Source organism: Lates calcarifer, linkage group LG1, assembly GCF_001640805.2.
Source record: "Lates calcarifer isolate ASB-BC8 linkage group LG1, TLL_Latcal_v3, whole genome shotgun sequence".
Taxonomy (NCBI): Eukaryota; Metazoa; Chordata; class Actinopteri; family Centropomidae; genus Lates; species Lates calcarifer.
In genome coordinates, this window is record NC_066833.1 from 16,581,131 (window position 1) to 16,632,420 (window position 51,290).

General features: G+C 40.1%; 4 protein-coding genes across 5 annotated transcripts in view; 1 reads left to right on the forward strand and 3 right to left on the reverse strand.

Annotated features, from left to right (window-relative positions):
• Window positions 1-3,366: 3,366 nt before the first annotated feature.
• On the reverse strand, window positions 3,367-8,308 carry tmsb4x (thymosin beta 4 X-linked). The gene is made up of 2 exons (XM_051071070.1): window positions 7,886-8,308; window positions 3,367-6,691 (listed from the first exon to the last, which is right to left on the reverse strand). Exons 1-2 carry the CDS (start codon window positions 7,913-7,915, stop codon window positions 3,608-3,610), a joined length of 3,114 nt encoding a protein of 1,037 aa, XP_050927027.1. The 5' UTR covers window positions 7,916-8,308; the 3' UTR covers window positions 3,367-3,607.
• tlr7 (toll-like receptor 7) lies at window positions 7,609-11,927 on the reverse strand. Its single transcript, XM_018703082.2, has 2 exons — window positions 11,810-11,927; window positions 7,609-11,517 (listed from the first exon to the last, which is right to left on the reverse strand). Exons 1-2 carry the CDS (start codon window positions 11,822-11,824, stop codon window positions 8,350-8,352), a joined length of 3,183 nt encoding a protein of 1,060 aa, XP_018558598.1. The 5' UTR covers window positions 11,825-11,927; the 3' UTR covers window positions 7,609-8,349.
• A 486-nt stretch (window positions 11,928-12,413) lies between these two features.
• Window positions 12,414-38,414, reverse strand: frmpd4 (FERM and PDZ domain containing 4). Of its 2 annotated transcripts, none has more exons than XM_018703081.2 (17): window positions 37,977-38,414; window positions 30,776-30,892; window positions 25,664-25,824; window positions 25,264-25,366; window positions 24,283-24,328; window positions 23,284-23,388; window positions 22,006-22,113; window positions 21,496-21,627; window positions 20,542-20,661; window positions 20,171-20,307; window positions 19,694-19,820; window positions 19,375-19,464; window positions 19,072-19,254; window positions 18,764-18,896; window positions 17,700-18,677; window positions 15,951-17,159; window positions 12,414-14,807 (listed from the first exon to the last, which is right to left on the reverse strand). In XM_018703081.2, exons 1-17 carry the CDS (start codon window positions 38,015-38,017, stop codon window positions 13,567-13,569), a joined length of 5,031 nt encoding a protein of 1,676 aa, XP_018558597.1. In that variant the 5' UTR covers window positions 38,018-38,414; the 3' UTR covers window positions 12,414-13,566. The 2 variants fall into 2 exon arrangements, with proteins under 2 accessions (XP_018558597.1, XP_018558596.1); XM_018703080.2 differs by having other exon boundaries at window positions 25,246-25,366.
• An 11,371-nt stretch (window positions 38,415-49,785) lies between these two features.
• Window positions 49,786-51,290, forward strand: part of LOC108901611 (rho GTPase-activating protein 6-like) — an 18,073-nt gene continuing 16,568 nt past the window's right edge. The window contains 1 exon segment of the mRNA XM_018703158.2: window positions 49,786-50,066. Within this exon segment, the coding sequence (XP_018558674.1) occupies window positions 49,920-50,066 (147 nt within the window). The 5' untranslated portion in view covers window positions 49,786-49,919.

Consider the following 51,290-nt stretch of genomic DNA (forward strand, 5'->3'; position numbering starts at 1 on the left):
CAGCTTACTCCACTACAGTGTGCAATATTCATAGTCTTGAATGGGTAAATGTACTGTCATTTATTAAATTATTACCTTTTTAACTTTTCTCTGTATTTAGTTTTATAGGGCAGGAAAGAACTATTTAGAAAACAGACTGAAGTCATATACTGAATAAATCTGTCTGCAGTTTCACCCTGCAGCTCCTGTCTTTTATGTACATGAGCTCACATGGCCTCCGGACAGATTACAACAATCAGCTTCAACCTAGTTCTGGCAAACCAGTTGGGTGTGTACCTGTCACCTCTCATTACAGCACAGGGTGACAGCAGACACAGGTAACTCTCGCTGCAAGGTAGATTTCTAGTATAACCCATCATAAGCTTTATACAGTGTTCTCTCACTGTTTTGAAGCAACCCTGAAGATTGCAGCTGGACAGGTCTGGCTCAGTAAAACAGTGAATTTAAAACAGACATTGTTCTGTTATGTTAACCCAGCACCTGAGATCAATTTAACAAGATGTGATCTGTCTTGTTAGCCAGTGGAAATTCTAAAAATTGCCTTTTAGCAGTTTTACAGTGGGAAGCTACTGTAAGCTACAGCTTGAGGCAGAGTAGGGAGGGGCAGGGAATATGCTCCTCCTTAGGGCTGGCTGAACATGGGCCTGATGCAGCTGCAAGGATGCAAGGAAGGAACTTCTGAGTGAGCTGCACAAGGCTAGGTAGGATCGTTTAGTTAGTCTAATGTAAAGTAGGGTTGTGGTGGGGAGGTTTGGGTTTTTATTTCCTCTGAAGTTAAGAGACATAGGATGTTTAACAGTCATTTCAGTGTGAGCAAATGCTTTGGCAGGCTTTAGTTATACATCTGTCTTAACAGCAAAGTTAGGCCTGTTACATATAAAAAACTTCTCTAATGTAAGGATGGGTTTCTTTACATTAGTAAGGTTTTACAGTTTCTTTTCAAAAGCTGATGCATTACTTGATGTGCAACAGTCCTCTGGAATACATGGGCAAGTTTACTCAAATCTAAGCAGCTTTTGCTGTCAGCACAGTTTAAAAAGATAGTTCAAGCTTTAGAAGTGAAGATTATCATTGCTTTTTTGGTCTGTTGTGGACTTGACTGCCAACACTGATGACAGATGCGATGTCAAATTGCTCCAAATGGCCAAGTTATTATTCAAATCTTATAGCCCAGTGTGAACAGTAAAAAGCACCAAGATTCTACAGTATTAAAAACAAAAGTCAATTTTTTATTTTTTTATTTTGCATATTTAACAAACTTGTGCATTCCGGTTTTGTTTTTTTACAAAAAGAAACACAGCTTGCTTTGTGAGATTTCACAGGTGGCCAGTGTAGGGCAACAAATCAAAGTGTATGTTCCTCAGTTGTTCCATGACACACCTGGAGATTTAGCCCCAGCAAAACAGATTAACAGGAACCCACGCCAAAATTGAGCCACACTTCCTTACTGTACAAAAAGAGACATCTAGACAAGAGAGTGGTGTGTGGCTGTGCAGCCATCATCTTGGTTAGTAAATACTGCAACTTGGATTACATGTTTGGGGGGGAAAAAAAGGGGGGGAAAAAAAAAAGAAAAAAAAAAAAGAAAGAAAAAAAAAAGGCAAGGCTTGTGGAATGTACAGTGCACAGGAAGAGCTGTCTTCATTAGGACTTTGACTTCTCCTGCTCGATGGCTGCAAGTGGAGGAAGATAGTTTGATTCGTTAGTTCCAGTGGTTGTCCACCATAGCTTGTGGTGGTTCTGGATTGAGTAAATGTGGAACGGCACTTACTTTCTTTGGTTGGCAATGTGTTTTTCTCCTGAGTCTCCGTCTTCTTCAGTTTGGTCTTGTCGAAGGTTGTGACTTCTGTGACGTCAGGTTTGTCAGACATGTTTGCAGAGGCTCTGGACAGAGAAAGAAACCAAGGACTTTTGTAACAATGTTCGTCTTTTAATGGAGGTCAGTTAACACACCTGAGCAGGTGGGAGGCTAATTAGAAGTGACTTAACTTGTAAAACTACTTAGGAATTTAAAATAACTGGGGCTGACAATGACGTTCACTCAAAATACGCCTCGTGTGTCAGATGAAGAAACGCTTTGTACCAGTGAATGAGTGTAGCTGGGGGACCACCGCCCTTTAATGCGAGCTAGACGAGCAGATTGGCTCATGTCAGTCCCACTTTCAAAAATAAACCTGAGATTTCAGACAGAATGCATGCACCGAATACAAGATTTAATATCCTCAGCGACGTAAATTAGGCTTACTGACACAGCATGCAGCGTGTGTCGATTCATAGACCACACATCAAAAGCAACAATGTAACCGTTACGTTCTTCGGTCACTCTGTAGCATTTCTTTGTTTGAATAGTTCAAACTTTCGGTATTTTCTCGTTGACTCCATTAGCTTTGTTAGTTTTGACACATCTTGCGCAGCTGACACCGTTTGATGATGAGCCAAGACAATGAGGGCCGATAAGGAGAAACGTAATAAAACTCATAAAGAGTCACTAAATCATTCATCAGCCTGGCTAATCTGAAAGCGGGCGAAAAAATCCCGCATATGATTAAATAGAGATGGGAAAACACTCACCAGGGTTTAAGCCAGAGAAGTGACAGAGAGACAAAGATCTGGTTGGCGTATCAGCAGAGTGATGCCTCCAGTGTCAATCACACTATAAATACTGCGCAGTATGCAAATAATTCCCTGACGTCACGCGCACTGTTTCTAAACCCCGCTTTTGTACAAACACGGTTTTTGCTTTTAGAGTCACAAAATATCACCCTAACAGTGATCAACCCATGGATGTACTTAAACTGTAACGAAGGTTTAGAAAAGTCCGGGCAGTTATTTGTGCAAAAATTGCTGCGTTTAGTCAGCAGCGACCAGCTGTATCAGATTAGGTGAGTGAAATCAGCGTACTAAATTTCTCCTTTCCTTTCCGAAGGCTTTGATATCATCGTAGCGGTTCCAGGTATTATGTTCATGACACATAAGGAACACAATGTAGGCTACAAAGTTGTTAATAAGCATAATAGGGCACTGAGTGCAAGTGAAACCTAAAACTGGAACAGTGATGACACTATGCGGACAACCGAGGTAATGACCAGGACTTAATGCAATGGAAAACTCACATATAAGTATGTAGACAAACGTGTATTGTGGGTTCATGTTTACTAACATTGTTGAAAATGTAGGATGTGTTCGCCAGTTTCTGTCTTTATTAATAATAATGAATAAACTAGTATCGTTTTCACACTACCAGTGACACTTGTGATGAAGACACGTGATGTGCACAGTACATTTCCCTTTTGTAGGTAGACCTGAACAGTATTTTCTAGGTTAAGATAATAGATTGAAACATTTGCATCTACAAAATGACACAGGTTTTGAATTAACAGATTTATTAATGTACAAGAGATTCAGAAGCATTGTAGCTTTAACATACTACAAAACTTAAGGAATCATATCTTCCGTCGTCTTGTATTCTTGTCAGGCAGAATGATAATAGTGTGAAGAACCAAACCAGCATTGCTATAGGACAGTGGTTTAAAAACAAGTTACAGATGTTACTCTTCACATATGTATAAATCATTCCCGGACAGTCAGCATTGATCTTTGTCCTGTTTCACTTGTTGGTGAAGTACTTTGAATAAGTCTTGTTGTACATAATCTGATTGTCTACTCTGACAACACTCCGCAGATTTTGCCAAAACCAAGCCTCTGCAGCTGCTGCTCTCGGCCACTCTACAACACTTTTCTCACACAGCCTCCTCCTCAGACGGAGGAAGTGAGAGTGCTGTAGGACGGGCTCTAGCATCAGCAGCACAATCACATCCACATTTTCATCCAGCAGTCTTTGATGGGCCAGATACATTGCTAGCTTGAAAACCCCAGTCTTAACGTAGCCCTCTGTTAAGACAAAAAGGGTTTTGCGACTGTATTGGATGCTCTGAGTGAGGTTGTCCACCAGGGGGACTCCTAGGGGCCAATCCCTCTCCTCCAGACATAAAGGGAGATGTGTCTCTCCTTCCTCTTCCAGTTTCACCCGCAGATTTTTCATCACCCACTCAGAGACATGTGGATCTCTGGTGTCATAAGTCACAAAGACATCATAAACACTCTCTGGTGAGTTCAAGGATCTGTATCCCTTTAACCTAGCTTTCATAAAGTGTACGACATATGAAGCATCCCAGTAAAATAAGTGAGCAACAGTTGTCACAAACATAAAAGCAAAAATAAAGGAAGTGATAAGAATGTAGATCTGGAATGCCTGACTGTCATTAACACACTGGTTAATGTCAAAGTATATTAGTGCTCTACCCTTCTGGTTTTCTGGTGTGGCACATTTCACCTTAGTGGTCAGTCTCGGGATCTTTACATTACTATTTTCAATCCACAGAATGAACTCAAATGAATAACAGGTACACTGGAATGGGTTTTGCTGCAAGAACAAAGTCTTAATCTGATTATTTGATATTGACAGGAGGGTAGATTGATTGATTGTGGTCAGTTTATTGTTGCTAAGGCTAAGAGTTGTAAGGCTTTTCGGACCCTTTATAAATCCATCATCCAAGTGGAAAATGTGGTTATGACTCAGATCAAGGAAAGTCAAACTTTGGGTGATGTTTGAGTTTATACCTTTCACATGAGATAAAGAATTAAAACTCAGGTCTAAAATTTGAAGTTGATGAAAACACTTCAGTCTGTTCCATTTAAAATCAGTGAGGGAGTTACCGCTTATGCGTAGTTTGGTGAGATTATGTGGCAAACGTTCATAAACATTATCTGGAATCTTTGTTATTCTGTTTTGGGATATATCTAAAATTGTCAGATTAGTAAGATTAGTAAAAAGCATCTCATATGAGCCATCTCTCTCTTTCCAAAGAGTCCCAAGATTATTATCTGTAAACTGAAGTTCAGATAATGATTTGCTGTGCATCTGTTTTGTTGTTAAGATGGAAATTGCGTTATGACTCATATTCAGCACTCTCAGAGCAGGCAGATTTTTCATGAAATTCAAATTATGTGTTACCCCGTATGATTTGAAGTAGTGCGGATTATAACTGAGGTCTAGTACTTTTAGTTTCTGTAGTTCTATGAAGGCATTGTCATATGCAAGATCTATTTTATTGAATGACAGGTCCAGGTAGGTCAGATTAGGCAGTGAAGAAAACTCTGTGCCATTAAGTGCTGCCGAAAATCCGTTTCCTGAGAGGTTGAGACATGCAATATTTCCATAGCCCTCAAATTGTTTTGGAGAAATGAAGAACAGATTATTTGAGCTGAGGATTAGCACTCGACCAGAGTCAAAGCACTCTTGCTTGATAAGACTATGTGATACATCGTAAGCAAAGTCTGTATGTGGTTTTATGTAAGGTGAAATAGAAAGGTCCAAGCGCTGATGGAATCCATCACTCGGATTAGCGATACTTTTCACTGGACTGGGATATAGCCTGTTTTCTGCAAGGTATATCATTTTCAGCTGTTGGAATTTGCTGAAAATTTTGGAATCAGATTTAATAATGAAGTTAGTCCCTAAATTCAGCGCAGACAGATTCCGGAGCCCGTACAGAGGGCTGAGTGTGTCTTGTACAATAGTCTGGAACACCAAACCTTCCAAATGCAAAGTTCTCAGTGACTGGAGTTTTGCAAAGTTTTTTGAAAGATATAATGTTGTAGGGTAGAGCTTGAGAGCAAAGTTAAAAGAGAGATCAATCTTTTCTAGCTTGGTAACGTATGTTAGAAATTTAGCTTCTCCAGTAATTGCTTTTTGCAAGAAGTTAAATGACAGGAACAGTTGTTTAAGCTTATTCAACCTCTCAAACCAGGAAGCATTCAGGTAGGTCAATGAGTTTCCTCCCAGGTGCAGTGTCTCAAGCTGTGTTAGATTGTGAAATGCATAAGGATGGATGCTAAGAGAAGTCTTTTGGCAAGGCACACAGGGATATGGAGCATTTTGACATCTTGGACAGTTCCCTTGTATTTTTAGGATTTTTAAATTATGTAATCCATGGAAATCATCTTCAGATATGTAGGGTATTTTGTTAGAACCCAGCATTAACATTGTTAATGATGGAGGTAATCCTGTGGGAACACGGGTTAAGTTGTTAAAGGACAAATCCAGAGCCTCCAGTTTGGTCATAACTGCAAAACTGCCGTCCATAACAATCATAGTTCTCCAACACGGATTCCAGAAGTAGCAGTTTTTGGATAACCACAGTTTTTTCACATTTGTTAAGCCAGCAAATGAACTGTTATCCAACAATATAATCTTGTTATTGTTCAGCTCAAGGATTTCCACACTGCGAGGGAGATTGCTGGGAGTTTCATTCAGACAATTGCCAGTCAGACTCAGATGATTCAGTTTTGTCAGATTTTTGAAAACATTTGCAACAATGTTCACTGCGTGGTTCTTGTTTGCCCAGCTGAGATCGAGTTTAGTCAGATTCCGCAAATTAGAAAATGACTTCACTGAAATATTTGTAATGTAATTTTCTGATAAGTCAAGCTCAGTTGCATTGCTAGTTATGCCAGAAGGTACACTATCCAGATGACGCCCTCTACAGTCAAAAATGACCATAGAGGTATTATAGGAGGTCACATCACAAGGGAACTGTGGTAGCATCCACTCAGGTTTACATGCAGCAGGCTGGATCTCATACTGGCAGTACAGACAGAACAGCAGCAAGTGCATCCAACATGTGATGGTCTGTAGATAAACAATAAAACTAGTCAAAAGAAGTAACCTGTAATACCATAATGCATACATTTTGTGTTATGTTAAAGGATAGGTTCATATTTTCTCTTGTCTGAAAGTAATACTCAGATGTCCATATGAACCTTGAAACAGTTTTTGCATGCTGCAATCATCCCCTCTGTTCCTCCTGGACATTAAGAGATCTCTTTCTAGTGTTTCTAAAGTTACAGTCTGAACAGTATGCACAGGTGGAATAATTACAGCAAAACCAGTTTCAATTTTCATATGTGCACTTTATTCATATATGTGTGCGACTTTTTTGTGAACATATCCTTTAAGTATTTTAAATTTTCTCCTCAGAATGGCACCACCAGTATCCAGCAGGTGGCAGTAGTCTCTACATGAAATAACACTTACCTGGAATAGCTGCTCATGCCGTTTTGTCAGAGTTACAAATTACATTAACCTCTTATAGAGAAACTATGTAGTGTTTGCTGAACAAAGACTGTTTAATTATGGTCACACATGACCTTTGTCAGATAATGGTAAATTATAAAAAATACTGCAACAGCATTACAAAGAGAAAAGTTTTTAAGTGAGTGAACACACTCAGTGACGTAAAATACACAAAAATATTTATCTGCTAACATTAGCTAACATTAGCCACTTCTGGCCATTCCAGACCAAGTAAAACTGTAACAGCAACCCCCCTGACTGTTCTGAACTAAGCACAGCTCATTAGTTCTTCTTTTTGTATTTATAAGTATTCACATATTATTTCTTCCTCCATAAGACACAGTCACACACATCCAGTTTCCCCTTTATTTCCCCGTAAACACACACACACACACACACACACAAGTTTATAATCACCAGTGCACTATCTAGAAATCAAAGGAAAGAATAAGAGAATAAATATGATAGTGTATTTTTTTTCCCACACAATTGTGTGGAAACTTTATTGTGCTGTTTTTTTCAATGAATAATATGAACAATATAAATTCATGCAGAGTTAGTCCTAGTATTATCAAGTCATTTAAAGTTCTTAGGGAAAAAAAGAAAAGAAAAGAAAAAAAATCATTGATGGTACACACACAACCAATTAAAGCCATAACACCTGCTGATTGTCTAGTGAATAAAATTTGGGTAGACACAACTATTTTCTGCTGTACATAGAGCAAGGCTTAAAAAAGTACAGAAACTCACCATTGTGCATGTATTATATTGATCCTTCATGTTCCTTGAAGTTCCTGCACTTGAAATCAAAAAATAAAATAGCCTACTTAATCTGTATTCTCTTAATTTTCATATACAATATACATTTAAAAGGTCCCCCTGTTGCTGAAGTCAAACAAAGCAACAAATTGACAGCTTCACAGAACTACAGACACTACCGGACAGAAGTAGTGTTTGAAATGAAGAAGTACATCTGTTTCATTTCTCTCTTTCATGATTTGTTGGCAGTTTCAATTCTGATCCTCTGTGGAGTTGGCAGAGAGTGCCAGCCAGTTCCAGTAAATTCAAAATTAGCACATGATTGGTCATTGATATCACAATTATATCTTTAGCATACATTTAAATGGTGAGATATTCACACAGTGTAATTCATGTACAGAAGTACATTCAGAACAATCTGAAAATAAGGAAGCCACTATTACAGTATATTGTATTTACAGTGTCTCTTTGAAGAGATTACTGTATTGTTTGTGACCTTCAGTTGCTAATACATTTCTCAGGCTGAACCAGAAGTATGGCTGGGCTTGGGGGTTTGTTGGCCACTCCAGCACAGACCGCTTATAAAGTCTTTTTCGCAGTTTCAGGTACTTTGAATTGCTAGGTACTTTCTCCAGGAAGATCAGTACTATGACGTCATTTTTTTCATCCATTAGCCTTTGGTGGGCTATGTAGAAAGCTGTCTTGAAGTTGCCACTTTTGATATATTTTTTGGTGAGAATGAACACGGTCCTTTTGCTCCTGTGGATGCTCTGGGAGAGGTTGTCGATCAGGGGACATCCAGGGATCCAATCCCGTTCCTCTAGACATAGTCTAAGGCAGTGGTCTTCACGGTCCTCCAGATGAACACACATTTCCTTCATCACCCACTCCGACACAGCAGGATCCTCTTTATCATATATGACAAATGCATCATAGACACAGCTCTGGGAGTATAGGCGGTTGTAGCCCTTGAGCTTGGCCCTGCAGAAGTGGTAGATGTACCAGACGTCCCACAGGAAGAGGTGGCTGGAGATGGACAGGGTGAGCAAGCTCAGGATGAGCGAAGTCATGAGGATGTAGAGGATGATTGACAGGTAGTTGTGCTGGCAGGCCAGCAGGTCCACTGAGATTACAGGATGACCTTTTTGTGCGCCTGGTGCATCACAGGTCACATCTGTGGCCAGTCTGGGAATGGTAATGTTGGTTTTGTTGAGCCATGTTACAAACCAAGTGGCATTACAAGTGCACAGGAATTTGTTATTGTGCAGCAGCAGCTTTTTCATATTCTCATCAATATTATCTGGAATGCTTGATTTTTCAATATACTGTATATCATTAAAACTAAGATCCAGATATTTTAAGTTGTTGGCATCCGTGAGGAAATCTGGTGCTAGTTTTAGGATATGGTTTCTATGCAAAATTAGTTTTTTGAGAGATTTGGTACAGTTTGACAACTTCTCTGGAACAGTAGTTAAACTGTTTCCACTGAGATCTAAGATTTTCAAAGAATGTAGAAATTGCAGTTTTTCCCAATGAAAGGATTTTAGTTTGTTGTTTTTAATGTGGAGCTCAGACAGCTTGTCTGGCAAACTGCTGAACACTTCCTCTGGAATAAAATTGAGGTTGTTTTGAGAGATGTCAAGGAAAGTCAGATTAAATAATTTCTTGAAATAATTGAAATATCTGGTGTCCCCATCTCTCCACAGCACATCTAGCCGGTTATCTTTGAACTCTAACCTCTCTAGAGATTGACTCTCTAGCTCTGTGTTAGTGGAAGTAGAGATCTTGTTGTGGTTCATCAGTAGTATCTTGAGATTCTTTAAATTTCTAGTGAAATTAAGCATATGAGTCAACCCCTCAGATTCAAAATAATGGTTGTTGTTACTTATATCCAGGATGACCAGACTTTTCAGCTCTTGAAATGCAGTGGAGTAGAGCAGGTCCAGGCGATTTGATGAGAAGTCCAGATATTTTAAATTAGTCAGATAGGTAAATTCAGAGCCGTTCAGACTTTGACTCATTAAATTTCCAGAGAGATTGAGGCATCTCAGCTCTCTGAGATTTAAAAATCTTGAATGCAAGAAGAATATGTTGTTTCTGCTTACATCCAGGGTTTTGCCAAACCGACTGCATTTTCTTTTTACAAAGGATGTGATAACTCCAAGTTCTTTGTCTTTGTATTTGCAGCTGCGTGCATACTCATCATATCTGAAGTAATGAATCTCTCTCACTTCCCTTTGGTACTGAGTTGCAGCTGACATTGGAGACCAGTCCAAGGGCTCTCGCCCAGAGAAACCAACAGTGTCTTGGCCATCAGAGGGGGAAGATATTTTGTTGTCAGACAGACTGATTATTTTAAAGCTTTTTAATTCCATCAGAATACTAAGGTTTGCCATTTTAATGAAGTTTGTACCCAGGTCTAAAACCTCCAGGTTTGGGAGAGGTTTTAAAGGATCAATACTCTCTGGTCTCAGCTGCTGAAACACAAAACCCTTTAGTCTCAGAATTTTAAGGGATCTGAGGGAGGAGAAACTGCGACTCAGTGTCAGTGTTTGAGGATACCGTTGAAGCTCATAGTTAAATGAAAGGTCCAGTTCTTCCAGTTTTCCTAGGAAATGTGGGAATCTGGTGTCTCCTATATCACTTGCCAAAAAGTTTGTAGAAAGATCAAGCACTTTCAGCTCTTTTGTGTTGGTAAACCACTCAGATTGTACAAATGTCAGAGAGTTGCTGTGCAAACGGAGTGTCTTTAGTTTTGTTAACATTTTAAAAGCCATTTTGCTGATTTTTAGTGGTGAATTATTTGGGCATGGGGTGCATGGGAAAGGGGCATTGTAACATCTAGGACAGTTTCCACTAATATCTAGAATCTCAAGATTAGTTAAACTTTTGAAATCCTCATTGGTGACATTTTGAATATTATTGTTGTAGAGATACAACTCTTTCAGACTTGTGGGTAGTTGAGGTGGGATAAAAGATAAGTTATTTGATTTAAGAGATAACAATGTCAAATTAATAAGCTGTGAAAATGTACCATTCTCTATACTGTAGGAGTTGTTACAGGGGTTACGATAATAGCAGTTTTGCCCAAGGTAAAGAAGCCCAACATTTCTGAGCTCAGAGAGGTTTGCTTTTGAAATATTGTAGATGTGATTCACTTCCAAACTCAGCAGGATCAGATTTGAAGGCAGGCCTTTAGGTATACTGATGAGCTGATTGCCATCCAAATACAGTGCTCGCAGACTCTTCAGGCTGGTGAAGGTGTTTTCCTCTATCGTCACACTCTGAGTGCACATGTGGTCTTTGGGGCCAATTTTGATGGGCACGCAGTTGCACCTCATGTCAATCTCTGTCAGGTTCTCCAGACCGTGGAAGGAGGAGGAGTTTAATTCAGGAATGTGGTTGATGGTGAGCGTCAGATTGGTAGTGTCTCTGGGGATGCCGTAGGGGATTTCTTTGAGGCTTCTCTCAGTGCAGTCTACTTTCACCACACTCCCGTTGTTCTCCTCACTAACATCACATGGCAGAGTTTTGGGGTAGGAAACATCAGCTGTCGATATGCAGCGGCAGCACCACAGGACCAGCAGAGCCACACACATCTGTACAGAAACACAGGCGGTTCTCTGAGAAATATGCGCAGGTGGAAAGTTAATACTACAATTATATTATTATGAAAACATACCCAGATTACACATGATAAGCATTCAACAGGACATTAAGTATTAGTAATGAAGTTTTGAAAATGAGAGTAAGGAATATACAGCATGTTTTACTTCATGATACAACCAGCTAACATTTCATTTTCTACTTCTAGTAGTTTACAGCCCTTCTAATCAAATCTAACATGCCATGTCATGACATATGAATGCAGCTATGAAACTGTACAGTATATTAATAAAGATGACTGATACTCACCAAGTGGTAGAGCATTTTTCACATTAGAGATTGTAAAGAGGTCCTGCTACGAGTGCTGTTGTCAAGTTGAGCACTGAAAGAAGTGTAACATTGATGATCAGTTCTTAGGTTATGAGATGAAAGTAACAGGTGGCAGGGTTAGCCCAGTGTGTGTATAATTAACCAGCATCACTTCCCCATTGTCACAGACCACACACATCAAAATCTTCCTTCTTTTAATATGACTGTTTGATACAACACTGATTGCTGTCTGTTATAGTATAATAGGGCACACATGGTAAGGTTGGTAAGGTTTCTATTTAGATGTTTTCTTAAGAATTGAAGGCTTAAGGATAATAGTCCTTTGCTCTTATAGTACATTATAATATCACAGCTGAAGGAGTTGTGGGTTATTCAATGGCTATTGCCAGGGGGGAAAAGAGTTTCATTTTTGAATCTCCTGCAGGGGAAAGTGAAACCCATTGGGTTCAGGTTTACCAGCTTATGTAGCAAATGTGCTATTCTGGCACCAGAGGGAATTGTCTTCTGCAATCTGTGGCTGCTTTGTGGCTGTACGGCTGAGCAACAATCACTCTCACTCTCATGATCTGGCTTGACAGTACGTTATGTATGTATGGGCCTTTATTTGAAAGAGCAAATGCAGGAATAAGTAGACTGGTCCACCACTTTGGTCCAGACTGAAATATCTAAAACATCAGTATGTCAGCATTCTCACATTAGCATTTAGCACAAAGCACCACCTAAATACAGCCTCACAAAGCAACTAGCATGGCTGTAAACCCTTGTTTTACTTAGATGCATGGGCAATCATGCAACATCTACTTGGCTACTCTTACACATAACACTGTGCAAACACTCTTTCCAGCCCCATAAATGAAATGGGCCATCATCATCATTAATGCAAAAAGCATTACTACCACTCAGGCATGAGTAAATGGTAAAATAATGAATTATTAAACATAGTTATACAACTAAACATGGGTCAAGCAACTTCTATGTATGAATAATGCAATTTAGGAGCAAACATGTACAGTCTAGAAAAGTCACTCTTTCATGTTCTATTCTGTTTAAATGCTTCAGAGATCATTGAAATGAGAAATAAAGATAAGATATTTGCATGTACTACTTACAAAATTAAATAAAAATGTGGCATTGTCTAAAAGGTTGGTAGTAAACAGACCTACACACAAGACCAGAGTGAAATAGACAAATAGATAAAAATCATTTGAGATAAGACTTTTTAAAAGTTTTAATCTTTTTAATGATGTTGACAAAAAAACAGGAAAGTACTCAGTGTTCATGTGTAAAGTATTCATTAAATCAAGGTGAATCCAGCAAATGAAAAAGTCATGTGTTATTTTTATTTGATCATATCTTGTCCTGTGCAATGATTTGTCTACAGCTGTATATAGTGTATGCATTTCTCCAACATAATATATATTTTAACAACTTATAAACAAGGTACTAATAAGGTTGTAATAATCTACATGTTAAGCCCCTAATAAATCATTAAAATAATCCCTATTATGTAATATTAGATAATATATTTTAGAGGAAGGTTGTATGCTTCTTCATAGAGGCCTTAATATAATCTATTTAAAACTTTTATGATTCATATAATTTTATTTTTACTTTACATAATAAAATATTGTATACACAAGGCAAGTTTTTTTTTCACAGCAGTTCACATTGGTTGTTAAACCCATGTCTCTTATGTATGGCTTTAAAATCAATAATCAAGACAAAATAACAACAGTTTATTTGTTGAGCAATGTTTTCAGTGAGTGAGTTAGTGCGTTTATAATAGCAGACATGGTAGCAGAGTGATGTGTCAATGCATTCACACTTTGGTCACTGGGGGAGCATCCTGAAGCCGCCTCAGCAGCTTTCAGCAGACACACATAGTTCATGACGACCTCATCCACCTTGGCTACCACCTCACGCTGCTCCCTCTCTGTGCTCAGACCTTCCACTAGTGACATGCAGGCTTGTGTTAGGCAGCAGAGTGTGTGGAAGCTGTGCGTCAGAGTGAGCAGCAACTCCTCAGGGCTGCTGTACTCCATGGCCATCTGACTGCAGGCACTGCTGAGCACTTTGGCCTGCATGAAAAGCAGCTGGGAGAATGTTTCCATGTCAGTCTCGTTAACCTCTGGCTTTTCACCTCTGGATAAGTGGCCTACACTGGAGCGCAACACGCTGATCATATCTAAGGCATCCTTCCGTGCAAGTGCAAACCCTGTGTGAAGACTGTAGGTTTTTCCCTTCATTGAATTTACACAAGCTAGCCTCGCTTTAAGGCTCATGTCATTCATGGCAGTGCCCTTTTTGCTCTGCTCAGCTTTATAGTCTGCTTTCCGCTTTGTGTTTTCTTCGTGGCTGAAAGAAACTGAGCTGACACAGAACAAAGCGTCTGGGGGCATCTTTCTGCCTTCATCACCACCAATGCCATTTGTCTTTCTTCTGAGGAAGCAGTTACTGAATGGCCCACGACATCTCCAGGTACCTACATCCAGCCTCGGTGGTGTCGACTCTGGCATCAACAGGGAGGCTCGTCTTGGCAGCCCACTACCAGATGATTTAGAGGCAACCGAACCCTGGGATAAGCTCTTAGGTAAGGTTTTGGAAGAAAATATCCTCTGCACTTTTGGGGCATCTTGAGGCTGGAAATTCTGACCACCACTTTTTCCTGTAAGTGTGGCTTTGGTCTTCTCTAACAGTGCTTCTAAGCTCCTAGACCCTGGCATTACGGTGCTCCAGCTCCTCCTGAGCATCCCAACCCTGCGCGGCTTCTTGAGGCTGCCTGTTGTAGGGTCACATGAAGATCTACTTGAGGGGGAAGCCAGGGTGTGTGAGTTGGGTTCGGGGCTGGCCTGTGTTAGCCCGCTGGGCTCTGTGCTACTTCGTAATGATGATAGTGACATGGTTGCGGTGGTGGTACTGGTCTCATTACAGAGAGCTAAAGATGACTCTTCCCCAGCCTTCTTCAGCTGTGTGCAAGCTACACTAGGGGTAGTAGGAAAACAAAGAGAACTGTTAAGCATCTCCCTGACATCACATCTTCATCTGCAATAAATTGTCTCCATTCATTAGGTGTTACAAGTGCAAGTATTCATATAACTAAGATGATAAAAATGCATATTCACATACTTTAAAACAGCGAAAGTGACACTTAAGTGAATAGTTTGACATTTTGGGAGCTTTGCATAAAGACAGAAAACCGATAACCTGTGTCTGAAGATACCAAAGTTTGCCAACTAGCACTTCTAAAGCTCAGTATCTCATTTACTTTTTCTGTTCAAAAACTGAGGTGTAAAAACTAGAAGTTGTGCTTTTACAGGAGGTTGTATTCTGGAGGTTGTATTCTGGACTATTTCTAGGATGGGTGCACTAACCTAGTAAAGTCTCAGCTGGTTGCTCAGCAACCTCACAGTGAAGTTGACAAAGTCACAACGTGAAGTCAGTCCTCCCAGCCAAAATATAGTCCTGCATATAAACCCCAAGAAATCACAACTTTTCCTGTTTGCTCTTCTGTGTTTCTACTTCTTATGCTAAGCTATTCAATGACAGATATGAGAGTGGTATCAGTGTTTTCTTCTAGCCTTGGTTTTATTTGCACAGGTTCTGAGATATCTTTCTGCCATCACCTCAGTACAGTAGAGGTGAATGGAATTTTACTTGTGGTGCTCACCATCTCCATGCACCTGTTGCTCCAAATATAACATAAAATGCTGTTTGCATGGAGAATATTCTCTCAGTAGACAGTCATTCCAATGAAAATTGCTCACAGTGAGGTCTGCTACCATCCAACATAACAGACTACTGCTTGATTTTTTAAAAATGCAGTAATTCAAATCTGAGTTCAAACACACATCATTCCACTCACCTCTGTTTATGGAGGTGAAAGCTTATGGAAAGATATCTGAAAACCTTGATAATTATGAACCAAAATTACTCATATGGCTAAGCACTAGACATTAGTGAGAAAATGTATTTTTGCAATTTGTGCAAATTGACCCCTTGAAATATATTCCTGCCTTTATGCTTTACCTGAAATGAACAACTTTCTTAAATGTCCCTTTTGTTGCTTTCAGCCACTAACACAGACATAGATAAGAGGAAGTACCCTCCTGTTTAGTTTTACCTGTGGTTTCTTTTATCTTGGGCATCCTGTGACTGCCGTCCCGTGTAATTGTGAACCCAGGCTCCGCACTGGTAGCTGCATGGATCTTCCTCAGCAGTGTAGGGTCCATGGGATGGCCAGCCTTTCCCTGGCCTGGAGGCCCATAAGCTTTCTCCTCAGCAGTTACATAACCCAGCCCCTTGAGTGAGGACTCTGACAGTACATGCATATTGTCTGTGGCACAAAGTGGAGAATCCATCGGAGTAGCACAGCTGCTGCTGCCTGTGCCACAACCGGCATCTATAGAGGAACACTGTGAGCTTTGGAGGGAATGAATGCCCTCACTTTGTATCGATGACATGCGCTTGCTCACATGGTATTCATATAACCGTGTGGTATCCTGCTCTGATGCTGGAATCTTAATTTGCTGCTGCTCGTTATCCTGTGAAGAGACATTTCCCTCTGCAGGGACAGGCCCTTTGGATGGGGAGCGGAGATGGGCATTTAACTTTTGGCTTCTTTCATCTGAGTCCTGTTTCTCTCTCTTAACTGTCAACCTGTCTGCGTGGGAAGCCTGTGAGTCATTCCCACATTCTGGAGAGAGACTCTCTGCCATTTTGTTGCCAGACACTCTCTGCTGCAATTTTTGATGCCTGTCTTTTAAATGAGTTCGCCCCAGATCAAGTTGATTCATGTAATAGGAATCTCTCACAGTGAAAGCGTTATACTTCCCAACAAGATGAGGGGGCTCCTCTTTAGCTGAGTCTTGAGAAGTCATGTGCGATCTATCAGAGGATTCACAGGTATCTCCTTGGATTCTGCTCTCCACCTCCCTCTGTTTTCCTCTCTGCCTGCTCATTACTGAGCCCATGTGCATCTTAGTGAAGTATTCACTGACTGATTTTATTTCCATCGTCTCTGGCTCCATCTCACCACCATCTGAGTGAAATATCTGAGAGGAGGCGACGGCAGATGATTTCACCTCCTCCTGCTGATGCTCCTGGGGGTTGTACTGCATAGCTCCGGCACCACCATCGCTCTGTGCAGTCCCCTCTGCCTTTTCCTCATTCACAGTGTGGAATCCCTCTGTCATGGCTACATGCATCCTCAGGTGGCTCTCTGAGTGTCTCTGAGCACTGGCCAGCTCGGAGCTCTCCGTCATCTCAGAGGAGTTTGTCTCGTTGCCAGAATCTGAGGACTCGGGACTAAATGCTCTTGATATTTCTACACCTGTGTACCACAGAAAGACAAACACCTCATTAACAACTCCATCTGTGGCAAATGGAAAGTATCACAGATTAGGGAGTGAGTCAAATATAATTAATGGTAATGACAATGTAAATGCCACCATGTGAGTGAGAAAAAGAGTGAATGGGTACTTTGAAATAACACTGATAATAATAAATATAAATCAAAAAAAGTTTAAACAAAATTTTAGCATCTATAAAATATTGATATACAATAGATGGCTGTTTAAGATAACTTGTTTTCAGTTTGTCTATATTAGCAACATCTGACACTGTGTAGTGTGCAATTGAGAAAACAAACAAAACGATTCACAGAACAAGAACAAATCTTGACAAAATGAATGATACTGTAATGAACACAGCTGTCTGAAAGCTCAAATGAATGAAGAAATACGCACACAAATGGGAACATAGAACAAAATGGGCTTTATTGAAAAAAAAAACCACCAACAACAAATCAAAAGTGAATGGCTGAAACATGTGTGGTGTTAATGGATGAACGTTACAATAGTGTAAGGAGAACCTGTGCTACTCTCTGACTGTGCAGGACTCTGTTCCTCAGATGCGGCGAGGGCCTCGAGTGCTTGTAAGGTGGACACCACTGCATCGTCCAGAGGTGCCCCATGGCCCTCTGCTCCACGGGTGGGCACTGAATCTATGAGAGACACTGGGATATCATTGCGGGCCCCCTTGGCCCGAGTCCCGGCCCCCTGCTGCTCCTCCTCATCAGAGCTGTCCCTGAAGCCAGGAGGAGGAGCAGCAATGGCCAGGTTAAGAGAGTGCAGCAGTACGTCATTGTCCTCCTCATCATTACCCTCTGGCGGGGGAGGTAGGGAGGTCAAGTCAATGATGTCATCGCTGGACCCTGAGAGTGACAGTAACGCAGGCTTATCAATGTCACTCATCACCATGTCCTCCTCACAGCTGATGTCATCCTCATCCTCTGCATCATCTGTTGTCTCTGCGTAGCAGATGTCGTGCAGCAGTGGCTCCTCGATGCACTCAGTAGGACCAAATATTTTGGTTGAGTACTGATACCCATCCCCATCTTCTATGGCATCCATCATCTTATAGTCCTCCTCGAGACGCCTGTACATGGGGCTATGATTGTCTAGAATCTCTGGGCTTTCATCCATCAGTCTCTGGTAGCCCAGATTTTGGGGGTTTACACTGTCTAAGGGGGGATCTCCAAATATGAAGGAGACCTTTGCGCTCCTGGTGGAGTCCTGGGATTTGGGCCTTGGGACGTTGAGGTAAGTTTGGGAGCAAGGGACTCTGCAGCACTCTGCTCTCTCTGCCATGTGCACTGAGTGCTGGGGTTGGTGGATCTCAGTTATATAGACTGGCTGGCCTTCACATCTCCCATGGTTCAAGTATTCACACTCCTGGTCAGAATAATCTTGGCTGCACCTCTGGTTGTTTCTGTCTTCATATCCTTTATGAGGTGTGCTGTATGTACACTCGATGGCCTGATAGTTCTGCTTTATTCTCGCTGCATGGCCTGCAAAGAGGAACCAAAAAATGAAACAGGACTATTTAAACACAACATTTTTCTGATGAGTCATCTTATGATCATTTCAGACGTACTTGTCTCTATACTGTCTGTATTTTTGGCCACACTGAAGATGGAGCGTCGAGAGTCCACCAGTAATCGGTAGTAGCCAGCAGTCAAACAGGCCAGATTCATTGCATCAACAGACTCCATTAAGAGAGTGATGGGCTGTGAAAAAGGCAGATTAGCAGATGACAATTAGCACAAAGTAAATGGGAGAGTGGATCTGTAGAATGAGGTTATAATGACTACTGAGCAGACTTGGTGATGTTTGGATAGAACTATAGAAAATATTCACAATTCACACATGAATATATTTTAAAAGGGTGGAAGGTTTGTTAACCTTTACATCCAGGACATGTAGTTCCACTCTAACCCTGTTCTCATCCTCTGTATACATCTCAATGCGGTTGACATGACTGAAATCAGCCAGAAGTGCCACTAGGTTTGTTTTGGTGTTAATCACGTGACTGATACCATACTTAGGCCCCACCAGCAATGTCACTTCTGTGTGCTTCTCGCCTTGCTGTAAAAAGGAAGAGAGGGTCAACACATGTACCACTTTCTGCTTGAAAAGTGAACAGCATGTGAGCGCTGACACACCCTAGCTGCATGCAATATGAGATGACAAGATGGTTTCACTCACAACTAGTGTAGATTTAAACACCCGTCCTCCATATAGCCTCAAGTCACTGAGATACTTCAGATAATGGACCTTTGCCTGCAAGGCAGTCAGCTGCAAAGGGTAGTAGACAAGATGAACAAGCTGAGATAATATAATTGAGCTATTCACAGTAGAAAGTAACATCCAACTGATTTAAAAAAAGCAGTATTTCCTTGTTCAAGCCACCACCCAACGTCATTATTTTGAGACTCCACTAGGTGGTAGTCAAGAGTATTCAGATGTGGTGCAAGGCAAGGAGAGAGAGAGAGTAATGGTAGATACAGACAGATAAGGACTCTACCTTTTTACCAGGCGGCACCAGGTTCTGGTTGGTTTTGAGAATGTGAGTGAGGGCTTTTTTGATGTTCTTCTCTTTCATGCTAGACAGCACTGCAGGAGGCAGAAACAATGCCAGACCCCACTCCTTCCTGCAGATGCACAATTCATTAAGATTAAAAAAGGCCACTCAATCACTATGACAAACAGTCAATCATCTTTCTTGACTGGTGATCGATTTACTTCACCTAGAGGTGGTGCATTGATCAACTGACAAGGCACACTGAGAATTATTAGCTAACCAGCAGAGATACATCTCCTGGCATTGCAGCAGAACAGTACTAGTGAGATCATTATTATTTTACTGAATACCAGCATTTTGAACCAGTGGTATCTTTTACAGCTGGAATAAATTATTAGAAACAACACAATTGCTCTGTAGATTGGAGACGTGTGTTTGATTGCAGCAAGCATGATTCAGTATGAAATCCAATCTACTTACTCTATATACTTCAGGGAAACTTTCTGGGACTGCTTGGTATTGATGGTTAGAATATACATTTGCAGGGCAGCCAGACGAAGGGCCGTGTCATATTTCAGCTCTGACCCAAATCGCTCCAATACCACATCATTACAGCTCTGGAGAGAGAGACAGAGGATAGGAAGAGGTTACAATGCATTCACTCTTCTTATCATGAAATGGAGGACAACAACACAACTACAGCAACCATATGTTTCGTGAGGCCATTATTATAGACTTATGTCAAGACTAGGTCCTAGTTCTAATTCTCCCATCACCATACTGTGGACTAAAAAATGACATTTTATTTCACCATTAACTATTATATGTTACCTGCATCTTATAATATTCACCTGGACATAGAGGTACTCAAATGCTACTGCATCTCTCCTAAGCAGGTCCAGGGGATCCTTTGGAACAAAAGTAATGCGAAAAAAGCACTTCATCTTGTGCGACCCTGGCCTCTGTGTCACCTAGAGTACATGTTGAAAATAAGAAAGGTCACATTAGTCATCAAGTGTGTGCATCTGCTAAATGTCTAATCACATGTTTACACATTTTCATGATTTTTTTAAAAATAGATGAACAGGATTTGTGTGAACCCCAAGTAGCTAATGTTACAATATAGTAGCTCATGGGGATCTAAATAAACAAACAAACAAAACAAAGAGGGACATTGCACTATATGCAACATTTGATCTGTCTATTAAAAATGTAGCTGGAGTCAGGAGATGGTTAGCTTAGCTTAGCATAAAGACTGGAAACAGAGAAACAGGGAGAAACAGCTTACCTGGCCCTCTTCAAAAGTAAAAAAAAAAATAATCACCTACTGCTCCATTTACAAATCAGTAATTAACACCATTTATTTCTTTTATTTAATTCATACAAAAACCAAAGTGTAAAAACAAGAAGCAGTGGTTTGGACTATGGACTACTTCTTGACTGGAAGCAGTGACTCCCTTAAGTATGTTTATGTATTTATGCTATGCTACAAGCTAAGCTGACATCTCCTGGCTTCATCTGATTAATTGACAGACAAATCAAAGAAATCTATTGATTTTCTCTAACTCTCACAGAGAAAGTAAGTGAGCATATTTCCCAAAATGTCAAACTATCCCATCAACATTTTACCAGTCGAACTGATAAAAGGCCTGCAGTTTTGCTCCTGTTGTACAATACAGTGCAGCTTGAATACAAAAATAACTGTATACTGAGGAGAGGGGTGGTATTCTCCCTATGTTTTGTCATCAAGTCTATTATTTACTTGCCTCTGTCTTGTTTAGTAGCACCCTAGAGAGCTGTCTCACCTGAGTTAGCATCTCCTGCTCATGCAGAAGCATGAGTTTGCTGGCTGACCCCTCAGCTCTTTGCTCCAGCATCAGAGAGAAGTGCTCAATGCTCTTAATGGATAGCTTTTCTTGCAGGGTCAAGATGACGTCCTTTCACAAAAACAAAGTCACAGTTAATACAACATGAGAACCGTGCAGATGCAGCTTGTGCTCAAAGCAAAGACCATAACCATAAGTAATTTTTTACAGCTGAAAACACACAAAAACATGAACATTATTAAACATACAATCAGAATTTTAATTGCAAAAGAAAAAAAAGAAGGTGTTTGAATTGCTGACCAAGGTTTCCCTGCTCCACAGTTAACTGAGGTCAAGTTAAATTTGATTTGAATCATAATTTAGTTCAGGATGGCCACAGTGAAGAGAGTTTGCCCTTTACAATGTATAACATGCAACATTTAAACTGAGCATCACTTAAGATTATGCAACAGCACTTCATAGTGAAGCAGGATTCATTCCAGCGCCTACCTTAATGGATGTGTTGCTGTCAAATTTAAATGATTTAGTCTGCCCATTCTCCAGGTACACCTTCAGAACATTTGGCATAAAAAGAAGGGAGTTGTCCTTCACTGTCTCCTGAGGATGGAATAATAATCATTTGATGAACAAATCTCACTTTTTCTTTTTGAAAGTTGTTTATGAGCTGAAAATTCTGCAATTAGAAGACACCTGTACATTCACATTGCAATTCAATCTGTCAATCAAGTCAATCTGAAAATTAAAGGAGAATTACAGGAACAGTTGACCATTTTGGGAAACAGTCTTTCCTGTTAAGATGGCAAGATTTATACTGCTATCAAATGTAAGGTATGAAACAAGAGCCAGGAAATTAATAAATTAGCTTAGTATAAAGACTGGAAATGGGGGAAAACAGTTAGCCTGGCTCTATCCAAATCTAACACAATCCACCTACCTTTAAAACTCACTAATTAACACATAACATGTAATGGTGATGACAAGACTCCAGGAAGTCACTTTCGTACAGAACATGGTACAGAACATAATACTCTACTGTACTGTGCAAAAAAACAACTAAATGATTTTACATTTTGGTTTGTGAATGGCTTGAATGTTTATTTTATCTTATTTTACTGGCTAGCTGCTTCTGCCTGTTTTAAGTTTTTATGCTAAGCTAGGCTAACCATCACCAGTAGCACTGTGGAGTGTGTGTGAGAGTGGTATTTCGTCACCCCCCATGTAATTATCAGAAAGTGAATTAGCTTATTCCCTGAAACGCTGAACTAATTACTTTAGCATGTATGTGACCTGTTTTGACTTGTTTTATTTAATTTAATTTCCTTGAGCCAACATAATAGTGAGAATAAGAAAGTAATATGCCTCCTAAATAATCACTCTCTGGTTTTATCTATGATGCTGTCCTCTTCTCTGTCCTATGACCACCTGATACTCTCCTTACTTTGTAGTTGCTTTTCTAAAAACCTCTTCTCTGTGTGAGACACACACAAAAAATTGGGGAAGCACTTTGTGAAAGGATTCCCACTTTCCTGTTAGTTTCATTCACATGCACTCTATTTCATCACAGTGATAACAGTTAATGAAAAAGAAAAAAAAGAAGTTGCTCATTTTTTGCTCATGAGTGTCTTCATTTTAGTTAGCGTACTCCAATATTTTCACTCTGCTCTACACTCTACACACTCTACACTTTAAGAGTTGAAGTTTGCTGCTGTCGTCTCCTCTACAGAACCTTGATGTGCACAGAATGAATCAGTGTCCAACGTGACTTACTGGGACCTGGCCATTGATGATGACCTCTTCAGCGAAGCGCACTTTAACAGGATTAGTCTTTAACTTGGCCTTTTTGGCTGCGCTGATGAATGCTGATTTGGGTGACTTTTGGAGGGAAAGAAGGAAAAGAAAAAAGAGAGAGATTTAAAGGACAATCAGTTCCTTCAGAGATGCGTCACGTATTTCTCAGCTCTATGCAATTCAAGGACGTTTCTGTCTTGAAACATGATGACCTCCCATGTCTCCACTCTGTGCTAATGCAATTAAAATGGCACTTTGTAAGGGCATAAGAGGGAGGTGGCACGTCATTGAGCCTGCAAAGAAACACCTGGTAAACAGAAATAATTATGGGATAGATTATAAGACCAGCAAATCATTCAAGTTTATCCACTTGTTAGGTGACTCATCATGCAGAGTCTGAATCACTGACACCAAACAAAAAGATTAATTGAAATGCAAGATGAATGGATGCATTTAAACATCAGATTTTCAAGTTTTTGGAAATGTTGCATGATATAAAATGCTATAATTACTGTCAGATTGTAAGATTTCATCATAAGTTTCCTGCCACCCTGTATACTGTATGTTGTGTTGTGAGAACACACTGATTTCTATTTTTGGAGGGCATTCAGGCGCAATTCGATTTTGACTGACTTATTATGTGAACTGTAAGCAAAGGCTGAATATATGCTCCCGGTGTTCACCACCATCTGGTGCTCTGCGACTCCTGTAAATGTTGATGAGGCAGGTTCATCTGAGGTTTTGAGAGGATCTGATGCTACAACATGAGATGACTTGGAAAGACTGCAGCAACTGGACTCCCTTTGAGTTAGCAGGGCTCTAACACTCAGCTAAGGCATTACTGATACAGTGCCAGCACAAACATATGGCATGATTAATGGCTTGCTTTCATGGAGTCAACAAAATAATCAGCTCCAAACACACAAACAGCCTAATGGAATGTACTCAGTTTCATTCATAGAGGATGGAGAAACTTACTGGGTACGGCTGAACAACGGTCAACAATATGGACTCCTTGCAGCTCCTAAAATGAAATATTAATGAAAGATTAATTTCATTTAAAGATGTATACTAGAAAAATAAACAAAATACTGTGCTCAAGGGAAATCAATCCGGAAATTTCCCCTCGAACCGACTATTGTTACTTTTGAGTCATCATGGTGGATGGCAGCAGGAGGAACACTGTGTCCCAGTGATGCTCCAAGCAGCCCTTGTCTTGCATCCATAGTGCAGAGTTTTTCTGCAGAGACAGAGCTCATTCAAGGCCACAGAAGCTGTGAAGGAGCATGGGCACTTTTACCTGATGTACTGTTTACAGAGTGCTGCACAGTTCGTATGAGGACCAAACGCTCACAGCCAGCCACTCAGCTGTTTCAGTGACATTAATCTAATGAGACGTATGAAACAACATCAGCAGCAGCATACAGCTAAATTGCAGTGAATGAAGCAGGTGGCTACCATAATTCACTGCATGTACTCAGTTGAAATATTTGGCTTTATGGGACTTCAAAAAATAAAAATGAAAATGACACACAGTGATGAACTAATTCTAGTTTTCCTATTCTGAATATAAAATGACAATATGTCTATAAACCTTGAGGAAAATGTAGTTTATCTATACTGTAGCTTAGATTAGAAACAAACTTGGGAAAAAAGTAAAACATTGTATTGAACTACAAAGGTGAGTTACAGTACCTATAAAATATATACGTCCTCCTGGGAAGTTTTCATGTTTTGTTGTTTTACAACACTGAATAAAAAGTATAGTAATGTGACAATAAAATGTTGTTGTCTTGTTGGTCAGTGTCAAAAAAGAAACTAAAGTTTGATTCAGTGTTGTAAGGCAGTAAAACACAAAAACTTTCAAAATGGTTGAATACTCTTTTAGGGCACTGTAGAATTACCAATAACAGGTTTAACGGCAGGCAAATGGCATCTCACCTTAGTGTTTTGTCATACCTGACAAGGTCAATAACCCTCTCCCTGGGCGCTGAACTGACTGGCTCATCATTAATCATGATGATCTCGTCCCCTGGGATCAGCTTGCCTTCTGATGGACCCCCTGCCAGCACACACCAAACAAGAGTTAAGTATTACAAAGTGTGCATAGTCATACCATGTTTCTTGATTTTCTTGGTTTCCTGTCTTGTGGCTCAAGGCTCTAATGAATGCTTACTCATTCAGGGTAGTGAAAATCAATGAATCATCAACGTAAACTACAGCCTGAGTGGGTTTCCTCTCTCCTTTCTAGCTACATTGTAGGAGGATTTCACCTCCTTCGGGGAATGTGTTTATAATGGCCGGGGATTGAATGAGTCACTGCTGTATTAGCACTCACTGTTCAGCTAGGTCACTTTACCTGGTGTGACTGAACGGACCACCACAGGTTTCTCACTGCCTGCCACAAAGCCAAAGCCAAGCACTGGGTCTCGTCTCATCTCCACCTTCCGAGGCACTGGTGGCACAAACTTGTCTCCATCCAGACGAATCTCCTCCAGGGAGCCGCTCTGGGAGACGTGGCTGTGGGAATGATACAAAAAAAAAGTTTCCCATTTTGTCATAATGTCTGGTTGGTTTTGTTATGCAGAACTGTGAAACCACTGTTGGTGTCTCAGGGGAAGTGGAATATTTTACAGTGTTGGATTGTTGGTCAGACAAATCAAGACATCTGAGGACATCAACCTGTAGTTCTGTTTAAAGACAGGATGCCAGAACCTGAAAATAAGGATCTAGTGCAATGCTGCAGAAATAGATCATGTGGGTGATGGTAATCAAGCTCCAATGTTTGTATTCTCACATTACAGATATCCACTGTGTGCTTCACCAAGAAGCAGTTACAGTTTTCTGTAGTACTCATGCTGTAATTTGTTACACAATAGGCCACACTAATAAAGATGCAGGACAGGTATAATGTGGAGAATCATGCTAGTGAAATCTCATGAATCTCTGACAATTTGCTATCCCTGAGATTCCTGCCATCAACAGCTGGCTGCAAACCAAGACTCTACAGTTTAAACCTTATTTGACCCTTTACCTAAGTTATCCTGATCAATGCATTTGTTGTTTGTCTTGAGCCCAAAAATTGTGCACAAACTGTACATAGCTTCCACATTTTCTGTGATCAGAGTGTTAACAGTGTTCCTCCTCTCTCCCTGGCTGCAAAAGCAGCAGCAGCAGCAGCTCAGTATGGTGCCAACAATGTTGGTTAATTAAAGCTGTGGGCAGACTGTGTAATTCACAGTTATTCTTGACACATGTACTATTCACCACTAAATACTAACAATTAATCTTTCGTGGCACAAAGACACAGTGAGATCTGTCAATCGCAATCCCAATACTATGAAAAAAACAAGGGCAACAACAAGATGTTCAAAGCTAAGTGACTGTCAACTGATTTTTTGGTGGAAGATTCAACAGTTGAGAAAACGGAAGAAACTGGCAGGAGCAGCCAAGCTTGTTTTTCTTTAAATGATAATTACACAAATGCCTCAAAAGTAATTTGCTACAGACTCAATTGAAATGATAATACATGCTAATATAATATCTGGTGCATGAGTATTATTCAGAGGCCACAATTCATGTATTTGCAATTAAGATACTATCCTATTTGTTTCAATTAAAAATTGCATGGCCGCAAGTTTTCCATTGGTGAGCTCGGTAACACATCTGCATTAAGGTGAAATCAAAAGACAGATAAGGTCTTCTCTCTTTCCTGTGGTGGAGTGCAATGTTTGAAGCTGTTTTTGCCACATATATTTGACTTCATACTGTATAGATGAACTATGTATCAGGTTTTTTCTTTTTTGAGTAGTCCTTTGTTCAGAATTAAATGCTTTAACAAATGAACAAACAAAGAAAGCAGACACTTATCTCACATATCACACACACACTCACAAAAATGCCCTGACTTGATGTACTCAGTCAACCAATATATGTACTTCTGCATATAATTAAAGCATGCTTATTACACCAGTATTGTAAAGGTCAAAAAAGATGGCCACTGGGAAGCTAAAGGCAAAATGCATGAGTCTTATAGCTATGTTCACTCAGATGTTTTTCCGTGACAAAATCTACAAATGTAAGACATTTGCCCCATTAACTTACTGTGATCATTCGCAACAACAACAATTTCAATATGGACAAGACAGAGCAGAGGATAATTGTGAGGGAAGACACATAATATATACCAAAAAGTGTAATTTTTTTCAATCATTCCCACTGCACTTTTTCACATCAGTTTAAAAATTAATTGATGACATTTTTCAAACGGATATCATTTATATAGTTTCACAAACACTGGCAATGGTATGTAAAAAGATGGAGCTGATTAAAAGTAATGACCTGGGTTATTCTCCCTGCACCACATTTACCTGAGGTTATCAAAGGAGAAGCACTCACTCTGTCATCTCACAGGAAAATTAAGGAGATGTGTCTCCTTTAGTGTCAAATTAGTGTTTACTCTCCTTAGGTGGCCTATTTAACAAATCTGATTGTGCAAACAAGAGTCACTGTGAATGTAAAACTTGCTATACTCTATAATACATATGTCATAAATTTTCTCTCATTACATCAGGATAATATTATAGTAAAAGTCAGTCTGTGTGTCCGATCCATGTACTCTCCAGATAATGGCAGATTGTAGGCAGAGTATTCATAACATACCCACTTCAGGATCACAACAGCCAGTCAGCGTAGTACAGTGCAAACAGGAAGCCAGAATATCAAACGGATTTTTAATTGGTGTAATGACCACTTTAACTAATATTGTTTATTTTGGTTGATGGAATCAACCAGACTGTTTTACAAATGTATTCATTAATACCACTCATAATAGTAATTGCTGCATAACGTAAATACTTGAAATTTCTGAGGGTCCCTCTAAGACATATTTACTTTGGATTTGTGTGTCAGTTTTATCTCTCAAAAGCAAACTCAACAGATTGTGCACAAATCAAAACCATATGGACCTGTGCATTCAGGAAGAGTGTTGTCTCCTCCCCTGCATGGCCACCTGCTAAACATGGCTAGGTTCCCATTATGCAGACAGCCATGCATCTAATGGTCCCTAATAATACTCATTAGCTGCTAGTGTAGCTCCACAACACTCTATATAGCAGTCACAAGCCACACTGTGTGCTATACAGTTAACAAGATGAACAAAAGGAGCAGCAAGAAATGTCACTGTAACTGTGACTGTACAAAGAATATTGTGACTGTTGTTTTCTTTAAGTATATTTTGGACAAAGTGGAGTAAGCTCATTATGAGAAGCAATGGTACTCTTGCTCTGAAAGGCTGCTTTGACACAACTTGCTGGTGCTGGGTAGTGCTGGGAGGTTAGAGTATTTTTCCCCCCTTGGTAAATACCAGGTTCAAACCTCTAAATGTATCAAGTATATTGAGTTTTCGGTTTGGAGTGTTGCGCAGCTTTAAGGCCACAAACATGCAGGAGTTCACTAACATGATATGTCGGTATCAAGTGTAGATTATACTATAAGGTTTGTTATCCTCTCAAAATATTAAACAGCATGAACAGATCTGTCGAGTTCCTAAGCTTCCTGGCATTCTTTGGTGTGCAGGCTGCAATTTGTCTAGTACAGGAGGTGTCGAGGGCAGCAAGTATGTACAGGAGCTGGCTTCAGCAGCAGCCGAGTCGAGTATACGGGTTTACAGTACTGAACAGCATGTGCACACAGCTATGGTAAGCCTCAAGGCCCCAAAACTAAACTTTGTACTCAAGTGAGTTTTTAACCCTAATTAGGGTTGTAATGTTTTGATGTACATGTCTGGCAGTTAGTCAGAAACATATAAACGCTGAGTAGGCGAGGAGAAGGCGAGAGTTGTTTCAGTGTCAGACCTGAATGCAGGCATATGGCTGTTTCCTTTAGGCAGTATGCAACAGTGTAAACTTGATTCCTATTGAACTCACAAACATACCAGTAAAAAAATACTCATACTCAAAATTTTTTGGGCCAGCACTAGTGCTGAGGGGGTTTATATTTGTTCTGCCTGGAACACAACCTTTTTTTTTTCTTTTTTTTTTGGTACAAAAATTACATAATCACAGCCAGTTTCTATTGACATATTTTTTGCTGTGTCACTTCTCCTTTTGAGACTGGCTATTATGAATTTTCTAAACCTTCCAAATGGAAATTAGCTTTGTCTATTAAATGTAGTAAAGGCTTTGATGAAGTCAATTTTACTAACTGTGAAAAAAGATTTCTTCTGTCTTATGAATTAGTTGATTTAAGAAGAAGTGTCTGTTAAATCTGGTATTTTTCAAATGTTATACTCTGCTACACACTTTTTCCAGTATATTGTTATAGCAGTAGCTAAACTACATTACACATTATCTCTTAAAAACCATGTGTCACAATGTAAATATTAAATAGCTACTGCTTTATTCATGCGCTGCTGTCACGCAGACTAGACATGTGTTTCATTGAGAAATACAACAATTTAGCACCTTGGAACCTTAACAAACTCAGATTGCCACTGACAGTCACAGCAACAGACATTTGATTATTCATGAGCCTTTCTCAAATTTAGAGAGCTAAATCTGGAGCCAAAACAGCCTCCATGATCTGCCTCATCCAGACACACTCTGCATCTAGCACTTTCACTGCTCCTTACTTCTTATATAACTCCTCTGACATCACGCTTCTTATGTTGTAACCCATGTGTGACAAGTGCTCACCCTCTATTCTGTATACCATGTAGTTATGCAGATTTTTTTCACATTTGCAACGTGCATCCACAACATAAAAATGACTGTCCACAGATACATGTTAGACTCCATTGTGATAATGGGAAGAAGTAAGAATATAGATACAGATGACAGGAGCAAATATTTTGCATGTCTGAATATAATATGCACAATGGTTCATAAATGCAGTGATATTTTTAGATCTAGTAATGATGCATATTGCCCATCTCGGGTGTGAAAAAACAGAGGCCAGCCAGATCAACAGAACAGTTGAAACAAGCAAAACACTCACTTGTTACATCAGGACATGTGCTCACATATAAAGAACCAGCAAAGATTTTCTTTTTACCTGCCTCTGCAGATACTCAGAAGTGCCAATTTACGAAGGATCAATTGCGCTGATAACACTGACCCAGCATCCTCTGAGGAACGTGCAGCCTCTCAGATCAAGACAAGTCCCTGCACAGGTGAATTTCTTCATCGGCAGCAGCGTAAACGTACACTCACACTCTCAAAAGCCCTCTTCTGCATTTGGTAGACTGCGTGAGGAGTGTTGTGGGTGTGTGAGAGTGCAAGAGAGAGTGAGAGTAGGCAGGGGCAGAGTGTGCGCAGCAGTGGAGGGAACAGAGAATCAGTATTCTGAATGCACAGATGGAGACAGTGTGGAGGCAGTGACGTGGCTGGAATAATCACAGGTTGGCAAAGCATCTGAAACATCTGGGACAGAGAAAGCTCCCCCTTGGTTTCTTTAAACACAGGGCACTTACTTGATGTAGCAGTCACGCCCGTCTCTATTGGTGCCCATGTCCCATCCATTGGGGGGTCCCTGTGAAGCACTCCAGGTCCCTGAAGGGGGTGGCCAGCCTGAGGATTTGGTCCTGTGGCTGCAGAGGAAGAAAGGGGAGAGAAGTAAAGCACAGTGTAATGTTATATCATAATTTGTGGATTCATAAAAACCTGCTTGCATAGGTGAAATGAAAAAAATCTGTTAATCCAAAGGAAAAAGAATTTCAGAATAAAATTAATTATAGAGATAGAGAAATAAATGAGTGCTGTGGTCTGATATGAAGTGATTCAACCCAAGTGATAAAAGAATCTCTGATTCCAGCGTGATGAACAATGTCCCATAGCCACAGTTCACTTGGTGCATACAAATCAAATTAATTACATAAGCTAGTCACACAGGAGGAGTTGTCATGCCTCACTCTTGTGCTTTGAGAGGCATGAAATTGTTTTTATTTCTAGATGTCAGCACATTCTTTATAAAAGAAGCCCAGAGGAATTCTCTTATAAAGTAGTTATTTGATTTGCTCAATGCCAAGACGATTTGATAAAGTTTATCAGAGAGTACAACCAGCTATAACCACCATTCATGCAACAATGCATTGTAGTCTATTGTATGAAAGATGGTGCGTGTCTAAATCTCAATTTCAGCTGATTTTATGATTTTGCAGACAAAACACAATTCTGTATAGCCATGTCCCTGCGCTACAAGTTGGCAGAGTGCAGGTATTCAGGAGAGCTGTAATTGGTTAAAATGTTTTCATCTGTCTTTTTTGTCTGCACCCCCACCCCCTCCTTCCTTGTCTTCACTTTATCTCTGTCTTTGTGTCTGCGCATTGGTGATACTATGAAAGCGGTGGCAGTAAGTTATGTCACTTCAAAGGCTTGTCTGCCGTGTAACAGGGCTCTTCGCATTCATTATTCAAAGCCCCTCTTTCTTTGTCTCTAAATGTTTCCCCAGTTACTGTACTGCTGATAATAAATTGTGCACAGTGTGCTCGTATCTGTATGAGAGTGTGTGTTACTGTGGGTGTGCCCATGAGCATGTCTGTATGGGCACATGTGCCCATTTCATGAGATATGAATAAAATATTGCCAGCTGATCAACACAATATGCAAGCTGAAAGCAGGGTTACACAACACTGTAAAAGCTATTTAGTGCAAACAGTTAGGCAGTCAGCAACAAATGAATGCAACCTAAACTAAAGTGCAGTTCTGAAGTCATCTAAATCAATACACAAAACATACCTAGGTGCTATTGGATGCGTTAAATCATAATTAATTCATAGGTGAACAAGTAGTGTAGCTGAAAATGGTGTTTTTCTTTTGTGCACTACATTTTAAATTGGTCTTTGAACACAGGAAGCAATCTGATTTCTTCCCCAGTCCAGTGGTGTGTTTGGGGGATATTAATGTTTCCACATGGATATGGATTTATCTGACCTACAATACATTAGCTAGGGGCAGTCCTCGATGGTGTATATTTAGAACACATTTCCTGCAGCTCAAATGATGTGAGTGGACACAACTGGATGCTGCCTGACACTTTTGGAGCCATGTTCACCTCATTGATGAGTCCAACTTCTGCCCTCCATTTCAGCTTGTGGGGTTAAGGTAACAGCCGTGTTAACACAAGCAATGTTCGATGTTGCAGATTTACAAATTTTAGTCAACAGATGTGATGTTAAAAAAAAGGTAAAAGAACTGCATATGAATGATAATTTCCATTTTTTTCAGGATTACGCCTTTAGCACTGATACGTCTGACATTTCTCTAAAGGTCCACAACATAACAAAGCATTTAGTACTTACAGTTTCAGATGCTGTGCCCTCAAAATATGTTTCTGAACTGACAAATTGTTCCACAAAATCCATTTTCTGTCTCTCAGTTGCACTGTTTCTGTATTAGCGGCACAGTCACAGATACTGTGATCTTTGATTTCTTTTGTCTGCAGGCGGGAGGTGCATTATGCCATTGAGTCACAGCACTTCAGCTTAACAGAGAGGCAGAAAAGGTTCACCCACTGGTGGACAGTGAAACTGATCTTCCCCAGCTAGCATTAATAAATGATGCCTGCACAGTCACATTGGACTAAGTAATCGAGCGCCAAGTGGGCAAGCCATGCTGCACAATTCATGAACAGGTTACCCAAGAGTCAGAGCGAGGACAATTAGAGAAAGAAACTGGGAACAAATGTAAGTTCCCAAAGGATTTCTCTCAGGACAAATTACAAAATGTGTGATGACTTTTTGTATTTTGCATACTTCTTTGGATTGTGCTTACTTTAGTATTCAGTAGCAACCAAGAAGTAATTTTTAAAAGGTATTAATAACATAAGGAAAAGCAAACAGGACTCACAGCTCATAAAAGTAACAATCAATATAGTAAATATAGCACTGAGCCTCTGCTACCACAGCAACTAGCAGCAGGGATTTTTAATCTCAATTTTAAAGATTACAATTTTGTGCCTCTAACTTGACATATTTATTAGGATGGACACTGGCAATTGTTCTGTCTGAGACATGGGGAAAAGATCATTTTTCAGTCCTTCATAAAAATTGCATGAACAATGTGATCCTTGCTTTATCACAGTAGTTCACTTTCACTTTCATCTCTCTGAATACAAGTGAGTTGTGAAGAAGCATTCTGGTGTGTTCTGAAGGCTGAATGCTGTTCATTTAGGGAGTAACTATGCATTATAGACAAGCCGTGTCTAAGAGGAGCACATTCCAACACAGACACTCAAGTTAGTTTGAATAATTTACATCAACAATCTCCATGAGGCTTGGCTATGTGAAACCATGCTCTGCTGCCACATTCCTGCCATTATGCAAATTGAGGATTAGAGAAGTGTATTTGTTTTGCCCCTGAGAAATATTTAAGTCAACAATTCCCTCTTGGACTTGGTAGCAAAATGTTACTGACATTTATGTGCTGAATGCATCAAACTCTGCATTTCTTTATTGGTTGTTAAGGATTGCCCAGCATGCACTGGGTGATAGTATTCTCATGCCCAGAGAGCAGTATCAGTCTCAATTTTGCTTTACATATGCCAAAATGAATGAAACATCACATTATTCTAACCAGTTTGGATTGAAGTCTCATAGGATCTACTGTATTAACAAACTATTTTCTTATGTTGGACAATCAACACAGTTTGTGCTGCAGAAATACACACACACGCACACACACACACACAGTCAGTGATTCACTCAGTGAATCAGTGATAATCTTTATGCCTGTCCACTATTTACGTTATTGTCAATCCCTGGACACAGACCCTTCACAAAGTTGAAAATAAGAGGTATTTTATTGTGTGGCAGGGAGTGAAGTGTTTAAAGTCTTAATGACTTAAGATACATGGTGAAGAGACCATGACACTGCTTTCCCTGTGCTCTTAAATTAACCAGAGACATTTATGCACAGATAGACCGCTAATGTAATTCTGTTTGGATATGAAATCTGTGGAGAGACAGCAGATGAGATGACCATCTCCTGGGAGGAGGCCGGGGAGCTGGAGCGGAGAAGTGGCACAGACAGAGTGGAACCTCTCTGATTAAAGGCCTTATTCCTCTGCTCCTCTTTTAGACTGCCTCCATCCTGCTGAGGACACAAATGCACTGCCTTTTGTTTAAGAAAACATCTGCCCTCTGCTTGACTTCTCTAACCACCACCTTGGCTTCAATCCTGTGGTCAATATGGCAGCACAAAAGAACATATAGTCCAATCTAGTCCAATCTGCTATTTAAATTGTATCTGCTATTTATACATCACTGTGTAAGTGAAGCTGACCGTGTAGTTGCACATAACTGCTCAGTCATCCTGCTGCTCTCATCCATTTTGTGACTTAAACATCACTGTTTTTTATCCACTTCACACTATGTTTATTTGACGGCAGAGAAGAAAACACCATGTTTTCTTGACATGCAAGAAACCACTTTCATATGAAGCAAACAGTGATGATGTAATATCAACACAGCCAAATCAGACAGCCTAGGTGACTAGAATTTATACCATTTTACTACAGTGATATTGAAATTTCCTACACAATAACTCACTTCAGAATAAGAGTGTCTATTTTCCCCATTATTCTCACTGAATATTGTATTTCTGTGTTTGTCTTTGGAAGCACTGATATTGTTGCCATGGGCAACTGCTCTATCCTGAGCAGCTCTCTGGTGCCTCTATATAGAAAGGTTTGAGTTAGTTAATCTCCTCTGGGTGGGAATAAAACAGCATCTGGGAGACAGCCCACCCACTATGATCCTCCTGCTTTTTTACGGTGAGTTAGCGAGCCTCAGAGCCCTGCTGTCTAGTTTACCTGTAAAACACCATTATCTCACAAGAGGGCTACTATTTGAAAGCTGGATATAGTGTCTGCTGCAACACTTACATCATAGGAAATACAATAAATACATCAGAAACTTAAACACTTAAATTGCATGACTTCATGCACACATTTCTCATTTGATCACATGTATAACATTCCTCATTCTGTTGATAATTACAGTCCAACTGTAGAAGTAGAGATGCAGAACTAATGAAAGATATTTGTGTTTTCATTATTATTTCATTATTATACTGCATTTTCCTCAGGGCTCCTTTGCTCTACAGTACTCTGTGTAAAGCATTAACCAAATATAGTGATGAACTTACCCTGTAGGCAATGAACTGGACCTGGATTCTCCTGCACCTTATTGTGCTACTCACTGCTTTTATGCTAAAAGCTCTAAAGGACAGGACAAAATAAATGGTTGCCTGAGACCTCATCCACCAGCCAGCTGGCTCTCATTCCTGACCCTGAGCCATTTCTGATCTACTCTTCCCTGAGAGCTGCTGATTTGCACGGCTAAGTATGACAGATCTTTTGGTCTTTGTGTACTCTGATGAACATTTAGGCTAATCAATTTGTGTCCAGACTAGTGATTTCCTGTGCAGAAAGTTTGCAGTCAAAACATAACTAACAATGGTTCACATAATGGATTTAAAAACACACACAAACACACACACACACATACATACATACACATAGCTAGGAATGAATGAAGCCAACAGGCAGCAGCAGAAACTCACACAGTCCAACGGAATTTGAGTGTGATTTTAAGTGTTTTTCCATATTATTTATGCTGAGGAAAAATCACCATCCAGAAAACCATTTAATGATCATGTCTGTCTGTCATGTAAGGGTGACTAAAAACGCCTGCATCAACATACGATAACAAATCATCTTGACTTTTCTTGATGCATGCAATACAAGGATGTTCAGCAGTCACCTACACATACACATAATTTCAGCAACCCTGCTGAGTCGGGCAATCACTGTGATTGAGTGGCAATTGACACTTTTTACATAAATACGTGACATTCATGCTCATTATCTTCACAGTGCTGTAGCTGAAAAGCCATTTATAACACCCACAGGATGTATGAAAAGTGTAACAGCACACCCAGTTAAGTTCTACACAGAGAGATAAAAACAGAGCAGCTAAAGCAACTTTGGCCAAATGATTCAAACTTGCTTTTTTAGATACAAGAAAACATGGAGGGTGAGGGTTAGTCATCATTCAATAAAGGAACGTGAAAATCTTTGCTAGATTTAAACACGGCGAAGAAATGAAGAAAATGAAAGCAAGAGCATGCTTTTGTTTCTGACAGCAGAAACATCTGGGGGCGTTGTAAGGCAGGAGGAAGAGACAATGAGGAGAAATGTTCCCTTTCTTTAGATTTCTAAATACATACAGTGTGTTTCTCTGTAAAATGTTCTATCAACCTTAGCAAAATAGCATCCTGCTGACTTTAATTCTTGCTGGCAGCTGAGAGGGAGAAAACAAAAAACCCCCCACTGTAGCAGTGGTAACTCATAATCAGGGGTAGCATTGTGTGGCATTATTAAGAGTGACAGGATGCAGTGACGTTGGTGGTCCACTGGGAGCTGCATCATAAATGCAGCCATGGAAGGATACTAAGTGGAGAACACGGTCCTATTATCTGATGGAAAAACCCTGCTTCCTGCGTGCTTTCCTGCGGGAATGTTATAAAACGGAGGTGTGATTTGCATATAACAGAAAAGAACTGAATGGTGGGGTGCAATGTTATGTTTCAGTGCTACTGAAGCTACAGTAAATTGCCGTAAATTTTAAGTCCCAATGCCATTTTTCTGTCTATTTAAAAAAAAAATGCCAGTGCAGTCTGTTGATGACTCATAAGTGAAATGAAATGTACTGAAGGAGCATTTTTGTTACACATACACTATCTAATTTAACATTTATGATCATCTGTTCCCAGTACCAGTGGTCTGTAGTGTTCCTGATGGAGCCAAATCCCCTAGGAGGATTACTGCCCACTGGGGCAGATCAACTCAATCTAGTAGACCCATGGGTACATAAGGTGAGGTGTCAGCCCTGGCAATGAATGAATTCCTCTGGACTTTTAGTTTAACGTATACTTAACATTTAATATACTTCCAATCACTTTTTGTAAAAAGCAAACAAACAAACCGTATTTTCAGTTCTCTCAAGCATTAAATTTTCCCAAATGAAGGACCTAAGAATAAAAATGAAATCTGCAATGTGGTGTTTTTTCACCCTGATTTGTAGTTTTTATTGTAAAACAGCAAGGCCATAGGTTTGTGAACTTGACCACTCATGTCCAGTCATATATAACGAGTCTAATGATCAACAGCAGATCAAAGTCAGTTATTTATCTTAAGAAAATATCTTTGTATTATACCACTAAAATGTGATGTTTGAAAATGTCTCACAACCCACAGCCCTTTAACTGATGTGATTTAAAACCTGTAACAACTGCTGGTGATTTTCCTTGTGATTCAGTATATGAAGGTTTCATGACATTACAAAACACTTCAAACCGTAACCACTGTCTGCAGTATAAAAAATGTATGAACTTACTGTAGATACAGACAGTTTAGATACGTGAACGGCATCAGCTTCTGCATCCACCCCCACCTCTATCTACCTCACTTGCTTATTCATTTCACATCATACATGACTGCACAACTTGCTCTCATGAGCAATCAGTAACTCAGCATTTTTAATCGCAGTGGACCACGTTACTCCTGTGTCACTCTCCAAATCATGCCTTTAAGCATACAAAACACCACCTTCTAGAGAAGGAACAGGCACATCCACAGACAGGCAAATACACAGCAGCGTCCATCGGACTCACCCTGACAGCTTTGGCATCTTCACAAAGCTGAACACATCCATGTGTGCTGCAGACTGCAGTCAAGACTACAAATTCACCACCTACTTCACTCCGGCTCCATTGTCTCACACTGTCTTTCGCAGTGGGGGAATAAATAATTCAGAAAAAAAAGTGGAGCTTCCACAAGTCAGGTGGAGAGATTAGTCCTGTTGTCTGGGCTTCTGCATGGCTGAGTGATTGCTTGTCCTCGCCTCAGCAGCGCAAATCCACAGCCCATGGAAAAGGATCTGGCAGCACAGCTTCCCCCGGTTACATCCTTCAAAGCATGCCTCTGTTAGCTGTGTTAAGCCACCTTCATTTAATTTCCATCGCTGTGGAATGATGCGCGGGAGCCGCACAGTAACAACAGCTTTGGAGAGAGGCAGAGAGAGAGCTGGAGCGAGGGGCAGAGACAGGGAGGGAGGGAGGGACAGGGGTGGCGATGGTGGTAGGAGATGAGAGTGGAGGAGAGAGGAATGTGCAACGCTGTTGTGTGTGTGTGTGTGTGTGTGTGTGGTAGCAAGGGCCACAAGAATTGCTCCTAAAGGATGCAGCCAGCTTCCAAGAATTCCCCAAAGGCTAGTCCCATCAATCCCCAACCACATGGTGTGTTTCCAGAAAGCAGGAAAGGGGAAATGAAAGAGATGAAATGACAGAGACACACTACATGCAAAAGCAACAGAAGAGCAGCGAGAGCAGCTGGAGAGACAGTAGGACCTAATGTGTCCCCTGCCCCAGCTGAGGTCTCTGCCTCACAGCTGCACATTAGGATGCCCATACTGTACACTGCATTTGTTTTGACCTTTCAAAACAGTTCAGCTGCTAAATGCTCGCTCTCAATGGGGCCATTCATAAGAGGCCTCTAAACATTTTAGCAATCCGCCCAACACAAACAAACACAGAGCTGATGTGATGCTCTCAAAAGAGGATCAGAGTGGAATTCAATAGACGGTAATAAGAAATGGGTTTGTGTGATTAATCGATGTCCAGAGGGGAGACGATGAGGGCTGCTGTGATTCGTAGTGCTTCAAATAGTCAGCTGCATGTTAACAAACACTTCAAGCATCTAATTTCCTCTGTGATATTTCTTTAGATCGAACTACATCTCCATACATTTTCATGTCTTTCTTGAGCTAGTTCAAGATGTAGGGCCATTTCAGTGCGTATGGGATTCTCCGTTTCATGTCATGCTGATAGATGAGCAGGAGGGAAACCAGGTATCATTTGGCAAAAGATAATCCCAGCAACTTTACATTTCAACCATATCTCCAGATGAAGAATCACCACATGTCTATTATCGTGAAGGGGAAGGATTACACTTCATAAATCAAACACCACAGACGAGGCACCTCTGTCAAAAACCACCAAGTTACAATTAGCCTTGTCTCTGATCCAAGGAGGTTTTATTCTTCTTCATGTGGCTCAGACAGTTTTGATAAAAGGAAGACACTTTACTCTGTTATGCAGATCTGTGATGTGCCTAAGGGAAACAGAGAGCTAAATAAGGTTAACATCAAATATATTCTATAAAAGGCATCTCTTCCACTTGTTAAACTATGTGTTTGAATACTGCTATTTACTGTAATAAATAAGTATAGTTCCACCAGTCAATAAATTGTGGAAATGGCATACATAATACTCTACTGGTTAGTTTATACCACAGTTATAATCAAGATGATACAACTTCAAGGGTTAAAAGGAAATAATCCCCTACCTAGTTATATTCAGTTTGAATCTCTGCTGGGAGCATGACAGAGTAACAAACAGCCCAATCAATAAAAATGTCAGGTAGTATTGGATAAATAAATACAAATACACAGTATGCAAATACTACTTGAGGATTTCATGCTACGCTTTGCTTCCACATTTGAGTAGCAACCATCCTATATTTAAATGCCACAGCTTGTAAGGCTCTGCAGGGTGATTCAATGTGCCTTTGCTGAGAGTGATACATGCAATAAAGAATGTTGTCACTTCCACTCAGGGTCAAGCTCAGATTTGTTCACTGTCATAGAGAAGATGGAACTGGATGATTAAAAAGGTAAACCTCCTGATTCGTCCCGACAGATTTATTTTTTATTTTTTGCATAAAATCTCTGAATGCGTGAAGTCAGCTGATCCACTTGCTTAAAAAAAAACAGTGAGTCACCATGTTAATCACATTCTGAAACACTAAAGGTTTGGTGATGATACATCTCTGCAGTTTGTTTCTTTTTTTTGTGGAGTACACACAAGACATCAGGGATGCACTGATGAGTAAGGAGAACATGTCTAACAATTTGCTTCAAATGCAACCACTGTGTCCTGTAGCGGGAGGATTGAGAGACTCAGCATATTCTGGACAGTTATGTTTGTCCATTTGGGCTTGTGGCCCAGAGGCCAACATGAGTGACAGGATATTAGGGTCAGACAGAAGCGTGATCTAAGGAGACTATGGCTGAAGCTTTGACCGATAAAACCCTGCTGCCCTGCTGATCCCTAACTCTCCTCTCTCTGAGTCCCTTTTAAAACAGCTGATTTCAGTCATTCTGGCGCACTTGGCCACTTAAAACCCAGTGGTGCTTAAAATTTGCAAGTCCTGCTTTTAGATCACGTTGCCTGCCTTTAAAAGCTAAAATAAGGAGAGCAGAACCACTTTGCACAAATTGCTAACTATGCTAGATAGCAAGGACATAAATGTATACTGAAATGTCCACAGAATGGGACTGTGAGATCATGTTTGTATATAAAGTGCAGATTGTACAGCATTATAAACTCAACCCTGCAGCACAGTGATGTGACTTTGCAGCTTTCACTGTCCTCTGATCCCAACTTAGCATTAGTGGCCCCTGGATGTCATCCACGTGTGCCAGTGGTGCCCTCAGACACCACGCTTAACTGTCTCATCTGCAGCGTGTGTTTTTTTTCCGCATGTTTGTCAACATCTGTCTGCCTATGAGCCACCTCAGAATTTCAACTTTCCCAATGTGTTAGTGCGACACTAATTATGCCTGCCTGTGCCTGTGCCTCTCCTGATTTATTCAGCGAATTAAACAGCTTTTAGGAGGAAGTTTAAAGATCTGAACTATGTTTTGCCATGAATATTCAGTGGTGTGAATAATTGGAATAAGAAGTGAAGTGTTCCCTGGCTGAGTTATGCTACGCTTTGAAAAGATTACGGATTTGGTTTGCCACTTTCACTACACCTGCTGATAAAGTTCAAAGTAATACTGGGGCGCTGTAGTCTATTCTGTGTGGAGTGAATAAAACAACATGATGAGGATACTGCCAAGGTGCTCGACAGCTGCAGGTACTGTGTGACTGGTTAACCTGCTGGTTATTAAATGTGCTCATGTGGGTCATTGGCAGGTCATGCTTAGTACTTCTATCCATCCATTCATTCATCTTCTACATCTGTTTATCCTGTTCAGGGTTACTGCAGGCTAAAGCCTTTCCCCAGCATGCACTGGGCAATTTGCCGGGTACATGATGGACATTTGCCAGTCTATCACAGCTCTACAAACTGTTCTCATTTTAATTCTTGTGAATGTTACTCTCCTTACTACTAACTTGACATGTCTGACTGAACTATATCTAACTAAATGCAATTTGTTGCTCTAACAGAACACACCCACAGAGGCCCTTTTCACAGCAGACATTTTGACTTGTTATAACAAGAAAAGTAAAGATAATGTTTAGTAAAGATGTCTCTATTCCACTTAAGGCAGCCATAATCAATATATTTATTATAAGGATGTATCCAATCACTACATGAAAGCAATGTGACAATGTGAATGGTGTCACTGGTCTTGGACCTTTAGGGAATTATCACCCGAATCTCATCGGCCAGAGCAGGCAGTGGCTTTCAACAAAAAAGCTTTAATATCTCACTGTACACTACCTGCTCAGCACTAAAACAGCAAACAGACACAGTTAGCAGCTAGCTAGTGAACATAGTGGAGCACCTATGAGCCAGTTATTTCCCTCAGGAGTTCGGTAGAGACCAAAAACAGAACTAAAAGAGAGTGAACATTGGACTTATATTCATCAGGTGGCCAGTTATAGAACTCCAAATATGTACATTTTTGAAAATGCTTGCTAACATGTTTGCTAAATCAACTTAAAAGGTCATATGTAAGTGTTGTGTTTGCCAAAGAAATCAGTTATTGCAGTATGACATGTCAAAATGTTGCTGCAAATTGCAAAGCTATAGAGGTTTAAATACAGTGAATATCTATAATATAAAGCAACATTGATGTCTTAGTGGAAAACTTTATATAACCACAAATTGGTCTCAGCATGCCTCTGTCACTCAGGTGCAAAGACATAAAAGGAAGAGTTCTTATCAAAGTTGTATACACCAATTATTTTCAAGAGAGCAGCAAAACTCTGAGGAGAAGCTCACCAATCCCACAGAAACATAAAACACATCATTACTGTGAGGCAGCGATAAAGAATAAGCTGGGTAGCCCATTACGTTCGGTCAGCAATCTGCATCACAACAACAAACACAAGACAAACAAATTCATTTCTTTGTTTTTCCAAAGCATTAATTGAATCAGTCATAATTCAGCTCATCCAAATGATTGATGTAAGGCTGAAGTGAAAAGCTAAATTGTCTCTGTTACCCTCTCATACATATACTGTGTAGGGTCTAAGCGATCACAAGTGTCTGTACAATAACTACTGTCGATGCACTCATTCTTAGAGTTATGACAGTTGTGTAATCAGCCCTGACTGAATTATAAAGTGAGCACAGAACACCAATCCACAGTACACTACTCACTGAATGACAGTGAAGATGCCGAGTTCATTGTCGTCTGGGTCCATTTCTGACGACAAGGCTTTAATGCAGTACTTGTTTCAGTTTTTCCTGTCCAGGCCTTTCAAGCCTCTTTCACTGATGTGTGCTCCCGTCCTTTCTCCTGACTCCAAAGTTTCTCCCTGCTTGATTTGGACTTTCCATAGGCAACTGTGCTTGTCTGACTAAGGCATTCAGTTATGATTACATACAGTGCCCCTGTCCAAGTGAGTGGCCAGTGCCCCGGGGGAGGAGACCGAGCTTGTCGCTTCTGCCTCAGTAATGAAATAACATCACATTCCGGGCCAGTGCATCAGAAAACACAGAGGGATCAATGCTGAACAGCTGGACTCCAATGGGGTGCTGGGCTTATTACGGCTGCCTCAATGAACAAGGCTCCCATGGAAAACATGTTCTGTTTGGATGAAATTCACCTGTAGTGTTTTCATATTTCAACTCGATTCCACTGGTCATAGCAGGAGAGTTAGAACATATAGAGTGTCTCCAGTCTGGGCATTCACAAATAGTCAGTGTGTTATCTTGATGGTATTATTTGCAACATTTCAGCACATAAACAAATTGCAGTATCTGAAATATTAATCTGATTCCTGTATAAGGCATTTGGAAAATGGCATGTGTTTTATCATCCATGAGAGCTTAAAAATTAAGCTTCAGCCATAATCCAGCATCTATCACTATCTGCCTGCCAACTGTCACCATTAACAGAGCCAAACCTAAGTCCTATATAAACTGTGGAACTAGATCTTAACCTAAATGTTATACAGGTAGCATCAAGTATTACCTTATGATGCATATTTATCACATCTATCGTCAAATAATACAACTTTTGACACTGTATTTCTAATATAGCCACATTTTTATTGTTACAGTATACTCACATAAAGCCATGGCATTTTAACATCATGATAGTTCACGCTGGATTATGCCATGCAGACTCTTTCATGCATGAATGGCATACAGAGTCTTCCATTAGTTATGAACTGAAGCACGTGTCTTTGCCTCTGCAAGCAAATGGAACTGCTTGCATAACACATCCCATGCTATGTACACACAACAGTCTATGACAACCGAAAGTTAAGCTTTCTATTTAACAACATGAAAATGCAACCAAACGTTTTTCATCGAAAGATTTCTTGTGATATATGTATAGCACCATGTTATTATGTCAGTAATTTGTGCACTGCAAATTGTGCACACAGTTTCTCTTTAAGCATATATGGTAACTGTACATGACAATATGGCTGCAATGTAACGCTGTGTGAGGTTAAAGCAGACAAAAGCAGACCTTTGAGATAAATGCTACACATGAATCCATCCAATCATGTGGCCTAACACTCGCCCCTGGGCCTCAGCGTGCTGCATCAGTGGCCTGTTTTTCCATGACACAGGCCACAGCACTTAGAGTGGGGACAGGGAACGTGCAAAGTGCAATAACCCTGCACATTGTACACCACTAAGAATCACATTCAGCATGTTGACTGTTGTGCGTCACAACAGTGATGATTTAAGATGGTGATGATAGGCAGTGTGTGTTCTGAGACTCGTCTGATTTAATGCACTGCTCACTGTGTGTGGGTGGATGCCTCATTTGTTTCCTTAGAACAATGTGAAGCTCCATGCTTCTTCGCAAATTGCTCTGACAGCTTACATGACTGCAATACACAGTTCAGAATCTCAAATTAATTAGTAAAATACACTTAAGGGCACAGAAAACAAAAACACCCCAGTGCTCCAGAATAAGTGATAAATGGTTGCTAAAACAAATAACCAAAAGCAAAAGGTGCCTTAACCCCCACGTGCAAAAGATATGATACTGCAAAGCAAGAAGATACAAGTTGATTTTCAGTCCATCAAAGCAGATTTGTGCCTCACATAATAACAATGAAAGTGACTTTTTCATTACTTTATGAAGCAGAACAAACAGTAGATGCAGTCATTTGCATAAAATGATGAGAGTAGCTCCATGCAGAACAGGAAACTCATAATAATATAATAAGAGCTGCTGCTTGGCCCTCACTAAAGGTTACAGATGTATTTGTAGAAGCTGTGACTGCATTAATTCCAATAATGTGATTTACACAATTTGGCAACAAAACCGAATTGGGATCATTATCTTTTTTGCCATCACAAAAGAATGCCAAATAGGTCATTAATCACAATTAATTAAACAAGTTGGAAGCACATTAACAGAGTTGGACAAAACCCTTGCTCTCATTAAAGTCTGAAACGTGTTCTTCTTGTTTAAACCAAACATTGACATTAAAGTACACTATTTAATGAAACCCTTTTTTTAGAAAATCATGAATTATTATATTTTCTTGAGTCAGTAAAATACAGACAGAACACAGACAATCCCAACAAGCACAAAAACAACTCTCATACCATAGACAGGAAGTACACTGAAGTCAATTGCAATCAATGAGATCCCAGGATATCACATTCCTCAATCAGATAGCCGCTCCCGTGTCAACACACTACAGAAGCTCCTCCCTGCTGCCCTGGGAGGATAGGATTCACAGCATCCAGCAATTATCTGTAATGTGGGAGAAAAATCAATGTGCCCATGGAAAGCTGCTAAGGTCACCAAGCTGACGTTGTCACTTGAATCAGAAGCACTGCGTCGCTGCAGGCTGAGCTCCGAGCCTATCAGCCAGCATCTGTGAGAACATGCATCATTTGTAATGCTGTTGATTATGATAACTATTAGCCTGATGATTTGGAAGGTAATTGGTTTTTGCATGTGCTCATGGCAGAATGTAAAATGATCACTGATCTCAGTCAATGAAACAATCATTTTAAATAGAAATTATTTCATTTTCTTAGATTTACACCTCAGTCCTGAGGCAATATTTCTTTTTAAACTGTATTATTATTATAGTCATACATATTTATAGTTAAGCTTTAGTCTTTGTTTTATACCTCAGTCCTAAAGAAACTAGATGTATTTTTAATTTTATTTTTTATGGTTGGAGTGACATTTTGAACTTAAAAGACAGGATTCACTATCACACAATCTAAACTGGTGCAGTAATAGATTCAATATCACACAAATTCCTGAAAGGTCTAATACAGATGGGTGGGGGGCACGTTCCAGCCCTAAATATTGCAATCATTTTGAAATCTGTGTAAAAAAAAAAGAGAGAACTGAAACAGCCTCAGACTCACCTCTGTTTCTCTGGGTTTTTGTCCAAATTACTGCCAACACAAATTTCATTCCTGCCTGTATTGTCAAAATCCATGTCTCCTCTCTCAGGTAGATACTCACAACTGAAGCTAATGGAGGGCAAGCTTTGAGTATGCCCTGTCTGACGGTGAGAAGATCCCAGCAGTACTGTAAGGGGAGGGGAGGCCTCCTTGAAACATTGATACTCTGGTGTAAATTCTATTAACAGCAAGGGGATATTGAGAAGAATGAAAAATCAATACCTTGTGGCCAGTAATGTTTGAAGGATCAGGGTGAGTGGAAACGTGAGATGGCATGGCCTCGCCCCGATGCAGAGGCTGCTTCTGTAAGTGGTTAATCAAGTGCTTGTCTGACATCTAGATTGCATTTTCCTCTCACCATTACTCCTATTTTCCCCCTTCACTGTAGAGAAGATGTGCTATCAAATGTAAGAGATGGTAATCAGAGTAATAATAGCGGGTGGCAATCTGATATAACTGCACTCTACTAAAGGGATTGAAAATTGTGTTTTGTCTTAAGGTCTCAGTTTTCAAAAGACAAATGCATTGTGTTCCACTTCTGCACCACATGCGTCTACACTAGGGTGGCATACACACGAGCCATACACTTGTTTGATTCTCAGTGCAATCTTTTGGAAATTATGGGGGATGACTCACTGACTTAAAATTTTACATCTCTGCTGTGTTAAAGTGAACCCTACCATTTTCTTAAGAAACAAAGAAAAGGAGACATCCAGCACAATGACGCAAGCACACTGTATCTCCTGTCAACATACCAGGTCTTTAAATTCCATTACATCCTCAATTTGAGAGAGCTCGTAAGAGTGATTTGTCAATTACTGGCAAGTTCTGGCAGACAAACAAGCCTCATAAACAGAACAGCAAACACAACATTTCCATAAGCACCATTTCACTCTCTTTTGGTGCCCCTCTAGGACAGATTCTATCTCGAATCTGTATTATTTGAAGGTTTATAATGCTACAATGTCATGCATTAAATGTGTGCCTAACAGTGCACCAGCACAGACAAGTGGCAGAAAGGTGGTATTGCAGGGGCTAAGCTATGTAAGGCTAATATGCAATGCTCCTCTATCCACTCTTTTTTCCATTTAGTAGCTACACAGTATTATGTCCTTTCAGCACAATGTCCCTATGCATGCTGTACAGTAGCTACACATATGTTTGACTTCAAGATGTCTGACTCAAGACTTGTACTGTGCCGTTTTTGCCAAGATTTGATTTAACTTTTATTTTGGGGTGACAAATTTGGGCCATAGATTACTTTAAAATTCATAAGTTATTCTACATTGTGATATTTTGCCCACAAAAAGGCTCCAAAATCTCCAGGTTTACTCTGTGGCAGTTGGTTTGTGGCAGTAAGAGTGATTGTAACGAAAATGAAATGTCCTATGATAATGCCCTCAAGGTGGATCCTGCTATTGTGATGGCCCTCAGTTGAAGATGGGCGCTGTGTTAAAGCTTGTTTCACATTTTATGAAATATGTACTTACATGTAGCATATTAGTAATTTAATTTGTGTTTGATCAAATGATCACACAGCACACCTGGGAATATGTAACTGTCAAGTACAGGAATATAGTGGAAGTGGTAGAAATAGGGGGTTTAATAGGAGCCCAGCTGGTCATTTTTGCTCTGGTGCCCCCAAGCTGGTTAATCATGTCAAGACAGGTAAATCCTCCAAATTAATCATTAGCCTATCCCTTGACTCAGCTGATGGCTAAGAAACAATGTGGGTGTGTTACTGCCATCTTGTGGCCAGTAGTGTGCCGGTTGATGTTTTATTTTTTTTAACAAATGGAGGATAGAGTACTGTCACGCAGCTCAAGCCATGCTGACTCATGCACAGCCTGACAACTACACACAGAGTAAGAGATTCCCATTCAGTGTCCTTCAGGAATTACCAGTAAGTCCTTAAGTACAACTGCTTGCACGCACATACTCTACCTGATGTGACCAGTCTAAGTTTGAAAAAAGTTTTAAACAATTATACTATATATATATATATATACTATATTGACATTAGGTGTCTTAAAAATGTATTTGCAATCAATGTCACTATTGCAGACGAACACTTTGGTCGTCATATTCGGATTACACGTCTTAGCCTCATATGGAGAAGCCAATACGAAAGAATCTAAATGTTACCACTGAGACTGTTCTGCTATCCCCCTCAGAATCTAACAGCACCAGAGAATTGACCAAATAAATCACTTGAGACTGCAATCTTAAACAGCATTCCTGCCTGCAGGCTGCTCACTGTAGTGCTAATTATATTTCTACTGTATGATGGTACACTGCAGAGTGAAGTGCCTCTTGAAAAGCTGTTTGATCAAGAGAGCAACTATCATTAACATTCGTAAATATGAATTACGTGTTAGTGTTGTGTCAGCTGCATGGAAAACTTGTCAAAAATGGCATCTTCTGCTAGAAACTGTAATCTAAAACCAAACCCAATTCTATTTTGCGAAGGTATTCCAAAAGCTGACTTATAGGAGTTGTGTGGGCCAAACATAAATTCTTACATCCATAGTGGATGCAAGCTCCCAAGGCTGCTCTCATCCCACTGAGAAATGACATAATGGGAAGTCTGATGAGAATCTGTCAGGACTCTTACCCCCAAACCTCAGCACCACCAAATAAGTGGATCAAACCTAAAGCCGCCCTCTTATCACCACTTCCCCTGTCTGTTTGGAGGACTCTGGTATCTGATGAATCCTTATCGTGGCCATACAGTGCTGGTTCACATGTCATGTTATCACACAGGTCCCTTCCCCAGGGCTCCCACAGGAAGAGTCTGTTCCCAGGGCACTACATGCTAAGTATCTCAACTGCCTTACGGTGAGGGGAAAAAAGCAGTGTGGTCAAGAGAGGACTGTGCAACTTTGGCATGGTCTGCCCAGTGGTTCTAACACTATGACGGTCCCGTAATATTTAACAGTTTTTGTTGAAGTTTGTTTGATGCATTTTGGTTTTGATAGTGTGCCACCTGGATTTGAGATACTACATGTTCTTGCAAATCAGCAACTGCCATAAATCACTAATTTTTATTCCACTTAAATTTACCATCAGTTTACACTGGCCTGGTTTCCCTAAAACTATAGACTGACAAGACTATTGTCATATAACCAGATTACAGAAAGCAGCAGCAAGTACGCTTGGTGACACAATAAGCTTTTTTTCTTACAATGTGTGTGTGTGTGTGTGTGCTAAATATGAAAAATTATATTTTATATTTATATATTATATTTAGATCTATTATATTTAGATCAAAAAGTTTGTAATGTCTCGTTCTGATTGTAAAATGATTAAAGATTTTAAGCGGCTATTTCAATAAAAAATAAATAAATACGATATAGGCCCACTAGAATACTTTATTTGTATTTATTGTATTTATTATTATTTTACTTGTTTCTAGTTGGTCATTTTTAATATTTGTGATGATTATTTTTTTTCACAAACTTTATGAATCATATTTGAACGCTTAATCACCTTCGTGCCTACGCTACTGGAGTGCATAATAATTCACCTTTTTAATTGAACAGCACGAGTAACTTACAAACGCGCTCACACTGTGTCACACACAAGCAAAAATTAAACACTTCCCCTAACGCCCCGGTGTGTACTTCACTGTTTGTTTGGGGTTAATTAATAAGCACTTTGTCGTTTATTTTAACTATGAAAGTGTAACTATGAAATGAGGAGGTAACTGAGTCAGAGTATGTGGGAGGTGGAGGGGGGTGACAGGGGACTCCAAGCGCGTATTTCATAATACCACGCATGGTGACGCGCAGGGGACCTGCTGCTGATGCCGCTGCTGTGAAACGGTGCTATCCTGCGCCCTCGTCCCGTTTCTACTTGTGGCAGAGTTATGAATCTCCTTCTACAGCACTTTATCCACAACCTGACCATCTAAGAGAGATATGTCCGCTCAAGGGTTGCTAAGTAGTGTTTTCTCGTGCTCTTTAAGCCCCAAAACTATTTCCAAGCGGAAACTGAGGCAGACCAGGAGCTTGGACTCGACGTTGATGCGACATTATGGTACCGAAGCTGAGGAGACGTCGTATAAGGTCAGTGACCTGACGACTGCATAGGGCAGGTGTTGACCTGAGTGTCATAGATGATAGATCAGGTCGTAGGTCACTAAGGTCTGTAGGCGTTGTTGATTTTTATGATGATGACTGTGATGATAGTAAATTGGCAATAAGAGTTTAAATGAACCGAGAGATGGCAAGTTTTTCAAAACGTGACTAACAGAGTGATTCATGATGTTTACTTACGTTTTTTTATGTTAGTTTTATATGTTATATGTTAGTTTTATTTTGTCGTTGCGTACATGAAGTATTCCTTACAAATAAAGAGAGCTCGAGAGCGAACAGAACTTGAGCGCATAGCCTTGCACAGTATCCAGATTCCGGAAGTGGCTGGAATACCCTGAAGGATGATGTACCCAAATACAGAACTGTCTGTATTTTTCCTTTTATCTTTAACGAACATGTTTTCAAATTTGCTTGCTGCACGTGCTCTACTTTAAATAACTGTTAAATTTTCTCAAATGGTAGAGAAATCGGAAGGAAATCGCCCTCCTCCACTATTGCAACATCACCAAGTCTGTGACTAAAAGAACTCGCACATTAACTTTATTGTGTGGACCTTTGATGTACTACGGTTTTACTGCTGCGTCACTGGACACAAAAAGTGATTCAACTCATTCCTTTTGCTGAAATGATGTCAGTAGAAGCCTTTGCTTGTGCTAACTTGCTGGTGTCTGTTGAAAGAGGTGTGACTGGAAAACTTTGATACATTTGGCAAGTGTTTCTCACTCACTCAAAAAAGTGTTTGTTTCTTTTTCTCACATCACTTTAAGGTGGAGTTCTGAGAAAAGCATCTGTGATGCCTGTCCTTATCAAATGCGAGTCTTTTACCTTTCTTTTGTTATTTAAAACATTAATCAGAAATGATTAACATCAAATTGAGGGGAAAAATATTTATTTTTCTACAGTTATGTATGTATTAATTCATCACAAACCCAAAGATTAATGTATTGCCACACCATGTAAAATAGTAGAAGCAGTGCAGTAAATGCACAGTTAAAAGCAATGACATTTCTATTCTAATGAAAAAAATCACCTGAGTTATTACTACAAATTAGGGCCTGTACACATGAGAAAAGATTACCATCTATGGTGTTCATCTTCATGAGAAGGTGCCTTACTATATTGTGTAATCAGCAGAAAAGAAAGGGAGAATATTTACTTGCATATTTAATTTAAAATCCATTACAATGGGCATTC

Coding starts and splice junctions, on each gene's coding strand:
- tmsb4x (XM_051071070.1), bottom strand. CDS start 7,915: ATGAAGGATCAATATAATACATGCACAATG. Junction 6,692..7,885: donor AATATAATACATGCACAATG/GTGAGTTTCTGT, acceptor GTTTATCTACAG/ACCATCACATGTTGGATGCA.
- frmpd4 (XM_018703080.2), bottom strand. CDS start 38,017: ATGGATGTGTTCAGCTTTGTGAAGATGCCAAAGCTGTCAGG. Junction 30,893..37,976: donor AAGATGCCAAAGCTGTCAGG/GTGAGTCCGATG, acceptor CTTCCTCTGCAG/CCACAGGACCAAATCCTCAG. Junction 14,808..15,950: donor CAAGATAAAAGAAACCACAG/GTAAAACTAAAC, acceptor CCCCTAGTGTAG/CTTGCACACAGCTGAAGAAG.